The 72,089-nt window shown below is 45.4% G+C and overlaps 1 protein-coding gene across 2 annotated transcripts; it reads right to left on the bottom strand.

The window, feature by feature from the left end:
* Positions 1–13,700: 13,700 nt before the first annotated feature.
* On the bottom strand, positions 13,701–47,253 carry LOC134609256 (uncharacterized). 2 transcript variants are annotated; one of them, XM_063452896.1, is made up of 3 exons: positions 47,151–47,253; positions 21,354–21,497; positions 13,701–18,172 (listed from the first exon to the last, which is right to left on the bottom strand). In XM_063452896.1, the coding sequence occupies exons 2-3, from the start codon at positions 21,433–21,435 to the stop codon at positions 14,484–14,486; spliced, it is 3,771 nt and encodes a 1,256-aa protein (XP_063308966.1). In that variant the 5' UTR covers positions 21,436–21,497; positions 47,151–47,253; the 3' UTR covers positions 13,701–14,483. The 2 variants fall into 2 exon arrangements, with proteins under 2 accessions (XP_063308966.1, XP_063308967.1); XM_063452897.1 differs by lacking the exon at positions 47,151–47,253 and having other exon boundaries at positions 21,354–21,548.
* Positions 47,254–72,089: the final 24,836 nt, after the last annotated feature.

Raw genomic sequence — 72,089 nt, 5'->3', positions numbered from 1 at the left:
CTGGGATATGGGGCTGTAGTAGGGCATAGGAGCAGTGGAGTGTGTGAGTGGTTCAGTGTGTGAGGCGTGCAGTGTGTGTGAAAGGTTCAGTGTGTGTGGGGGGGTGTAGTGTGTGTGGGGGCAATGTGTGTAGGGCAGCAGTGTGTGAATGTGTGGTGAGGAGGGTAGGGGGGCTTTTTTTGAATAGCGCTGGCTCTGCATTGGCCAGCAGGTGAGAGCCTCGGGGGGATTCGCCAGTGACAGGAAGATATTCTGCAGCAGCCAACAGATAAAAAAAAGGCGATTCTGGAGACATTGACCGAGACAGAAGGAGATTCTGGAGACATTGACCGAGACAGAAGGAGATTCTAGAGACATTGACCGAGACAGATGGAGATTCTGGAGACATTGACCGAGACAGAAGAAGATTCTAGAGACATTGACCGAGACAGAAGGGGATTCTGGAGACATTGACCGAGACAGAAGGAGATTCTAGAGAGATTGACCGAGACAGATGGAGATTCTGGAGACATTGACCAAGACAGAAGAAGATTCTAGAGACATTGACCGAGACAGAAGGAGATTCTGGAGACATTGACCAAGACAGAAGGAGATTCTAGAGAGATTAACCGAGACAGATGGAGATTCTAGAGACATTGACCGAGGCAGAAGGAGATTCTGGAGACATTGACCGAGACAGAAGGAGATTCTAGAGACATTGACCAAGACTGAAGGAGATTCTAGAGACATTGACCGAGACAGAAGGAGATTCTGGAGACATTGACCGAGACAGAAGGAGATTCTAGAGACTTTGACCAAAACAGAAGGAGATTCTGGAGACACTGACCGAGACAGAAGGAGATTCTAGAGACATTGACCGAGACAGATTATTAATATTATTATTATTTTATTATTTATATAGCGCCAACAAATTCCGTAGCGCTGTACAGCAGACACATAATTGAGATCAGACCACTGGACGTACAGGAACAGAGGGGGTTGAGGGCCCTGCTCAATGAACTTACATGCTAGAGGTAGTGGGGTATAGTGATACAAAGGGTTAAAGTAGGGGAATTAAATAGTTTGTTAGAGAAGGGTTTATTGAGTGCTTGGTAGGTCATTTTTGACAGTTGCAGGAAAGGAGTCATGGGGTTGGGGATGAGAAGCCTGCTGACAGTTTAATTGATACGCTTTACTGAAGAAGTGAGTTTTCAAAGATTTTTTGAAGGAGTGGAGGCTGGGTGAAAGTCTGATTGAGGAGGGAAGGGAGTTCCACAGAATAGGTGCAGCCCTAGAGAAGTCTTGAAGGCGAGCGTCAGAGGTGGGGATCCGGGCAGAGGACAGGCGTAGGTCTTGGGATGAGCGCAGGGGTCTCGACGGGACATACTTGTGTATGAGGGAGGATAGGTATGTTGGAGCAGCATTATGTAGGGATTTGTAAGCAAGCACCAGAATTTTGAATTGGAAGCCAATGCAGGGACTGGCAGAGCGTGGAGGCGTGGGAGGTGCGACCGGACAGGAAAATAAGCCTCGCAGCCGCATTCATTATAGATTGCAGCGGTGCAAGCTGGGAACATGTAAGACCGGTGAGAAGGGGATTGCAGTAGTCGAGGCGAGAGAGAACAACAGCATGAAGCAGTATCTTAGCCGCGTCTGGCGTTAGATATGGGCGGATGCGCGCTATGTTCTTGAGTTGGAAGCGACAGGATTTGACTATCGATTGGACATGGGGAGTAAAAGAGAGGTCAGAATTGAAAAGAACCCCTAGGCAGCGAGCCTGCGAGGTAGAGGTGATAGTAGCGCCGTTGACTTGGATGGAGACAACAGGAGTAGCAGCACTTGAGGGAGGAAAAACTAGAAGTTCTCTTTTGGACAGGTTGAGTTTAAGGAAGTGAGCAGCCATCCAGTTGGAAATAGCAGAGAGGCAGTCAGAAACACGAGTCAAGGTGGGCGGAGAGAGATCAGGGGAGGACAGGTAGATTTGCGTGTCATCTGCATATAAATGATACTGGAAACCAAAGGAGCTGATGAGTTTACCAAGGGAGGCAGTATAGATAGAGAACAATAGGGGGCCGAGGACAGAACATTGGGGGACGCCGACAGAGAGGGGTTGGGGAGAAGAGGCAGAACCAGAGAAAGAAACACTGAAAGAGCGCTGGGAGAGGTAGGAGGAGCACCAGGAGAGAGCAGTATCCCGTAGACCAAAGTTATGAAGAATGTGAAGAAGCTGTTGATGATCAACAGTGTAAAATGCGGCAGAAAGATCAAGGAGGATTAGGACAGAGTATTGGCCGTGAGATTTAGCAGCAATTAAATCGTTGGATACTTTGGTCACAGCAGTTTCGAAAGAGTGACCAGCGCGGAATCCAGACTGAAGGGGGTCAAGCAGAGAGTTGGATTCGAGAAAGTCTGTCAATCTGGCGTACACAACTCTCTCGAGGATCTTGGAAGCAAATGGCAGTAGCGAGATAGGGCGGTAGTTGGATGGGGAGTTGGGATCATGGATGGGGTTTTTCAGAATTGGGGTTACGGTTGCATGTTTGAAGGGTGAGGGAAATGTGCCAGAGGAAAGGGAGAGATTGAAAATGCTAGCGAGAGGAAGAGCAAGAGAGGGAATGCGATCGAGGGAATAGGATCGAGGGAGCAGGTGGTGGGGCGGGAGGACAGCAGCAGAGCAGAAACCTCTTGTGCTGTAGCAGGTGCAAATGTGCATATGATGGCAGGGGGAGTGGGGTTGGGTGATGTAATGATAGGGGTAGGAGAGAGATTAGAGATCTCTTTCCTGATTGTAGAGATGTTCTCAGTGAAATGAGATGCAAAGTTTGTGGCGGACAAGGTGGTGGAAGGAGGGGGAGTCACAGGGCGAAGAAGAGCATCAAAAGTGTGAAACAGGTGTTTGGGTTGATGGGACAGTGTGCTTATGAGGGTTTTGAAGTAGTTTACTTTTGCAGAGGAGAGAGCCATGCTGTAGGAGCGCAGCATAAATTTATAGTGGACAAAGTCAGATGCAAAGTGAGACTTTCTCCAGCAGCGTTCAGCAGTTCTGGAAATTTTTTGGAGGTAACGGGTCAGCTTAGTGTGCCAGGGTTGTAGTTGGGGGCGCTTGCTGCGTTTAACTGTAGAAGGTGCCATGATGTCAAGTTGAGAGGAGAGAGTGGAGTTGTAGAGTGAGGTTGCAGAGTTAGGGCAGTTGAGATTTGAGATGGGTAAAAGGAGTGTTTGGAGTGGTGGAGAAGTGCTGGAGATCGAGGGAGTTGAGGTTTCTGCGAGGTTGGAGAGTTGATGGTGGTGAAATTTTGGTATGGGGTATGCAGATATTAAATGTTAGCAGATGGTGGTCAGACAAAGGAAATGGAACAGTGGAGAGATCAGAGGTGGTACAGAGATTGGTGGGGATGAGGTCAAGAGTGTTTCCTGCAGTGTGAGTTGCTGAGGAAGAAATCTGTGTGAGTCCAAAGGAGGAGGTTACAGACAGCAGACGAGAGGCATCAGGGCAGTTGAGCTTGTTGATAGGGATATTGAAGTCCCCAAGTATGATAGAGGGAGTGCTAGAGGAAAGAAAGTGGGGTAACCAGGAGGAAAAGTGTTTAATAAATAGTTTAGGGTGACCGGGGGGGCGATAGATGATGTCAATTCTTAAAGGAGTGGGCTTAAAAAGGCGTACAGTGTGAACTTCAAAGGAAGTAAAGGATAGGGCAGAGGCAGGGAGGATAGGTTGAAAGGTACATGGGGAGAGAAGGATGCCTACACCACCTCCTTTACAGTCGAGTCTAGGAGTATGGGAGAACTGTAGACCACCGAAACATATTCTAGAGACATTGACCGAGACAGAAGGAGATTCTGGAGACATTGACCGAGACAGAAGGAGATTCTGGAGACATTGACCGAGACAGAAGGAGATTCTGGAGACATTGACCGAGACAGAAGGAGATTCTGGGACCAGAGACTGAACGAGAGAGAAAGATAAATACATGGCTGGCTTTTTAAAACAAATGAAACAAGGTAATATTGTGACGAGACCAATCTCGCTACATTGCATTGGAGGCGTCTGGTTGCCTGCCTGCTGCATTTGGACTATGGACCAGATTTTAAACGACTTATTTTCCCTGCAGAAAGTCTTATTCATGCCTTTTCTGCCGGGGTGTTCGTTAGATTTTATCTACAGAACAAACTACCGATTGTACGACCCCCTGGGAGCTGGAGTGTGCCACCAATTGACCACCCTGAAGCTGCGGTTAACCACAGCTTAATTGACGAAGGCAGGGTGGTCTTTGTTCGTCCACCGAACACGTGGCGGCGGCCATTTTACAAGTACCGTACGGCCAGCGGTGTTCGGCACCTAAACTATGGAACTATAAACGGACACTTATTTGCACGAACACCGCTGAGCCGTCCGTCTCCTGGTTCCTATTCGTGGGGATGTAGCCGAACAGCCGTTCATACGGTAGTTTGTTTCATGTGAACTGTGGTAACCCAGATAGCTATGCCATGGAGCCTATTCGTGTGATTAAAGACTTTGGCTTCATGGCAATTAAACTGTATTCGGTTGGTCTGAGTGCCATTCACCTAATAATGTGCACTCAGACCTGAGCTATCTGGGGATATGTAACATGTCTATGTTTAATGTATAACAAGTAACTTTATATATTTTAAAACATAATACTGTATTTAGGTCCCCACATGTGTAATGGAGTTTTGCCTTTGTCCTGGGAGATAATTGAATTACTTCTCCAATTATCTCCAGGGCAGAAGGGAGGAAACCAGGATGCATTGTGGGGATGTTTTGCTTCTGTGAGTTTGTAATGTGATACATGTCTGTCTGTGTTACAGTCTTCCATTTGGTCCCCTAGGGGAGTGTCCACCAGGTGGGAGACCTGCATAAATACAGGGGCAGGTAGCCCTCAATAAACAGACCACTGCTTGACCCTCAACACGGAGCCTTGTCTCGTTCTTGGGGGGATTCACTGTATGCTGATAGGGACTGACTGCCAGGAGTTTAAGCCGCTTGGGAGCTTTTCCTGTTCGTCTGCTAGCAGCTATTCGTGAGGTTCCAGTTTGGAGTGCTATTTTGTATCCAGTTCGGGAGTTTGGTGTTCTGCAGTAGCTGTGCCTGTCTTTTAGAAAGGGGCATATCGCCTAAACGGATTTTAACCCCTTGTCTGCTGAAACGATCTGTTACAATTGGTGGCAAGCGGCGGGATCGTTCCTACAGCCAGAAGGACAGCTACAGGAGACACCATTGCTTTGGATTTTTACAAATTGAGGGCAACGCATGTCTGAGTACAGCGACCCTGACAGCACCAGCATGGAACCAGCAGTGGAGTTCGATGAGGGTGCCATGGATGACCGAGATGCAGTCCGTAAAGGCATCTGGTACCAGGCACTGGGCATTGTGGAGTACCAGCAGGGTGAGAGACTCCCCAAGGAAGACCAGCGTTTGCAGAAGCGACCAGCCCTGTGGATGCCCTTCCTGGGAGAGCAGCCCCGGGAGGAATGGGTAAAAGAATTGGAGCTCTGGGTATGGCAGGAGATGTGGCTGGAGGATGCCTACCAGGCGCTTTGGTGGTATGTTGCACAGTAACTGCCCTGGACAGCCGAGCATGACAAGCCAGAGGGAGAGGAGTTTGATGGTCCTGGCTTGTTATGGGGGTCTTTTTCAGAGCTCGAATTTGGGAGCCCCACACAAGCCCGGTTCAGCGATCTCCTGGAGTGGAGGGAGAGCAGGTATGACTGGGACGACAATCACGAAATTGAGCAAGACCTGGTCCACCTGGTGACCCGGGAGAGAGAGCTAGAACAGGGCTACCAGCAGCTGTTCCAATGCTATGAGAAGGCTCAGCAGGAGAGCAGCAGGACAGATCCAGAGCCAGACCCATTCAGAGGAGACGAGATGGTACAGTTTTACTGGGAAGAACCCCAGGTGGCCAGTGGAGATGGGACCGAGGTCTCTCCACCGGTCCTGCAAGGAATTGGGAGCACAGTCTCCATTCCCCAGCGGCAGTGTAAAGTGCAGGGAGAGGAGAGCAGTGTCCTCCCTCCCCAGCGGCAGGCTGAGTTACAGGGGGCAGAGGTAGTTGTTCCTGCCCCCCAGCAGCAGAGTGATATGCCACGAAGGCAGTGTGAAGTGCAGGGAGAGGAGAGCAGTGTCCTCCCTCCCCAGCGGCAGCGTGATTTTTTGGGAATTGGGAGCTGAGTCTCCATTCCCCAGCGGCAGTGTGATTTGTTGGGAATTGGGAACCCAGTCTCCATTCTCCAGCGGCAGTGTGATTTGTTGGGAATTGGGAGCCCAGTCTCCATTCTCCAGCGGCAGAGTATCCAGCAGGGAATAGAGAGCCCAGTCTCCTTTCCCCAGCAGCAGGACTCTGTGTTGGGAGGAGAGACAGTCGGTCTCCCTCCGCAAAGACTGGAAGTATGTCTGGGAGAGGAGCTTGTTACCACTTCTCCCCAGCAGTGGATCATTAATGGGCAGGGAATAGAGAGCTCAGTCTCCATTCCCCAGCGGCAGAGTGTTCTATCGGGAGAGGAGCTTGTTACCCCCTCTCCCCAGCAACAGCTTAATGTACCAGGGGGAGACTGTAAGCCCCCCACCAGTGCAGATGGGACCGTGGTCTCTGCACTCACCACACAGGGGGTAGGGACGGTCGGTCCTACCCCCCCACGACAGAGCTGTGTATCCAAGGGGGAGACAGCCGGTCTTCCCATTCCACAGCAGAGCTATGCACCTAAGGGGGAGACAGTCAGTCTCCAGCAACCAGGCTCCAACCAGACTACTCCCGTGGTAGTACTGGCACCATGACAGAGTACCGCTGGTCTCTGCCCACTCAGCAACCCACCAAGGCAGCCTATCAGTCCCCTACACAGCCGTGGTGAGGCACCTGGACATGGACAAGCTTCTCCTCTACCCAGGTGTAGTAACCATTTATTGTGGGTGGGCTGTACTGTTTTTTCTGCTTTATGGGTGGGCTGTACTGTTTTTTCTGCTTTATGGGTGGGCTGCTGGACTAACAAGGGCACTCTTTTTGGAAAGGGGGAGAGATGTGACGAGACCAATCTCGCCACATTGCATTGGAGGAGCCTGGTTGCCCGCCTGCTGCCTTTGGACTATGCACCAGATTTTAAAGGACTTATTTTCCCTGCAGAAAGGCTTATTCGTGCCTTTTCTGCCGGGGTGTTCGGTAGATTTTATCTACCGAACAAACTACCGATTGCACGACCCCCTATGAGCTGGAGTGTGCCGCCAATTGACCACCCTGAAGCTGCGGTTAACCGCAGCTTAATTGACGAAGGCAGGGTGGTCTTTGTTCGTCGACCGAACACGTGGCGGCGGCCATTTTACAAGTACCGTACGGCCAGCGGTGTTTGGCACCTAAACTATGGAACTATAAACGGACACTTATTTGCACGAACACCGCTGAGCCGTCCGTCTCCTGGTTCCTATTCGTGGGGATGTAGCCGAACAGCCGTTCATACGGTAGTTTGTTTCATGTGAACTGTGGTAACCCAGATAGCTATGCCATGGAGCCTATTCGTGTGATTAAAGACTTTGGCTCCATGGCAATTAAACTGTATTCGGTTGGTCTGAGTGCCATTCACCTAATAATGTGCACTCAGACCTGAGCTATCTGGGGATATGTAACATGTCTTTGTTTAATGTATAACAAGTAACTTTATATATTTTAAAACATAATACTGTATTTAGGTCCCCATATGTGTAATGGAGTTTTGCCTTTGTCCTGGGAGATAATTGGATTACTTCTCCAATTATCTCCAGGGCAGAAGGGAGGAAACCAGGATGCATTGTGGGGATGTTTTGCTTCTGTGAGTCTGTAATGTGATACATGTCTGTCTGTGTTACAGTCTTCCATTTGGTCCCCTAGGGGAGTGTCCACCAGGTGGGAGACCTGCATAAATACTGGGCAGGTAGCCCTCAATAAACAGACCACTGCTTGACCCTCAACACGGAGCCTTGTCTCGTTCTTGGGGGGATTCACTGTATGCTGATAGGGACTGACTGCCAGGAGTGTAAGCCGCTTTTCCTGTTCGTCTGCTAGCAGCTATTCGTGAGGTTCCAGTTTGGAGTGCTATTTTGTATCCAGTTCGGGAGTTTGGTGTTCTGCAGTAGCTGTGCCTGTCTCTCAGAAAGGGGCATATCACCTAAACGGATTTTAACCCCTTGTCTGCTGAAACGGTCTGTTACAAATATATGATATTAAACAAATCTAGAGATGCCTTTACAAACACAAGTGGAATTACTGTATTAACTTATTCCCAATCACTTCAAATGGACACACATTTTTTTTTTTTGTATTTGTATCACACAGCTATGTTACAATGCTGCGGCCCAGCCCATGTGTTCCCTATTAAAGGTTAGTAAGTATGAAGGGATTTATAAAAATACCCCTTCCAGTCTCATTAGAGATTTTTTTTACCTGAAGCTGAGAGAAGCAAGGTGACTAGTCTGTGTAGAACCCACCTTAGGGGGATCTGCCTTGACGTGGCCGGTGGGCACTCCCTCTAATGGCCATTGGAGCATCTAAATAACCTCAATTTATTTAAATATACATAGGTATCTGGGAGGAGCGCAAGTAGCTTTTTTTGTTTGTTTTTTACTGTTAAAATTAAAATAATACATATAAATAGATAATACACTAGTCATTGACAAGTCCTTAACAGCTCCTTGAGCTTCCTCAGTCAGCTGTAGTTTAGTTCCAGAAATTGTGCGTATGTTTAAACCCCCCACAGATTAATTGGTCCTCCAATCAGGTGCATGTCTTTAATTTTCTGCACCTGATTTGTTTTGGCCAGTTTTTTGGATTTGTTATAAACTAGTGTATTATCTATTTGTATGCATTTTAGCTTTTTATGTATTTTAATTTTAATTTCATCAAATAAATTGTAAAAACACTTTCATAAAGTCCACTGAGGTTCCAGGAGTCTTCATTTGGGGTAGTGCCATCCAATCTATATTGGCACAATGCCTACTAGCCACAGAGCCAGCACATTAAGACTTTGAACAAGGTGAGCAATATACCTTCCTGATTTTAAAGTACTACACTTTGGTTGCCGTTCTCTTTTTTTTTCATAACATGATACAAATCTAAATGAGGTTTCTTGGTGGTCCTCGTTCGGGATGTAAACGGAACCTGTTCGCATTGAGCTCTCCCGAACGGGGAGCAGGTAAAACACATGAATACAACATAGTACAGGGGAAAACATGGGGAACATTTCCTAGCAATTCACAAATAGGCAGCGGTCCCGCCACAACTGGTATTAGGATTTCACGGATACCACTCTGTGTCCTTTTTATGTATTTTGTGTGTGGGAGGTCGGGTGTTTTTGAGCTGCTGTTAAATTATTTCCATTTAAGCGCTTTTGATTTCTGCACACTCCCTCCTTTGGAGGTTTTTTAGGATTGTGCCATTGTGTTATAACCTACAGTTAGATATGAATCCAAAGAAATACAAGAAATGTGTTTTTCCTGCTCACTCATATTTTGTTTATAAATGGTACATAAACTATCAACTCTCCAAGGGTACGCAAACTTTTGAGGACAAATGAATATGTGTGTGTGCAGCCTTCAAACTCCAACACTACACACAAATTCAAACAAAAACACCGCAGACAGACACACCCCTACATTCACACACACATACCCCATACAACAAATGCTTACATTCAAACTCACAAACACTGCTCAGTGCTAAACAAAGCCTCCAACGATGGGCAAATGGTAAATCCCCAGCTGGCAAAGCATTGTGGGAATTGAACGACAGATGGCAATCTATCCCATGATGTAAGAATGAGGTTGTATCACGTTACTCCAACCCTTTTGTGGGGGAGGATCTTTACTGTGTAAAATGCCCTATTGGGCAGTATGGAGAAGGCTACTACCTCGATTTGCTGTATGACCTACATAAAAACCTACTTACCTGGAATCCATCACAGTCACTGACTTCCATGCCCCATCGACGTCACAGGGGCCTCGTGCGGTCCAGTCCCATACTTCTCATAGCGAAGCCTGTGATTGGACCAATATGCCGTCTCAGGGCACAGGTTCACGCTCTGGGCTGGTGAGGGGAGGGAAGATTTTTCCCAGTTTTAGAACAGAGGGATCCACATGAAGTAAGGGTGAGAAGGGAGAGGTAGCCTACCCTTGCAGGACTAGTTATATTTAACAATGATGGGAAGAGACAATAACCTGAGTAATAAATGAAAAGGCATTTAAGCCCAAACACAAAAGTAAGCTTAAACATGTACTGCACTTAAAGGGACACTCCACTGCCCAAAAACAAAATAAATCAAAATCACTGCTTAGCCGAGAAACCCCAACAAAAACTTTCATGCATTCGATTACACATACTTTTCATTAGTGGTGTATCTAAAACAGTGTGCAATAGCTTCAGATCTCTCGTGTGTGGCCTTTGCAACCCTCCCCTTCTAACTCCGTGTAGAATATTGCATATTCCATGTTTCTATTGATTATGTATGGATGTCTGCATTGACATAAGTAACAGATGGTATCAATAAGTCACATGGCTTTCTTTGTCTGAGAACTCTGGAATGTGGATTGGGGGTCTTGTCCTTATATGGATAGAGTTATAGTCTGACATCATTATGGTCATATCTATATCGAATAGTGGACAAAGGACCCCAAGGTCTTGCTGTTGCTTGCAGCACAAGGTTGTTTTTGTCCGGCTGTCTAACTCTGTAGACTCAAACTCTCCCTTCAGAAGTCCAGCAATTACCATCTGCTGTTGAACGTCCATTATCCTGTAACATCATTTGTTGTTTTATTATGTATCCGTAACTAAGAATAAACCTAAAAGAAACCATAAGTCAGATTGCGTATTAGTACTTTTAGTTAATATAGACATATATTAACATGGCAAGCCTTTTATCAAAGACGATATATATATATTTTTTTTTTTTGTGAGAGAAAATGTGAAATGGTTGTTGAGGGAAGATATATTAGGCCTGTTTTACTAAACAGTAGCCTGAAGTTTCTCAATTAAATGCCCCAGGGAGAGATTTTAGGTGTGTAAGATACATTGCTGGTACTCTGCAAACCATGGTAAGGGTCCCTGGGGCGGAGCATTTGGAGAGCAGGGTGGGCCAGTGCTCCAACAGCACTAGTTGCTATATAACAGCCAGACCAGATCTTGTATATTAGTAGAAATGACACCCTGAGTTGGTGTAAATGTTCCAGGAGCTGGTTCACCTAAAATGGCTGTTTAGTGTGATATCACCAATACAATTATAATTAAAATTGAGTATAACGGTGCCAAAAATAAAATAAAACAAAATAGATCAAGTGTTTCAGGAAAATGTGCAGCAACTGTGTGTGGTGTGTACGTCTTTAAATCTGCTATATGGTTTTTAAAGTGATACCTAATTTCATTACACTATAGAAAGCAGTTGCATATACTGTATTTCTATTCTATATGGTTTACATCTTCTTCCATAAAGTACAGTATCTGGTGTATACTTCACTTAGTGTGCTTCTAGCAGATTTAAAGACGTACACACCGTATATAGTTGCGTTACCTCATACAGTCAGGATACCTAATTTTACCACCTTTTCCTGAAACCTTTGATCTATTTTGTTTTATTTTATTTTTGGCACCATTATACTCAATTTTAATTATAATTGTATTGGTGATATCACACTAAACAGCCATTTTAGGTGAACCAGCTCCTGGAACATTTACACCAACTCAGGGTGTCATTGCTACTATTGTACTTTCTTAGACAGGTTTTTGGTGAACCCCTGTCCGTATCCAGTTCTGAGCAATTCACCACAAGTCAGACTCCCTCATCCCTGTGTGTTGCAATAGGCATACCAGACCAATACACTTTCAGATCTTGTGTATACCTTAGGAGTTCCAGAGATGTGAACTAATTGATACTCACCTGTAGCTGGTCAATTAGCCGGCCGGCTTTGCAGAGAGAGGGAGGAAAGCCAGCTAGGAGAGCTAAAAGGCAGAGGCATGGTGTGTCTTGCATGTATATTTTGTTATTGGTAAGTGGGAAAGCCACCCAATTCCAGTTAGTGATTACTCTGTTTAGTAAGTGCTCAAACAAGAGCAAGAAATTTAGTTTTGTTTATTTTATTTTGGAGCACCTGTATATTTTGCACCAAATAAATCAGGAAAATTGAGCTGGGTGTGTCCTGGACTTGGATTACCCTAGAAGGCTGTGGTTACCGTTAGATCTGTGACACAATCCTCCCGGTAAAAGAGGTGGTTTGTTACAATATATATATATGGCTTATTCAACTAAGGAAACACAAACCAGATATTACACCCCGCCCAGACTTTCTGTGACTGTCCAATCATAGACTTCCCGATGCAGCCTTTGCAAGTCAGGTGCTCTGGGTAATTACTGCCTCTTGAGTTTACCTTCACTGAGCTAAACAAACCAGGAAGCAATTTAATTATTATTATTTTTTTTTTTAATGGGCTTATTCCATGGGCCTGGGCCTGGAGCTGCAGCTCTATCAGCCCCTATGGTAATCCGGCCCTGCCTGATACCTTGGTAGGCAGACCACCTTCTGGACAGTGAAACAATTTGTGTCAATCTGTTCAGACAGCTAACGGGAGAGGTAATTACAAGTACGAAGAGGCAGAGTTCTGGTGCAATTAAAGAGTTTATTATGCAAATAGTCAGGGTTTTTACAGACATTTCATTCAATGCTTTTCCAATCAGTGGGGCAAAACTAAAGAATTCCATTGGTTAGTATATTATCTGACGTAGACAAGGTGTTGCTGGACTCGCTGTTTAACACTTAACTCTTTGTATGCTGTCTTATATGAAGATCATTCATTCTAAACATCTTAAGTTTGCTATTCACTTCAGACTTATACACTTCCACGAACATCTTATTATTTACTTATGTATGTAGGTAACTTATTAACCTAATACTATGTATTCTCATGGTTATTCACTAGTATACTTGTACATGACTAAAAACATGTTTATTCAAAGTTTTAGCAGATGGCAATCTTGAAGGCAAGATACCAGGACAAACAGGGTATAGCAGAGACAAACTAGCAGGCCTGGACGAAGTAGCCAAGATGATTTTGCTGAACTCGCTTGCGTTTCAAAGCATTATTAGGAGGACTCTGAGACCACGTGGGACTGGTACTGCATAACTAGGAATTCAGGAGATAAATCTAAAGCTAAAATGGACCACTGTGACATGATACATACAGTCTGATCTAATGAGAAGGCGGATAGTGAGTGTTCGATCACTGTGATACGATACATACAGTCTGATCTAATGAGAAGGCGGATAGTGAGTGCTGGATCACTGTGATATGAAACATACAGTCTGATCTAATGAGAAGGCGGATAGTGAGTGCTGGATCACTGTGATATGATACATACAGTCTGATCTAATGAGAAGGCGGATAGTGAGTGCTGGATCACTGTGACATGATACATACAGTCTGATCTAATGAGAAGGCGGATAGTGAGTGCTGGATCACTGTGATATGATACATACAGTCTGATCTAATGAGAAGGCGGATAGTGAGTGCTGGATCACTGTGACATGATACATACAGTCTGATCTAATGAGAAGGCGGATAGTGAGTGCTGGATCACTGTGATATGATACATACAGTCTGATCTAATGAGAAGGCGGATAGTGAGTGCTGGATCACTGTGATATGATACATACAGTCTGATCTAATGAGAAGGCGGATAGTGAGTGCTGGATCCCTGTGATATGATACATACAGTCTGATCTAATGAGAAGGCGGATAGTGAGTGCTGGATCCCTGTGATATGAAACTTACAGTCTGAATTACAGGGGGACGTGGCAAACGACGGATACTGTAAGCAGGTTCGTTAATAGAGAATCTGTCCGAATACAAGTAACAGCACCGGGGGGAGATCCGTATGAGTAGTCAGGGTAGCAGAGCCGAGGTATTGCACGGTACACGTGGAGCTGACACAGACTGAGGCTGGACATACATGTAAAACAAATCAGGGAAAGTCAATAATTGAGCTATGGCTGTCTGCAGAGCTGGGGCTTAAACAGAAAGTTAATCCAAGGAACATGAAACAATTACCTCACAAATAAAAGGTCATCAATCTGTAGGTAATGTAACCATTGTTTAGCAGATATTCTGACACCGGGTGATGTGTAGAATTTCTCTAGCCGCTCCAAGTACAGCATCTGTGTTTTGGGATTTTATTGAGGAAAGTTTGGACTGATTTGTGAAGTGTTGGGAGAGCAGGATGCAATATGGCCGGTTTGTCCCGCGTTCACACCCAGATATCTAACTAGCAGAATTCCTGACACAATGTATTCGGAGTCAGATGTTCCACATCCAATGGAATGAACATTAACATATTTTATATAATATCTCATACAGTTCCTCATTCTCTGAACAGGTAATAAAAGGTTACCATGAATATTAATGGGATTCCTATCCTGGTATCATTTACTTAGTGCAGCCAAAAACCTCCTGCACCTTCTGATACCAGACTGGAAGGAGTTACTGGGGATAATTGAACGTGAAAAATGAGCTCACTACATTCTTGGCACCCTTCACGGCACTCTTTATCGCCTTTCCAATTGTTTTAGGATTTGCAGCTGGACATTCCTCCTGTCCTGGTAGCAACGCTTCATTTTTCTCAATCTTCTCTATGATCTCAGCAATTTCTTGCACCTCCCTTAGTGACTGGATCCTCTCTTTAAACCCAGGTTTAGCTTCTTGTTCTTCAGACTGGATCATCAGTTGAATATATTCTGTGGTTGACAGTGGATTTGGTATCAGGGCGATTTCACGGAGACGCTTGAGGCTTCTGGAGGATTTGTCAATCAGTCTCAGCACTGCCTTCTTCACAATTTCATATTCTTTATTAAGTTCTTGGAACAGTCTCTCTACAGTCATCACCTCCCCAAAAGCTTGTTCATAATTTTTTTTTATTTCATCATAGGTTTTTTTCTCTTTCTGATTTTCATATTTCCACTTATATTTCTGATTGAAATGAACATTCCAGACACATTTCTTTGGACAGATTGTACAGTATCCATTAGTCATTGCTGAACAGTGAATTTTATCTTTGTCATCAGCATATACACAGTTATCATGACATGTGAAGTGACATTGCTGACAGTTGGTTATGAACTGACCATGTGGGATCGTTTCCTGTACTGGAACAGTCACAGTGACCTCAAACTCAAAGTTTTTATTTGCCTCCATTAGCTCCCTGTTCTGTTTCAGACTTGCCTCAGTTTTCCTAATTTCATCCAGTTTGATAAGTCCAGCCTTGATCTTTGGCTGCAGAGCCTGTAGAGTTATCTCCAGCTGTTTCCGTTCCTTTAGGACTTCTTTAGTCAGCTTTAGACTTTTAGTTTCTATCGTGTTCAGTGATGTAAAAAATGCATTCATGCTGTCAGCACCCATTTTCCAAAACATCTCATTAAAACTCATGTTACTTGACTGGTTGTTGGCAAATAAAGCAGAATTATTAAATTTGAAGTGAACGGGATCGTCATTACAATCCAGAGTGCAGGGAATCTCAGCTGTTTTAATAGCTTCTAGTACCGGAGGTCTCTCTCCATCAGAGAAGTTGATGAGAATTAATATATTGTCTTTGATATCTTTTCCAAAAATAGAAAATACAGAGTTAAAAATGTATTTCTGGGTGTAGGTCAGTCGAGCCAGAGAAGCCTGAACTACAAAGCACACGGCATCGATTTGGTTAATGCCATTGTCACTTGTAAAAAAATCATGGATGGCTTCTACGATCTTCTTGTCTTGGGCTATTCCTCGGGTGTCACCAAATCCTGGGGTATCTATTAAGGTGAGAGAATAAGGGATTTTATAGCCACTTTCATAATTCAACTTGTAGGCAGTAACTAGTGAGGTTTGGCTGTGAGCTTCAGACTTATTCGTAACCTCATGGACCAGTTTAAATCTGAAGTCATCCTTCCAATCCACACCAAGGATGTAGTTGGACATTCCATTGATCAAGGTGGTTTTACCCGTTCCAGTAGCTCCTACCAATAATATCACTTTATTTGTGATTATGGAATCATTTTTCCCCAGGCTATATTCACGATATGCAGAGTAAGATAGATCTGTCTTCAGTTGATGGACAGAGGGGTTCTTTCCTGTTAAATAACTGCTGTTCTTGAGTAGTCGATTCTTAATATCGGAGGATTCTTTTTCTGCAGTTGAAGTTAGAATCTCATCACCTGGATCACTGACCCCATGATCTCCACAGATGGCTAAAACACGGATTTTATAGGATGTCTTCGGGTTCAACCCATTGATGACCCAGTGCTCTCTTTTCCCTCCTGTCTTTTTTTCCAACCAGGTATTATTGTCATGTTGGAGCTGCTGTTTGATTTCCACTTTATACTCCGTTATTGTGACTCCTTCTCCAATAACACTGGGTTCTTTCCAGCACAAATGGAGAGATGTTGGTTCAGCAGTAAATTGTATGGTCTCCGGAGGACTTGTTGGAAGGGTCTTTCCTATTGTAATATCACTGGGTACACTGAGTCCTACTTTACACATTGCAGAGTATCTGAACTGATAGGTTTTATTTGGTTGTAATCCACTTACATTTACTTCTTGATCATTTTTCTCTGTTGTATAAATATCCCAGTTCTCTTCTTCTGAGATTCTGTACTCGATCTTGTACCCTATTATAAACTCCTTCCCAAAGTCTGAAGGTTTTAAGGCAATCTTTGCCCCATTATGGGTTGTGCAGATAATACTGGAAGGAGCAGGTTTAGCTGGAGGCAAGAACCTATTGCTCACCAACTCTCCAGCATCATATAGATAGATGGACACTCCAGAGTTGTCTGGGTCTTTGGTACATGAAATAATGAACTGAGTGTCCTCTCTGGGATCATTGGTCTGTGTGAACTCTTGAAAAGCCCTCACATATTTTCTTGCCTTTTTAATGAGGTCTCTGTTCTTGAACCATGGTATGACCTTGTCTGGCTGATATATTTCACCTTCTGCAATCTTCTTAGTTTGCAGCCAGTTAGTCATATCAGAAAGATAGGATTCTTCTTCATTTAATGAAGTTAAATTATAGCAAACTATAAAATCAATTCTGGGATCTGTTATAACTTTATTTAGTACCGGTTCAGATGGTAGAACTTTAATGGGTTTCAAAACGTCCAAATAGGAACGGACGATATCCATCTCCTGCCTTTTTCTGTTTAAGAATTCTTCAATATGGAACTTCCCAAATGGCGACTGTTGTTTTGCTGTTAAAATGTCCACTAATGCCCCCTCCTCCATCCCTCCACCTCGAATGGAGGGCAGGGTTTGTGAGAGTTCCTTCTGTAACACAAGTGTAAATTGCTCACAGTTTTCCCTAAACTGACTTATTTTACTCTTGATTTCGGGGAAGATCTCGGCAGCTCGATGTTTCATCAGATCATTGCATTGCATGTTCACTTCTGCCATTTGCTGGATGATACTTTCTGATTTAAAAACCAGATTCTCACTAATCTCTCGAACTAACTTGGCGGCTCTGTTGTCCAGTTCACTTAGAGGATACAGCCAGACTTTCACTGGCACGGCTTTCTCCCCATTGTCTCCGAGCAGCTTTGGCAGGCTGACGTAAATATTAATGGCATCCTCATAATTCACAGGATTTCTGTCAAGAGCAAAATCCCCATGAAATTTACAGTTGAATCGATCCACACTCTCTTTTTCTTTGTCAGTCAATGTCAGATCTCCCTTTCCTTCAATTGAAATTAGGGGTATTTTTTTAATCATCACCTGGAGATTTCCTTGTATATCCTGAATGTTTTCTGATGTGGACACTTCACGGTCGAATATAAAGAAAGCCTTAGCTCCGTATAAAATGCCAGTAACCACGTGGGTGGCGGTTCCTTTATCAAACACTTCAGGATAGGTCATATTGTGGAACCCTAAATGGTTCATCGTCAGCTGTTCGAACCTGGTGGTTCTAGAGTATTTGAGAGTGACTCTGGCTTGTTGACTTGATGTCTTTGTATCATTCAGGTAAGTAGCAGATCCACCAACCTGTACCAGGCCACTGAGGAAACTGGCTTTCAATGATGCTGAGATCTTCAATGCTGAGGCTTTATCAGAAATTGTATCTGATGCTAACAGCTCAAATGATGTATTTTCTTGAGATTTTGACTCCACGTTCGTTCTGAGTGCATCTCGGTTCCACAAAGTGACACCTTAAAAAAACAAAACCTATTAATCTACATCATTATCTATACAACCGTCTAGAGAAATACATAAAACATAAATAGGTTTATTATTATTAATAATTTCTATAAACCTCAACATGTTATCCAGGGTTAATTTTAGCCCATGTACTCATGTGTATAATGACTACAATGGATGTTAAATAATTGGTTAAAGGTTTCATTGATCCTAGAGAGCCTAGTCACCCTCCGAAATATCTGTTTGCAGAATGAGGTCACAGGTGGTTTCAGGGAATGATCCAGGACACTAACACAAGAGGGCACTGAAAATGTTTTTATAAATTTTAATCTTAGTAAATACACTTTATATTGCTGTCTGACCCCCACCCCCTTCAATACGGTGTGCTGTACCCACCATGTGCTAACCCATTCCTAAACCCAGTGTCTTCCAGCCATCAAAGAAGTTGTAAGTGATTTTCATTTTCAAAGTGAATGTTATCTTAACAAAGCGGTTTTCCTGACACTATAGTGCCCTAAGGGTCCCCTCTGATGAACCTGTGAGGTGAAACGCGCGTCAGGGGAAACATCACTGGCGCTATCCACCAGTCACTTTACTAAGAGGGACCTGTCACTGCACTAAGAGTGACCTCTTTACTTACCATACCAATTAGAGCTTTCTATCGGCATCGGCTCGGCCGTTACCCAGCAGCACTTGAAGCAGCCTACAAAGTCTAGGCATTTCCAGCACACTTCTTTCATTGTAGCAGTATTGGTGGGAAATTGTCTATTTGTATTTCCATAGGAGATTGTAGGCGTTTGGCTAAGGGGGTGCCCTCTAAGGCACAAGTTCTTAGGGACCACAAGCATAGGAGGATTCCTAGTGTTTATGTAGTTAACCCCTCTCTACCCATAGCTTGTTGGTTATTAAGCCAGTTCCTGCAGAATCTACCAGGCAATATCTTTGCAGTCTGCACCTCCTAGTTACCATACTGCAGGTACTCCCGCCTGCACATAGCATAACACTAGGATTTCCAGTATTTTTGTAGTTAACCCCTCTCTACCCATAGCTTGTTGGTTATTAAGCCAGTTCCTGCAGAATCTACCAGGCAATATATTTGCAGTCTGCACCTCCCAGTTACCATACTGCAGGTACTCCCGCCTGCACATAACTCTAGATGCTATTTCTCACGGTCTTTAACACAGGACCCTGTCATCATTTCTGAGATGCTATTTTCTGCAGTATACTGGCACTCTCAAGCTTGTTTTGGAGTCCAGACACTGCAGTTCCGTTAAATATTGTTATCAGCTTTGTTAACAGTATGGAAGAGAAATGGCCAAAGGGCAGTGGGTCCTATAGGACAGACCAGGGGTTAACCCTAAATGGTGAAGGAATTGAAAGAAAAGAACACAGTCTGTCCACACGTGTATGCATACATACATCAATATCAAAGCAACAGTCGAAAAAGAATAATAATAACTTTATTAAGTAACACAAAAACTGAACTATGTACAAAAGAGAGGGGGGAGGGAGAGACAGAAATATGTCTGATGCGAAAGCACCTGGGTGGTTGAAAATATATATATAGATATAGGACTATATATATATACAAAAGGTTTCTTGAATGATAGAAACCGCTAGCTGGGGCACTCCAATAGAGGCAAGGGCTACTATTGTAAGGGGTACCCACACACTATGCAAAAGGGCTGCGTGCAATCTATGATGGCCGAGCACACGAGAGTGTTTAAACAAGTGGTGCACTAAAGGTGCCTGACCCGAAATCACAACTCTAGATCTCCTCAATACCGTGAGAGGTTTGCCGAGTGATACAGTAATAGTACTGTGTGACTGGGCAGGGTAAGCGGCTATATGCAGGACCACTATGATGAAAGGTTTATTTCTCCTCGGTACATAAGGTTCTTGCCGAGAGAGAGAAAGTGAATCACCTCTATCAGAGTAATGCATACATCAATAAGTGGAACCTGGCTGCAGATACCCTTTGAGTCTCCTAGGTTGTCAGTGATTCTAACGGAGTGAGACAGTGGTAGTTACACAGGATTACTTGTAAAAATAGTAGTTTCTGAAATATACGTTAGAGCGATATAGCTCCGGTTTTCCCCAAAATTCTCCTCGGAGCAATAAAATTCTTGCCGAGAGAGAAAGGAGAAAAATAATATACAGGTTGGCTGAGCGGTTCACACGGTGCCTGTGAGCTCAGTAACTACGGTTGTCCCCACGGTTCTCCTCGGAACAGTAAAGTTTCTTGCCGAGAGAGAGAGGGGGGATAAATGTAAAGGTAGGCTGAGCGGATAACAAAGTAATTAGTCTGTGAACTACAGGGGATACATTGTCCCAGTCCTACAGAATGTAACACTCCGTGCAGTGGGACTAGTCCGTTAGATATCAGTCTTTAGACTCATTCCCGCTTTGTTAACAGCTTCAGTGCAGCTCCCTGGGACTCGGCTATTTTTCCTTGAGCCCGGGTACTGGTACGTTATTGACACTACTAATTTGTAGCTGTTGTTCCCACAGTGGCATTTCACTCTGTTAACAGGCAGCGTAACTGTATCACTTGAGGATTTCTTACAACAGTTATTTTAACTAAAATTTGTTTGTATACCCCCCTTTTAACTATTTACATTAAAAGTAAAGTTTTAATTATCTTTCCTCTTTTGTGATCTCCCCGAGCCCAACCTATCCTAAGGTCACCGCTCTATAACGAGGCAACTACCACTCTGCAGGAAACTCTATCATTTATTCTGTCCCTTCTCCTGTTTCCCTTCCGCATTGTTTAGTCATGTGTATAATGACTACAATGGATGTTAAATAATTGGTTAAAGGTTTCATTGATCCTACAGAGCCTAGTCACCCTCCGAAATATCTGTTTGCAGAATGAGGTCACAGGTGGTTTCAGGGAATGATCCAGGACACTAACACAAGAGGGCACTAAAAATGTTTTTATAAATTGTAATCTTAGTAAATACACTTTGTATTGCTGTCTGCCCCCCACCCCCATTATTACGGGAATGCAGTTCTGTACACACCATGTGCTAACCCATTCCTAAACCCAATGTCTTCTCTGAAACTGCTATGTTTGCATCTGAAGTGTTAAAACCTGAGGGAAGTGGTCTGGTTGACTATAGTGTCCCTTTAAACAACACATTTCAATTGATGGTTATGGCATAACAAAATGGTGAAATGGGTGATAAATACCTGGGATAAGTGTATCAGCACGGCAATCATACAGCATTCCGAGGGAGAATGGACGTCCCAGTGATGGAATCTCAATGGCCATCGTGTCGGTGGTTCCAACAAACTATCCCCTCTGTCTAATTCTTCCCTGAATGATGGCACCTCCTATAAAGCACAGAAGACAGACAAGATTTACAATACAACACAGTGGCTACTGGTGACGTTTAAGGTGGTGGAGTTCTAGACTCCCTGTTACTGTAATCCAAACCTGCCCCTATGTCTGTAAAACCACATTTATTTTATATATATTTCATTTTTATTACATATTTCAGCAAAATGTCATGAATGTCTGTTGCCCATCACTGTTCCTGCAAGATGTCAGTACATGTAATGTATAGGTATCTCTGTATTGTGCCCAGCTCTGTGTATTGTATAGGTATCTCTGTATTGTACCCAGCTCTGTGTATTGTATAGGTATCTCTGTATTGTATCCAGCTCTGTGTATTGTATAGGTATCTTTGTATTGTACCCAGCTTTGTGTATTGTATAGGTATCTCTGTATTGTATCCAGCTCTGTGTATTGTATAGGTATCTTTGTATTGTGTCCAGCTCTGTGTATTGTATAGGTATCTCTGTATTGTACCCAGCTCTGTGTATTGTATAGGTATCTCTGTATTGTACCCAGCTCTGTGTATTGTATAGGTATATCTGTATTGTGTCCAGCTCTGTGTATTGTATAGGTATCTTTGTGATGTACCCAGCTCTGTGTAAAAACGGGGAATGTAAAATTAAGACCCACAAGGGGAGTGCGCATGTCCGCACCGAATTAAGGGCTTTAATCTTTAACTTGATGAGTAAAGTAAAATAGCCCTAATAGTAATAAATCTATATACATAAGGATAAACATCACTATATGAATACATCAGGAGTAGAGATCGAACAAAATGCTTAAGTATGAAACTGTTCGAGTACACTAAGTGTAAAGCTAATATTCCTGATCAATTATTAAAATAAGTGTATATCCCCGTTCCAATATGGTAACCTTTATACATAGACGCCTATATTCCTGAATATTAAATAATAGGAAAGGAAATGTCCTTCATCCATTCAGGTATTAGTGATAAAGGCGAGTATGCATAGTCTTATCCAGGCATATTATTTAGCCTTGTACTGCAGAGAGCCTCAGATGGAATTTTTTCCCAAGTAAGTGGGTTAATCTCATAAGAGCAGACATTAGACTGTGAGTGTAGGACCTGCCAAAGATGGGGTACATTGACGTTTTGGCAGTCTTATGCAATATATGATCATATAACGTAACTAAACACCCATTATATTCTGCCTGGATTAGGCCCTGGGGAGATAGCGCAGCTAAGCGGACAAGGGCACATGTAGGAGTGTGGGGATAGATGCATGGGATTGGTTGGGAAGAGTCTGTGGGTGTGATTATGTTCTGTGTAAGACAGTGTGGGGGAGGTCTTACCTCAGTGCCACTTGGGATTCGGGCCAGCAAACAGCTTCCCTCCCGCCCACCCTATACTATATTGTGTCGCAGCTAGCCGGGGGTATGTCCTTGCCAATTGAGTTTGAGGTTACGTTTAAGTAGATGGAATGAGATGAACAAGTTTTTTAAGGTCTCAAACCTCCCCTGCTCTAAAGGTTTAACTTTAGGTTGCCTGAGGTCTCGTGCCCATCGAGCGTGGATAAGGTCGGCTGATGGCAGGCATTGGAAGGATTTTTATGACGAGGGGGGAGGTGAGAGGGAGTGGTGATTAGGAACCACTCCAGGATTTATTGGCAAGGACGGTTGGGTCACTGTATAACACTATGGGTGGAGTTATATATGTATATATGTTAATTTATGCTTATTTATGTCTAATGTTTTGGTTACAGAAAAGAAGAGATTTAATAAATAAAGTTATGGATGTGTTATGCAGTAATTTAGTTGTGATAATAAATGCTGTGGCCTGTTTCATCCATACTAAGTGGTCTGTCGTTATTGGGGGGTTTAATGGGGTTAGACGTTGTTCTAGGCTGCATCGCGATTCCCCACTACGTACATACAAGGTGTTTTTAAAAAAACCTTTAAAAACTAACAAAATCTGTCAACATTGAAGTTGCTGTTTAGTAGGTAGGAGAGTGAGCTGGATCTTGTGTATTGTTTATCCAGGCATATTGATTACATATTTATCCTTTAGCGGCACATATAGGAGGGGAGGAAGAAAAATTAATAATTAAAGGGATTAAAAAATAGTTAAATTGTTTCATCTATCAGAAAAAATATATAGCAGATAAATAAATTGATAACAGAGTGGTATATACATATATAATAAATAATTCGATCTCTACTCCTGATGTATTCATATAGTGATGTTTATCCTTATGTATATAGATTTATTACTATTAGGGCTATTTTACTTTACTCGTCAAGTTAAAGTTTAAAGTTTTTGCGCATGCACCCTTAATTCGGTGTGGACATGCGCACTCCCCTTGTGGGTCTTAATTTTACATTCCCCGTTTTGTCCGGCTGTGACAAGGAGGATCCGTTTGGCGGACCCGATCGAATCCCTCCCCCTGTGGACAGGTAGGAGAGACTTGCGGTACTTAAAGAGTGAGGGGAGGAAGGTGTACCTCCATTATTTGCCCTTAAGAAAGGCGGTTAGACCTCCGAAACGCGCGTTGGGCGATTTTGACATACTATTCAGTAATGATTTGATTACTTTATTTTTTCTATTGACTGAATTGACAGCCTGCTGGATGTCCCTGGCTTAGAGATCCCCAGTTAGGTGATCTCTCTTTATACTACAGGGATTAGCGATATATGAGCCTGTGTGGTGGTAGAGTTCTCTTTTTTACTTTGGACTCTACCTAGACTAAGTTTCTCAGCCCTTTTGTTTCCTCTATTTTCATCTCCCTGTCCTTTCGATTTAATCTCTGCTTTACGAATGAGACATTATATAACAGTTTATTACTGTTGGATACTTATATCTGCATATTTAAATTTCATTATAGGGATTCTTTGATTAAATAGAGGATACTTAGGATCTGATTTTCCCTATTTGATTTATTAGGGCACGGCAAGCTGCCGCTTTTTGGCTACAATTAATTATCAACAGGCTGGATTCCCATGGGGCACTATTGCAACAGTTTCCTCAGTACTTGCAACTGTGTCTAGATGTTTCATATAAGTATATAGAATATAAGTATATAGAATAGAAGTATATAGAATAGAAGTATATAGAATAGAAGTATATAGAATAGAAGTATATAGAATAGTTGCATTTTTTGGAAACACTGTTTTCTCTTTACACAAGGCCTATGCCTTATAATGTTTTGTAAAAACCAAAGAAAAGAAAACGTTACCTGCGCTTTCTCCTTAATCCCTATGTATATTTAGACAAATGGAGGTCATTTAGTTGCTCCAATGGCCATTGGAGGGAATGCCCGCCTGCCAACGTCAAGGCAGACCCCCCTAAGCGGGTCCTAACACTGACCCTTCAGCCTGCTTCCTTGAGCTTCTGGCAAAGATATCTCTAATGAGACAGAGAGGGGTATTTTAATATACACCCCTATACTTATTAACCCTTAATAGGGAACACATGGGATGGGTAGCAGCATTGTAACCAGGCTGTGTGATGCAAAGTAAATACAAATACAAAAAGAGAAGTCCTGCGAAAAGACATACCGAAAAGAAAGGGAACTATAGGAGACAGCTGGACATTCCCCAGCTGTCTCCTACTCAGGGTGGGACATAATATTCCATTAGATGGACATTTAGCAGTGACCCGTACCCTCAAACGTATTACCCATACTCTCTTTTAGCCAGGAGTACATGCAGATGTACGCACATACTGTAACACATGTGAGGTCTGCCAAATTGTAGGCAAAAGAGGAGACAACCCTAAGGCACACCTCGTGAACATGCCCATTATAGAGCAACCTTTTAGCCGGGTAGCCATCGACCTCGTAGGGCCCCTCGCCACCCCTAGTCCATCCGGAAAGAGATATATTCTTACCGTGGTGGACTACGCTACCCGCTACCCAGAGGCAGTGGCTTTAGCTAATATCCAGGCAGACACCGTAGCTAATGCCTTAGTACAAGTATGCTCTCGGGTAGGATTCCCTCGGGAGATTTTATCCGACAGGAGTACCCAGTTCACGGCTGAACTAACGCAACAACTATGGCATGTCTGCAAAATAAAATCCCTACTCAGCTCCCTGTATGATCCTCAGACCAATGGGCTATGTGAGAGGTTCAATGGAACCCTCAAACAGATGTTAAAAACCTTCACCCAGGAGTATAGAGACTGGGAACGTTTTCTGCCGCATCTCCTGTTCGCTTACCGGGAGGTGCCCCAGGAAACAACCGGATTCTCTCAGTTCGAACTGCTATACGGACGTAAGGTACGGGGCCCCCTGAACCTGATCCGTGAGCACTGGGAGGGAGAGACGGAGAACGCTGGAGTCCCCATCGTAACTTATGTACTGGAGCTTAGGGACCACATGGAGAAACTAGCCAGGTCAGTCCAGGCTAACCTCCAGGTGGCCCAGAAGCAACAGAAAGTCTGGTATGACAGGGGAGCGAGGCAAAGGAGCTTTTGTATAGGACAGAAAGTGATGGTACTCAAGCATGTTAAAGCAGACAAGTTGCAAGCAGCATGGCAGGGACCTTACCAGGTAGTGGAGAAAAGAGGGGATTGCCAGCTGTCACGATGAAAACCTAAGAAAGATATTCCACGTGAATATGTTAAAGGAATATCTTCAACGACCCGAAGATGTATCGGCCATATGTAGCCCCGCATCCGAAGATCCCGATAGCCTGCCCATACCCGACTTGTTAACCCAGAATGGCCCGTCTGATATAGTGAGCCAAGTGCAGATAGGGGACCGACTTAACCCAGTGGAGAGGGAGCAGTTACACAAACTGCTCCAAGAGAAACAGGCAATGTTCTCACAGGAACCAGGGTACACTGACTTAGCCACTCACCAGGTAGACACCCCAGGGCAACAACCCTTGAGACAGGCCCCCTACCGGATCCCCGAGGCGGATGAAAAAATAGATAACTGAGATGCTCAAGCTAGGGGTCATTGAATCCTCCAATAGTCCTTGGGCGTCCCCGGTAGTACTAGTACCCAAGAAAGATGGTACTACCAGATTCTGTGTCGACTATCGGAAGCTTAATGATAAAACCATGACCGATGCATACCCCATGCCCAGGGTAGATGAGCTGCTGGATCGCATAGCCAGGGGAAACTATCTAACTACTATTGACCTCTGTAAAGGTTATTGGCAAATTCCCCTGGCCAGGGAAGCTATCCCCAAGTCGGCATTCGTCACCCCGTTTGGCTTATACCACTTTAAGGTTATGCCATTCAGGATGAAGAATGCCCCCGTCACATTCCAGCGCTTGGTAGATAGACTCCTTGATGGCTTTCACTATTTTGCCTGCGCATACCTGGATGACATAGCGATCCATAGTGAGTCCTGGGAGGAACACTTAGCCCATGTTGGAATGGTCCTGGATCAGATTCGGGCCGCTGGCCTGACCCTGAAACCAGAGAAATGCCATTTTGGAATGGCTGAGGTACAGTACCTGGGTCATCGAGTGGGGTGCGGGAAGCAGCGACCGGAGCCAGCTAAGAGAGGCGGTCGCAAATTGGCCCACCCCCACCACTAAGACCCAGGTACTAGCCTTTCTGGGCACAGTGGGTGTGGCGGAACCAGCCCCGCCACTTGTGCCTGGAGAGGACTGCTTGCCAGCCTCTTGCCCTGCGACTATGGCCCCGGGATGTATTACCCTTCTAGGAACTGATTTGGGCATGTTGTATTGTATTATGCTGCTACTGGCCCTTTAAGAACCATCTGGGGACATACTGTGGTGTTACTGGGTGGCCACCGTTTCATGTATCAGAGGCACATGGTGAGAACAATGGATGAAGCACATGGTGAGAACAATGGATGGCGGCCATTTTAACTCACAGACACTGTTGTGACTTTTCTACACGGTGCCATCTCGCCGGTATTTGGGTGCACAAAGACATCGTGCAGTAGTTTTAAACTATACAACAGGGGGCACATTATACAGTAATTATTTTTCATATAGCCTGTATATGTTCTGCGGAATCTGCATTAAACTGTATCTTCCAAACTACTGAACGGATCTGGGTGAATTTTGGATATGCGGTTCACCCAGATCCCCCGGTTCTGAGGATGTATTATTTTTTTATGGGGTTATTGCATGTTTTAGGGTCCCTGTGATATGTTTTATAAAACTGTATTTCTCTGTCTGTGATAATTATATTACCCATTGTGTTCAGTAATCATATCACAGGCAGAGGAGAGGATTTTGTGTGGGAGTGTCTGTGTGTATTGTACGGATTGGTTGGTTGTATTTCAAAACCCTGTGGGCAGTACTATGTTTGTGGATTGTGAATAAAAGAGGATGTATGTGCCAGTACCGTCAGTTCTGCTTGACCTCAAAACGAAGTGTCGTCTCGTTATTGGGGGAATTGGATTGTATGCTGATTGCCAGGAGTGTAAGCTGATTGTATGCTTTTCCTGTTCAGCTGTTTACAGCATTCAATGCTTGAGAGCATTCGTATGCCTCTCTGGTTCGGTGGTTGTGGTGTCTGCTGCAGTGCTTGGAGTCCTCAGGAAACGCTAGGAGCATCCTTCAACTGATGTACCCAGTCGGGGTGCCCATCGATCTGTTACAGCGGGGTACTACAGAAGGTAGTTCTATTGCCAAACCCCTGACTGACTTAACGAAGAAAAATTGCCAAACCCCTGACTGACTTAACGAAGAAAAACCTTCCTCGACAGGTCCTGTGGTCTCCCTACTGTGAAACAGCTTTTCAAACACTAAAAACTGCTGCCCCAGCCCCTAATCAATGTTTTATTGTTCATATAGACGCTTCCATGTTCGAGCTGGGAGCTGTCCTCAGCCAAGTAGGAGACGATGGGAAAGAGCATCCGATTGCCTACATCAGCCGAAAACTCCTGCCACGAGAAGTCAGCTATGCCACAGTGGAAAAGGAGTGTTTGGCCCTGGTGTGGGCACTAAAGAAATTGACTTCCTACTTGTATGGACAAGAATTCACTCTGGTTACAGACCATAACCCGTTGTTATGACTCAACCGGGTCGCTGGGGATAATGGCCGACTGTTACGCTGGAGCTACAACCGTATCATTTTACTATCACCTACCGACCTGGGAAACAGAATGGCAATGCCGACGGGTTATCACGGCAAACCAACCTCAGTCCAGCATTACTCCTCAGTCTGTACAGCCAGAGTGTTCCACAAGGAGGGAGCATTGTTACAAAGACCCATCGTATTGTTATATTTTGCCTTTTGGGCGCTTGGAGATAATTAGATTGTATAACCATTGTATAGCCTCATTATCTCCAAGCTGGGCAGGTACCAATTGAAAGATACAATGTATTGTGATTGGCTGACTAGTTGCATTGTACCTGTATCCCATCAGGTCCATAGGGGGCTGTCCTTGGACCTGGGGACTTGCATAAATTGCCATGCTTGTGTGCCATTAAAGCCAGTTCGTTTTACCCTCAACTCACATCTGGGAATCCTAGCTTTACTATAGCTAGTGGGAGATTCTACATTTACAGGTTTCTATCGATTGAAGCATCGTTCGACTCTCTGACTTCGGGAACCAGGACATTCAAGCGATCCAACCTCCTGCTAGACCGGAGGCAATCGTAACAGTATTAATATTGAGGGATGTCTAAGTAGTAACGTCAGTGTGTGTCAGAAGGGCCAGCTGTTGGGGTGCGCATGCTGTGCGGTCACGCAGGGAGTCATGATAACAGAGGCGCCCGGCGGCCAACAGAGCTCACAAGTTGGGGACACCAGTATATTGAATTTAAATGATTCGCTGGTGGTACACTGGTGCGCACCAGCAGTAGGTGCAGTCAGATCATATCCTCTCCCTCGTGGTTCCGGCGCTCAGTTAGTGAGTCAGAGCACAGGCTCAGAGATTCTCAGCCTGCGCTCTGACAACATTGAAAGTCAGAGCCACGAAGGAGCGGGTATGGCAAAGAGCATAACATTAATATCCGTTATTGTTACGGACATTCCACAGACCAGTATTGGATTACACTATTCTAAGTTACCGAAGTCGGTTCCTTCGGTATTATTGTTACCTATACCCCATTACACGAACAACTAGGATTACAAATTTGCGCATACAAACTCAGACCACCCGGCCCTTGGCGTGTGCCGCCACTTAACCTTTTTCACCTGTGAAACAACCTAACGGACGACCACCGGGAAGCTGCGGTTTGCGGTTAACCACAACCTTAATTGACTGCCTCAGGGTGGCCTCGTTCGTCGACTATTTTCACCGTACTCAAACTCCCGAATGAGGACCACCTACGCTCCGGCGTGTGTCTTCAATCAGAACGTTGAGGCTGCGGTTAACCGCAGGCTAATTGACCCCTTCAGGGTGGTCTACGTTCGGTTCACGAAGGGTTGGGACAACCAGCCAGAGAGCGGTATTCGTGCAGCATGTTACCCGTGTTTCGCTCCAGGGGTTTTGGAGCCAAGGCCCGCTCACTTATTCACGGATAGAAAACATGGCCGCCATCTCGTGTTCGGGACAAAGGAAACACGAAAGGACTTATATACAAGAGACTGGCTATACCGTTTGTGAGGTCTGAGCGCTATTCGTCTATATGATGCTGTAACGGACCCTTTAGGCGATAATCCCCTTCCAGATAGACCAGCAGCTACTGCAATCACCAATCTCCCGAACTGCAAACTACACGAATTCACCAACTCCCGAACAAGAGACACACGAACACTGGAAGCAGCCAAACAGGAAAAGCCATACGAACAGCTTACACTCCTGGCAATCGGCATACAATCAAATTTCCCCCCCCCCCCCTCCCCCCCCCCTCCCCCCCCCCAGAATGAGACGACACTTTACTTTGAGGGTTAAGCAGGAACTCACTGTGCTGGCACACCCAGCCTGGTTTTTATTACGGTCTTGCACATACAGGACTGCCCACAGGGAGGTATAAAATTACCAATAAAATAACAGTTACAACCCCCAGTAAAGTCCTTCCCTCTGCCTGTGATACAATTATCTTACACAATGGGAAATTTAATTATCACAGGCAGAGAAATACAGTTTTTACAAATATACTATAACTTTAAACTATACATCACATTCACATAAAACCTACATATTTACAATCAATCCATTCAGGGGAACAACATATTTAAAAATGGCCAGGGGTTCAAAAGTTAAACCCACTGCCAGCATGGCTTTCCGGCCCAAACCAGTTTGACAAGCGTCCTCTATCCTGGAGACAATGGAGAGGTAATCCAATTATATCCAGGGATAAAGGCAGACTCCATTGAGCACTGTTACAAATCGTTATTTGTAACTGGCCCTTTAAATGGAACATTGCCCTGCTTCCCTGGATTGTGGAGAAGCCTAATGGCCAGCCTCCTGCCTCATGACTATGGCCCCTGGAAGATTGTGCCCCTGAAAACTTATTAACATTTATTGGGTGTGTATGGCCCTTTAAGAACCGTCTGGGGACATAGTGACTTTGCTGAACAATGCCCCTTTAAGACTATGTCCCCAGACCTGTAAAATAACTTGCCCCTGGCTCTCTCCCACTGGGTTCAGTAAATAGGGCTTACTGAACCAAGTACCACACAGGCGGACCACCCAGAAGTTAAAGTGTGCAGGCAATTTACCTCCCAGGCTGTGAGGTTACTGCAGGTTAATTGTCGAGCGCTGGGTGCCCGCCATTCGACAGCCGAACACATGGCGGCGGCCATTTTAGGCATTCGAATGCGGTCAGCGGTGTATGCTAAAGATTCTGTGGAACTAAAATCGGCTACACATTTTGCCGAACACCGCTGACACTTACCTTGTCCCATACTGAACTTGCAGCTCCAAAGACTAAGTCCCGTTCGAAATGCTGAGTCTGAATATGCAACTTTATTGAAATTGAATGTATGGTTTTAAAGTTACAGTGTGTGTGTGTAAAAACTGTATTTTTATTGTATGTAATAATTGGTTTAACTGTTTATCTGAGGGGAGGGAATGTGTGGGCTGCACCAGATGTGTGATTGGTGATTTTTATGCCTCCCCCTGGGAGTGTCCTATTTGCATGTAACCTCAATAAAAGCCAGACTGGGTGTTCCAGCATCTCAGACCTCTTCTGACCCTCTAACTTGTAGCCGTGACTCATGTTTGTAGGGGACAGCTATAATCACTACAGGGATTGCTATGCTCTTCATACTCCCTCTTGTAAGAGCTCTTGTTCCTGATCCTGCTTCGCTCGACAGAAGGAAGAGGTTCGCCTATTGGAACCTGGAGCCTGGTCGTAGGTCCAGGGCGCAGAGCAGACGGCGAGATACCAGCCCAGCAGCGGTGGTTCGTGGAGTCTGCAGTGCTTATGGTGGCTGCGGTGCTGATGGTCCTTTGGTGAGCGCTAGGAGCATCCTTTTCTACGGTCCAACTTCCAGCCAGCCTGGAGGCAACCGTAACAAGCACATTGTTGGGGATAAGATCAGCTATATACGAAACTCTTAGTTAGATGGATATTTTGCTAGAGCCGCACCCTCTGTGATAGACAGACAGGATCCCGGGAATCAGCCAAGAAGACAAGAGATGTGTTCTATAACCAATTCAAATTTTATTATACAGTCATATGCATTTATACCCCATTCTCATGTCGGTGGGGGCCTTGAGCATTAGTGACATAATTTGTTTTTCACAAGTTATAAACAGCTGTTTCTGGTTATAATCTTTCGTCATATAACGTATCACATATTTGATTAAAACCAGATATTTACAAATACCGATATCTTGGACAATTAACAAGAACATTTCGAAATCAGTACTTTTCCCGTAACTAGGATTTTAGATAAATCCTATTTCCGAGAATATGAGATAAAATGCCAAACTTAATCTTGGTTCAAATTAACCCTTATATGAACAGCTAGGATAGATGGCAAAATGGAATCTACACACATGTTAGCAAAAGACACAAAAAGACAGAAAAATACATAACTCCTATCATACTGAACAGAGCCCCCACATTCAACCCATCCCCAGATGGCTTGGATCTGAGTGCTCAATATATCCGAACAGCGCTCAGATGCCACAAACACAGTCAAATCGCCATGGGGTTTAAGTCTAGCATGGGCTGATGAGAGGGCCATAGTCAGCAGGTAGGAGGCGAGCAACCAGGCTACTCCAGTGGTTATGCCACAGATGCGCTCAGACCTGAGCTATCTAATGAATGGTAGAATGTAAGGGGTACCTAGTAAACTGTTATAAATATGTATTTTATGCTGTTTTTACATGTTGGAAATACACGTGGGACTCTGGGCACTTGGAGATAATTGAATTGCCATAACCGTTGGAATCATTATCTCCAAGCTGGGGGGGGGGGGCTATTTCAAACGATGCAGGGTACTGTCATTGTTCAACTGTGTGTATTGTCCCTGTATCCCATCAGGTCCAGAGGGAGCTGTCCCTGGACCTGGGATTTTGCATAAATAACGCTGTCGCTGTGCCATTAAACCCAGTTCGTGTTTGACCCTCAAATCGCAGCCTCGACTCGTTTTGTGGGAACCAGGGTATCCTAGCTATACTAGAGCTGGTGGGATTGCTTTGTATTCACAGGATTCAGGTGGTCTGCGGAACGGAACAGCGCTTCTCTCTCTCCACACTCGGGAACCAGGACATCCAAGCGTTCCAGCCTTCAACTAGCTTGGAGGTAACCGTAACAGTTATAAAACCAGGAAAAGGTGGGCATGGATGGTGAACTGATTCAGGGGGGGCAATGGGCCACTTGACTGGTTTTGCCCCCCAGGCCTAAGGCTGCCAGCCCTCCCCTGATTGCTGTAATCACACTATACTCCCCGGGGTAAGCTCTTGTAAGAGCTCTTCTTGTTCCTGCTACGCTCTCTGGAGGAAGAGAAGTCTGCCCACTGGAAGCTGGATCCTGGCCTTGGGTCCAGGGTGGGTGAAGGACGACGAGACCCCGGCGCAGCTGCATAGATGGAAGTGGGGTCTGCAGTGCTGATGGTGTCGGTTGGAGTCCTCGGCAAGCGCTAGGAGCATCGATTGGCGGAGGTACTCAGTCGCAGTGCCAGCGTTCCGTCACAATAGGTATCTATGTATTGTACTTAACTCTGTGTATTGTACCCAGCTGTGTGTATTGTATAGGTGTTAAGACACTCCCTGGATAAATGAGTGAAACCGCCGCTTAGTTGATCTTCCCCCTTGAGAGACACAGGCGCTGTTGCTGCAGACCGCCAAACTTCCGAACGCAGTATAAGGGAATGCTTCAAACTCCCGAACCAAGAATCATCCGAACTCCTTCTCTCCTAGAACAGGTGAAATAATACTCCCAAGTAGCAATCCCCCCAAACACGAGACCAAGCTCCATCTTGAGGGTAAAACAGGAATCTGCTTTAATGAGGGCTACCTGCCCGGTATTTATGCAGGTCTCCCACCTGGTGGACACTCCACACTCGGGAACTTAGGGGACCAGATTGAAGACTGGGACACATAAAGTACAGTAGTCAATCACAGTGGCTCGGGTATAAACACTCCCCTTTGCACAAGTAAATCCCTCCTTTCTATCCTCTCTATCTCCAGGGATAGAGGCAATCTGCCATTTTACATGGTATAACAAAAACACATAAAAATCCATAAATGTAAAACTACCGAATACATTTAATTCGTGTAACGTATCCCCAGATAGCCTGGCTCTGAGCGCACATTACTACCGAATAGCGCTCAGACCCAATGCACACAGTTCAATCGCCATGGAGTCTTTCACACTGTTCTTTCGGTATACGACTGACTCCATGGGATGGCTATCTGGGTTAAGTCCATTCGTATAATAAAAAGTCCCGAATGGACCAGCGTTCGCATGCCCGATAATAAGAAGGGTGGTCGGCAGTTTCAGCGGTGTTCGGTAGAAAAAGTGTCCGTTTGGAGTTCCATAAGTTCTTCGTCGAACACCGCTGTTCATTCGCGTGTTTAAAATGGCCGCCGCCTCGTGGTCGGCATACAAACAACGACCACCCTGCATAAGGTTCGAATGAAGCGGTTAACCACAACGTTCTAATTGAGGCCAATAGGTTAACCAGCAGCACACTTCTCTTCTGGGTGGCCTTCCGTTCGGTAGTTTTATTCGGTATAACTGAAATAAACGAACAGGGACGTACGGGCAGGTAATTCCATGAATGTATACAAAACAGACAAACCAGCAAATAGTACTTAGACAGGTGGATCTGTCACAATAGGTATTTCTGTATTGTACCCAGCTCTGTGTATTGTATGGGTATATTTCTATTGTACCCAGCACTGTGTATTGTATAGGTATCTCTGTATTGTACCCGGCTCGGTGTATTCTATAGGTATCTCTGTATTGTACCCGGCTCGGTGTATTGTATAGGTATCTTTGGATTGTAACCAGCTCTGTATATTGTATAGGTATCTTTGTGTTGTACCCAGCTCTGTGTATTGTATAGGTATATCTGTATTGTACCCAGCTCTGTGTATTGTATACTTATTTTGTATTGTGCCCAGCTCTGTATTTTATACGTATCTTTGTATTGTGCCCAGCTCTGTGTATTTTATACGTATCTTTGTATTGTGCCCAGCTCTGTATTTTATACGTATCTTTGTATTGTATAGGTATCTCTGTTTGGACCCACCTCTTGAACTATTGTTCCCGCCTCCAGCCCTAAATTAAAATAGGAGGGTACCGTCTTTAATATTGACTGGGCCATGGGCAAGCATTTGAATCAGCCCCCTGGACCCTGCCCCCCACTCCCATTCCCTGACATGCAATCACGTCCTTCACTCTCCAACTGTCAGGGTCTTGCCTGAGTTGGGAGTCTGTAGCGCAGATATGTTGCTCACCCTTGCAGATAGCCACAGGCCGAGGTGGTCAGGTAAGAATTCACCTGGCCTGTGGGTCTGTGCACCCCCCGTGCAGGATGCAGTACCAAATACGCAGGACAGGCAAGGACAGAACCAGCAGGATAGTCGAGGGATAGCCGAGGTCAAAGGATACCAGAGGTCAGGAACAACGAGGAGTAGCCGAAGTCAAGGGATGCCAGAGGTCAGAATAAACGTAGTCAGAAGCCGAGGTCAAATATACGAAGCAGATAAACTGGAACACTGGTACGACACAGGAACACTAGATCAAAGACTTGACACTGAGCACAGGGCGAGGCTGGGTTTAAATACCCTGCTGATGATCGATCAGAGTCAGGTGAGACACAGACAAGTCAAGGTGCAGCCCCCGGTGTAGTAGCCATGCCAGGATGAACAAGACCGGAATCAGTAGGCTCTGTGTAAAGCTGCTGTGGCTCAGAGGCAGAAAGCAGGACTAGGATTGATAAGTTCCCCGGTTCAAGTCCCCTGTTGGGAATTCCAGGAGCGACCACGTCTGGCCGTCTGTCTCACAGGTGAGAACCCTGACACCAACGCAGCAGCGGAACTAAAGTTGAGAGGGCACAGGTGCAATAATTTTTTGGACCGCACAAGGGTGGCCAAACGCTAGATCCCCATTTGTCTTGCAACTCCAACAGTACTTTGTCAGCTGGTGCTCTCCCATTTTCCCATGCTTGCAGGGTTGTATTTAGTACTAAGCAGTGTTTGTGTGTTTGAATGTAAGCATGTTTTTGTATGGTGTATGTTTGTGTAAAATGTAGGTGTGTTTGTATGTGGTGTTAGCGTGTTAGCGTTTGAATGCAAGCATGCATTTATGTGTAGTGTTTGCTTGAACTATTGTTCTCCCCCCCACCCCCCACCCCTAAATTAAAATAGGGGGGTACCATCTTTAATTATGACGGGGCCCTGGGAAAGCATTTGATTCAGCCCCCTGGACCCTGCCCCCCACTCCCATTCCCTGACATGCAATCATTCAAGGTCTGGGTTCACGCTCTGAGCTAACGGCGGGATAGGGAGCTGAAGGATAGGAAATAGGCTCCCCATTAGGATGGTTATAGAAATGGTAATTATGGTTCTTGGTAAGTTTGTTAGTGTTACGGTTGCCTCCAGGCTGGCCGGAAGTTGGAAAGGATGCTCCTAGCGCTCACCAAAGGACCATCAGCACCATCAGCACCGTAGACACTATAAGCACTGCAGACTCCACGAACCGCCGCTGCTGGGATAGGATCTCACCGTCTGCTATCCACCCTGGACCTACGACCAGGCTCCAGGTTCCAGTAGGTTAACCTATGAAGAGCATAGCAATCCCTGTAGTGATTATAGCTGTCCCCTACAAACATGAGTCAAGGCTGCAAGTTCGAGGGTCAAGTCATTCTGTTTAATTGGCACCAAAGGGCCTTCTTTTATGCAGGTTTTCCTTACATAGGACCACCCACAGGGTTTTACAGAACAACCAATAACACACGTACATTACAGAAAACACTCCCAGCAATTACACACAAAATCCTCCCCCTCTGCCTGTGATATAATTATGGTACACAATGGTTAACATAATTATCACAGGCAGGAAAAATACAGTTTTTATACATGTGTTATAACTTTAAAACCATACATCCAATAAAAATTACATATTCAGAATCAGCACACTTTAAATATAAACATAACCAAAAATCACCCAAATCCCTCCAGACGGAAGTCCTTTATGACCGACCTGTGCGGTCGGTCTATTTCAGGCTGAAAGTTCAGTATGGGAGAAGGTACAGGTCAGCAGTGATTTTAGTTCCATGAATGTGGCTGCACACACCGCTGACCGTATTTGAATGAATAAAGATGGCGCCGCCACGTGTTTGTTTGTGCGAACGGCGGCCATCCAGCGTTTGGCAATTTACCTACAGCAGGCTCCCAGCCTGGGAGGTAAATTGCCTGCACACTTCCACTTCTGGGTGGTCTGCCTGTGTGGTAATTGGTTCAGTAAGCCCCATTTACTGAACCAAGTGGGAAATAGCCAGGAACAAAGGGTTTTAACCAAGTCTGGGGACACTGGGGACACAGGCTTAAAGGTGCAGTGTCCCAAACAAGTCTGGGGACACCGTCTTAAAGGGACAATGTCCCAATTTTCCCTATGTCCCAAAAATGTGCTTAAAGGGCCAGCACCAGTCCCATAAAAAGTCTATAAGCTCCAATATGCTCACAGACTGTTCTTAAAGGGCCATACACACCTGGTCCATAGTCATGGGGGAGGAGGCTGGCAAATAGGCTCCTCCATAATCCAGGGAAGCAGGGCAATTTGTCATTTAAAGGAACAGTTACAAAAGGCATTTTGTAACATATCTCCCCTTTTGGAGGTAGACTAACCAGGCACCTGACCTTCTGTCGGTCAGTGCCTAAGTTAGTCTTGCAGCCCACCCACAAATAAACATTAGTAGCAAAGTAGCCCTCCCACAATAAATAGTACTGGCCTGTAGGTCCCAGGTTATAGGGTGAAAAGGTAGCACTCTCGGCCTTCCGGGTGCAGCTGGGCACATAGCTGGGGGTACTTGGGGGGCAGAGGCCAGCGGTGCTTTGCCCTGATGCCAACGCTTCTGCTGGGGTGAGTGGGGTGCAGGCCAGTCCTGTAACAAGGGGGTCAGTAAGGAAGAGGCCAGCGGCGCTCAGCCCTGATGCCAGCTCTTCCACTGGTATAGCCTGCAGGACATCAGGCTCTGGACAAGGGACAAAGGGAGGACAAAGGCCAACTGCACTCTGCCTAGCTGCCAGCTCTTCTGCTGGGGTGCTTGAGACATAGTACGGCTCAGTAGCCAGGGGAACGTAGCCAGGGGAACGTGGGGGTCAATGGGGGTTAACATCTCCGCTGTTAACCCTGGGCCCAAGTTAGGAGTTGGGGTGGGGAGAATTGGCTTACCTCCTCCTCCTGATACTCCTGCAGCCACTGGGGAGGGAGGTCGATGCTCTCCACTCCCTGTGGAACATGCTGCTAATGGGGAGAGAGACCGGTTGTCTCCTCCCCCTGTGTGATGCACTGCCGCTGGGGAGAGGGGTCGCTGCTCTCCTCTCCCTGTGGAACATACTTCTGCTGGGAGAGAGACCGGTTGTCTCCTCTCCCTGGAAGGCACACTCCTGCTGGGGAGGGAGGTCGATGCTCTCCTCTCCCTGTAGCTGGGTCTGCCGCTGGGTATCTGGGCCGCCTGCCCAGCATCCTTGTAGGGCCGGTAGAGAGACTGCGGTCCCATCTCCACCTGCCTGCTCGGGATACTCCCAGGACCAGTCTATGAGGTCCGCTGAAGGAGAACGACCTGTGCTGGGTGTCCACGCTACTAGACTCCCGGTATAAGCAGACATTGGCGGAAATGTTACCGAATAAAAAGTCGGAAAGGATGCAGCATTTGCAAAATAAATTAAAAAGTATGCTTTACACAGCGTATAAGGGTGATGTCACAGCACAACTGGAATCTAACAGGGGAAGAGGTGAAAGTCATCCTCCTCCTCCCACGACCATGCCATATCTGCCAAGTGACCCTATGTAGGGGAACAGTCTCTATTCTGCTCTGTGTCAGTGTGTATCAGGGATCCTTAGGACAGGTGTCAATCCACATCTGCCAAGTGACCCTATGTAGGGGGAACAGTCTCTATTCTGCTCTGTGTGAGGAGGAGGAAAGGGAAATGAGTAGCTCGGCATCCAACCTTGTGCAAATGGGGTCTTTTATGCTGTCGTGCCTGTTGAGGGACCCTCGTATAAAAAGGCTGAAGGAGAACGACCTGTGCTTGGTGCCCACGCTACTAGACCCCCGGTATAAGCAGACAGTGGCGGAAATGTTACCGAATTACAAGTCGTAAAGGATGCAGCATTTGCAAAATAAATTAAAAAGTATGCTTTGCACAGCGTATAAGGGTGATGTCACAGCACAACGGGAATCTAACAGGAGAAGAGGTGAAAGTCATCCTCCTCCTCCCACGACCACGCCATATCTGCCAAGTGACCCTATGTAGGGGGAACAGTCTCTATTCTGCTCTGTGTCAGTGTGTATCAGGGATCCTTAGGACAGGTGTCAATCCATACCTGCCAAGTGACCCTATGTAGGGGGAACAGTCTCTATTCTGCTCTTTGTCAGTGTGTATCAGGGGCTTTGAGGACAGGTGTCAATCCATATCTGCCAAGTGACCCTATGTAGGGGGAACAGTCTCTATTCTGCTCTGTGTCAGTGTGTATCATGGTCTCTGAGGACAGGTGTCAATCCATACCTGCCAAGTGACCCTATGTAGGGGGAACAGTCCCTATTCTGCTCTGTGTCAGTGTGTATGAGGGTCTCTGAGGACAGGTGTCAATCCATATGTCAAGGTGTCAATATGTCATATGTCAGGTGTCAATCCATATCCATTGTGATTTAGGAATGTTAGGTGATTTCTGCCCTTTATGTATTAAAACCATGCATCAACTGTGTAATTTTCCATGGGAGTTTTGCCATGGATCCCCCTCCGGCATGCCACAGTCCAGGTGTTAGTCCCCTTGAAACAACTTTTCCATCACTTTTGTGGCCAGAAAGAGTCCCTGTGGGTTTTAAAATTCGCCTGCCCATTGAAGTCAATGGCGGTTCGCCCGGTTCGCGAACGTTTGCGGAAGTTCCCGTTCGCTGTTCGTGAACCGAAAATTTCGTGTTCGCTACATCACTATTTAACTCACCTGAAAAGGATTGCCAATTACCGGTGCTATTAAGTACTCCCCTGCCAAGGAAGGTGGAGATTGTGTTTGATTTCTGTGAGTGGAAACAGAGAGCTGAAAACCCTGAAAGAGTAAGGTTGTTTATGTTTATATTGGGAAATGGACAAGCCATCCAACCCAGTTAGCTGATTATTTTGTTTAGTTAGTGCTCAGAAGAGCAAGGATTTTGTTTTATATATTTTGTTACCTTTATACCTTACTGTGCATTTATTTTGGAGCCACAATAAAAGAGCGAGTCCTTTTACCTCATCCAGCGTGTGAAGTGTCTCTAAAGCCTGAAAAGACTGTGTGTAACACCCCAATCCCAGGACAAGGTACCAAGGGAAAGGAGTACTTTTGTCACATATGGTGGAGAATGCGGGCAGCACACGGCAAAGTCTGTAAGTAGGAAGAAAGAGACTGCTGAGAAAATGGAGGATGTCATGAAAGTTTTGCTCCAGTCCACTGCTGTACAGCAAGAGACAAACAGAAGGGCTGCAGAGACTAATGCAATACAGCAAGAGAGCCTTTCAATACTGCAGCAGCTTGTACTGGCTCAAAAGGAAAATACAGATGCTTTATTCAAGCAAGTTGAAGCAACACAGGCAGCAGCTCATCAAGTGCTCAGAGAGGAGCAGCAGCATGCCACATGTGTCATACAGCAGGAGATCCAGAGTCTATCACAAAGGCTGGCCAGGGATGCCACAGACTCACCACAATGTCCAAAGGTGATCAGAGTGAGTCACTACTTGCAAAAGATGGTATCCACAGATGATGTAGAGGCCTACCTGATGGCATTTGAGCGAACCGCTGAGCTTGAAGGTTGGCCTGAAGTGGAATGGGCAAGTCTGCTAGCACCATTTCTTACGGGTGAATCCCAGAAAGCATACTATGATCTGGAACCAGCGGAAGCCAGTGACTAAAAGAAGCTGAAAGCAGAAATACTGGCACGCCTGGGGGTGACAAGAGCCGTCCGTGCCCAGAGATTTCATTCATGGACTTACAGCCTGGATAAAGCGATTCGTTCACAGATGTTTGACTTGATACACCTTGCCAGAAAATGGTTGCAGCCAGAGATCAACTCACCCAGCCACATTGTGGAGCAACTGGTGATGGAAAGATTCCTGAGAGGCTTACCTATTGGACTTAATTGGTGGGTCAGTCAGAGCAATCCCCAAACAGCAGACCAATTGGTTGAATTGGTTGAACGGTATATAGCAGCGGGAGAACTGCTTCAACCTCCTGGCCAAGAGAGACCCAAGAATCAGAAAACCTACAGCCCCAGCAAATCTGGTAAGACTGTTCCAGGGAAAAGGGGGTCTTTTGATGAGAGAACAGGGTTTTATTACCCAAGAGACATTGTTAAAAGAGAAAAAGACTTTGGGAGGTGGGAAGAGCCTACAAATGAATCAAAAAGTACTAATTATGGTATAAAATGCTTTAAATGCAGAAACTTTGGACATATTGCAAAAGACTGTCCTGAAAATGTTGAACCAATGGAGTGTAATTTTAGTAATAATTGGGAAGGAATTGCACTTTATTCACAGGTTGTATGTTCTGTAGAAAAAAATGGTTATTTGAATAGTCACCCTGGGTGTACCGTGAATGTGGAGGGAAAAAATATACAGGCATTGCTAGATTCAGGGAGTATGGTTACCCTTCTAGACCAATCCTTATTACAGGATACTCATATTGTTAACTCTGGAAAAGTTGATATTGCTTGTGTGCACGGGGATATACAGAACTACCCTACTGCAGATATACTTGTTAAAACCCAGTGTGGTACTGTAAACTGCAGAGTGGGGCTGGTACCAAAACTGGCACATGAGATGATTATTGGAAGGGATTTTCCCCATTTTCTAGACCTTGGGCATGTTTTGAAAACCCATCAGGTGAACAGAATGAGGAATTTCCTTTTGCAGATACTCTGGCAGATGAGAGAGATCATGATGATGAGCCCAACATTATGCAGCACTCCCCTATAAAAAACATTAGTTGGTGAAAACCCAGAACAAACTAATGCGGGGCCTTCTAGAAGCTCTGAACCAGATATAGTTAGTTGATTTAGAGGTTAGGCCTGGTAACTTCAGAAGTGCACAGTGGTCTGACCCAACATTATTGGTAGCCAGGAATAATATTTCTATAAGCAATGGATCCCCCGTCAATCCAGGGAATTCTCTTACTTACCCTTATTTTGAAGTGGATAATGATCTGTTGTACAGAGTTGAGAAAAAAGAGTCCGTTATTACAAAGCAGCTGTTAGTACCACAAGCCTATTGGCGCACTGTGTTAAACCTTGCACATAGCCATGTTTTGGGGGGTCACCTAGGGGTTGACAAAACAAGAGAGCGTGTTTTGAGGAGATTTTATTGGCCTGGAGTAATCGCAGCTATCAAAAACTACTGTTCGTCATGCCCTGAATGTCAGGTCACTGCGCCCTTTACGGCTTACCGTAGCCCTTTAGTACCCTTGCCTGTTATTGAAGTGCCTTTTGAACGTATTGCTATGGATTTTGTGGGTCCTCTGGTAAAATCCAGTAGGGGGCATCAGTATATATTAGTAGTACTAGACTATGCTACCTGTTACCCTGAGGCAATACCTATGCGCACAACCTCAGCAAAGTCCATTGCTAAAGAGTTAATGATGATGTTTAGCCGGGTTGGGATTCCCAAGGAGATCCTATCAGATCAGGGTACTCCATTCATGTCCAAGGTTACAAAGGAACTCTGCAAGCTCCTTCACATTAGACACCTCAAAACCTCTGTTTATCACCCACAAACCGATGGTTTGGTTGAGCGATTTAATAAAACGTTAAAGGCTATGCTGCGCAAAGTAACTGATAAAGATGGGAAAAAATGGGACTTTCTATTGCCCTATTTAATGTTTGCCATTAGAGAAGTACCCCAAGCTTCCACGGGTTTCTCACCTTTTGAATTATTGTATGGCAGACACCCCAGGGGATTACTTGACATAGCAAAGAAAACTTGGGAACAAGAAGCAAACCCACATCGCAGTGTAATAGAACACATAACTCAGATGCAGGAACGTATTGAAGCCATTATGCCAATAGTCAGAGAACACATGCAAAAGGCTCAACCAAATCAGCAGAATAGCTATAATAAGGATGCTAGAATTCGAGTATTTCAACCAGGAGACAGAGTATTAGTCCTAGTTCCCACAGTAGAGAACAAATTCTTGGCAACTTGGCATGGGCCATATGAGATTATTGAAAGAGTAGGAGAGGTAAATTATAAAGTAAGGCAACCAGGTAGAAGAAAGGAAGTGCAAATATACCATGTCAATTTGCTAAAACCATGGAAAGAAAGCGAAGTTCTGGTTACTACAGAGGCTTCAACCTTCCCTGATAAGTGTAATATTTACCCCGAAGTAAATATCTCAGAGACCCTGTCAATACACCAGACAAGGGAAGTTAAGGAGTTTATTAGATTAAATAAAGAGGTATTCTCCCCAGTCCCAGGAAGGACTAGTGTGATTAAACATGACATTTTAACAGAACCAGGAAAAAGGGTCAATCTCAAACCATACAGAATACCCGAGGCTCGCAGAGAAGCTATCAGAGCAGAGGTTAAGAAAATGTTAGATGTTGGAGTCATTGAGGAGTCACAAAGTGACTGGAGCAGTCCAATTGTGCTTGTACCAAAGCCTGATAATACAGTACGGTTTTGTAATGATTATCGCAAACTGAATGCTATTTCTAAGTTTGATGCATACCCTATGCCTAGTGAGCTAACTAGTGGAACGACTTGGGAGAGCTCAGTACCTCACTACACTAACCAAAGGTTATTGGCAAGTACCACTCACAGAGCGAGCAAAAGAAAAGACCGCATTTTCTACTCCTGATGGCTTATTTCAGTACAGAGTTTTGCCTTTCGGCTTGCATGGTGCCCCTGCCACATTCCAAAGAATGATGGACAGAATACTAAAGCCGCATGTGCGCTATGCAGCTGCATACCTGGATGATGTTGTAGTACAAAGTGAGGATTGGGAATCTCACCTTCCAAAAGTACAGGCTGTCCTTAACTCAATACAAAATGCTGGCCTAACCGCTAACCCCAATAAGTGTACGATTGGCCTAGAGGAAGCAAAATATTTGGGCTACTCTATTGGTAGGGTACTAGTGAAACCCCAAGTTGCTAAAATTGAAGCCATACGAAATTGGCCGAGACCACTGACTAAGAAACAGGTGAGAACATTTCTTGGCCTCATTGGCTATTACATATGTATAGTATGTGTATAGTGTGTGTAGTGTGTGTATAGTGTGTGCAGTGTGTGTATAGTGTGTATGCAGTGTGTGTATAGTGTGTGCAGTGTGTACATTGTGTGCAGTGTGTATGCAGTGTGTATAGTGTGTGCAGTGTGTATGCAGTGTGTGTAGTGTGTGTATATTGTGTGCAGTGTGTGTAGTGTGTGTGCATAGTGTATGCAGTGTGTACAGTGTGTGTATAGTGTGTGCAGTGTGTATAGTGTGTATATAGTGTTTATGCAGTGTGTGTATAGGGTGTATGAAGTGTGTGCAGTGTGTATGCAGTGTGTGTAGAGTTTGTAGAGTGTGTGCAGTGTGTGTATAGTGTGTGCAGTGTGCAGTGTGTGCATAGTGTATGCAGTGTGTGTGTATAGTGTGTATGCAGTGTGTGTAGTGCATGTAGTGTGTGCAGTGTGTGTATAATGTGTGCAGCTTGTATAGTGTGTGTATATTGTGTGCAGTGTGTGTAGTGTGTGTGTATAGTGTGTGCATAGGGTATACAGTGTGTGCATAGTGTATACAGTGTGTGTATAGTGTGTACAGTGTGTGTGTATAGTGTGTACAGTGTGTGTGTATATTGTGTGTATAGTGTGTGCAGTGTGTGTATAGTGTGTATGCAGTGTGTGCAGTGTGTATAGTGTGTATGCAGTGTATATGCAGTGTGTGTATAGTGTGTATGCAGTGTGTGTATAGGGTGTATGCAGTGTGTGTATAGTGTGTGCAGTGTGTGTATAGTTAGTGCATGTGTGTATAGTTAGTGCAGTGTGTGTATAGTGCATGCAGTGTGTGCAATGTGTGTATAGAGTGTGCAATGTGTGTATAGAGTGTGCAGTGTGTGCATAGTGTGTGCAGTGTGTGTATAGTGTGTGCAGTGTGTGTATAGTGTGTGCAGTGTGTGCAGAGTGTGCATAGTGTATGCAGTGTGTGTAGAGTGTGTGCAGTGTGTGTATAGTGTGTGCATAGTGTGTACAGTGTGTGTATAGTGTGTACAGTGTGTGTAGAGTGTGCGCATAGTGTGTGTGCAGTGTTTGCAGTGTGTGTAGAGTGTATGCAGTGTCTGTAGAGTGTGTATAGTGTGTGTAGAGTGTGTATAGTGTGTGTAGAGCGCCCTAAATGAAAATCCCCCCTCCCCCATCAAAGGTGACTAGGGGTCCCCAAGCCCCTAGTCACACACCCAAATAAAAAAGCCCCTACCTACCCCCCTCACCATAAAAAATAGTGAGGGGGGAATAAAATTACTACCCTGTAAAGTAAAATTACTATTCAACATCTTCTTTTTTCTAAAATCTTCATTTTTCAGCCCCAAAAAAGGCCAAATAAAAAGCCATCATATCCGTCGAACTTAAAAATAAAATAAAAAACCTGAGCGCAAAAAAAAATTAATCCATCTTCACCCATGGAGGGCTCCGTGTTAGTGTTTATCAGGGATCCTTAGGATAGGTGTCAGTCCATATCTGCCAAGTGACCCTATGTAGGGGGAACAGTCCCTATTCTGCTCTGTGTCAGTGTCTGGAGGGAGTATCTGCAGTAACACAGGGTGTCTGGAGGGAGTATCTGCAGTAACACAGGGTGTCTGGAGGGAGTATCTGCAGTAATACTGAGTGTCTGGGGGAGTATCTGCTTGTAACATTTATATGCACTAAAAAAAATAATAATAAATTGAAAAAAAAAATGGTTGCAGCTTCCGAATTAATCTAAAATGGATGCTGTCCAGTAGGTGGGAGAGTCGGCTAGGGAGGGTGTGCTGCTGATTGGCTGTAATGTGTCTGCTGACTGTGAGGTACAGGGTCAAAGTTTACTCAATGATGACGAATAGGGGGCGGACCGAACACTGCATGTGTTCACCCGCGGTGGCGGACGCGAACATGCTATGTTCGACAGGAACTATTCGCCTGCGAACCGTTCGGGACATCACTATTCGGCAGATAAAGTGTCCGTTTATAGTTCCATAGAATCCTCGCTGAACACCGCTGGTCTTTCGCGTGTTTACATGTTGGGATGTCTGTCATTGTGATTTCTCAAACTCTTGTGGGTTAACAGAATTCCTTTTTATTCTAATTTACATGTGGGGTTCCACGTATTTTCCTGTATATTATTTACAATTTTTATTGGGAATTATGAGTTTAGAATTCACAAAATCCCCCACAGTGTGAATCTTATACTTTGTATCTGTGAATTGCTGATTTTATAGCAAACACCAGGCAGTCAGCAGGGGGAGGGAGGTAACCTGAGCATCCATAAGGTGGCACAGGCAGCCTAGGTGGTGCAAGATTGAGTCACTGTGAAGGAAGTATGCGCACATCGCTCCCTCCTACCAGTCACTCAATATAGCGTGGCCGAGTGGAGCGGAGCAGACCATGGTACCGGTGCTGTGACTGTACCCCCGCCAGCGCTCCCCTGATTGTCAGAATGGGGTGCGCTCAATGCTCATTTCGGGCAAATCATCAAATATATACTGGATTTGCATTCACAAATAGTCTAAATGAGATTTTACTGAATTCTGCTAACCCAGACTGTGTATGGACTTCAGTAAACAGATGGTATAAATTCTACAAAGGGCAAATCTAGATCCAAGTTTAAACACAAAGCTGTATTCTTAACTCTATAGTGTCCCCCCCCCCTCCCCCCACAGCCATTAAAGGGTTAAAAACCCTTTCCTTCGCTCCCTGATTCCAGCGCAGAGAATTTGGCCCCAAGTTACTTTATGTTCTTCATATAATGTAAAGACCCGTTTAATTAAACCACTCGCTGACTGTTTCTGTAAATAAACTAATTACATTATAAATTACACATTTATATCCATTTGATTTATATTTGTATGCCATTTAAAAAAAAAAACATAAAAATTACTTTCAAACATTATTCTACAAAAATAAAAGAAAAAAGATATAAATCTACCTGTATTTGTGATTGATTGATTGATTGCAGGAGATAAAGAGATTTCTCAGTGAGGGGCACAGACTCAGGGCAGCAGGAGATAAAGAAGAGATTTCTCAGTGAGGGGCACAGACTCAGGGCAGTCAGGAGATAAAGAAGAGATTTCTCAGAGGGAAACTCAGGGCGCTCACTCAGACCTCGAACAATGAGAGGAAGTGAAAATCTGTGCAATATATATTTCTAAAAAGTGAAAATGAAAGTAAAACGTTGACCTTTTTCTTTTTTTTTTTTTTCCTGCATTTGAAGAGAGTATTTCACATTTCCTCTGCTTGCGATGGGCTATGGAAGCAATGTGATACAGAATATATTATATTTATTTGTGGTTTAACTATCAGTAAAAGCTAAACACTGTCATAGCAGCGATTTCAGACCCAGTACAATCTGTGCTAAGGGGCGTCCCATGCATTTACCCGGTATTAAACCCCTCTCTATATTCACATCATTTTATAGGGAGAGACAGGTCGTCCCCCATTCCCCATAATGTTCCTCCCACTTCCATCTTAGTGTTCCTCTCCCTTCGCTTTTAGTGGTCCCCCCACTACCCCAGTGTTCATTTTTCCTTCCCTCCCCCTGTACCTTAGAGACACCCCTTAATGTTCCTCTCTCCCCCCTACTGTTCCTCTACCCTCCGTCTTTTTTAGTGTTCTTTCCCCCTCCTCCCCTATCCCATTGCGTTCTTTCCCCTCCCTCCCATAGTTTTCCTTCTCCCCCCTTCCAAAGTTTCCTTCACCTGCCTCCCATAGTGTTCCTTCTCCCCCCCTCCCATATGGTTTCTCTTATCCCCCCCCCCCCATAGTGCTCCTTCTCCCAGAGTCAGGCATAGCTAATAAAAGAATAGCTATTAAAAGAGCAAGGGGGTTATGCAGTAAATCCCCTTCCAAGAATGAGACGAGGCTACGTTTTGAAGGGTCAAGAAGAACTAAATGTTAATGGCATGAATTCTCCTTTTATGTGATGCTGCCCATGCAAGGGAGACACCTACATAATTAACACAGTAACCAATAAAAGACAGGGTACAACCCACACATCTCCTCCCCTCAGATAAAACTTTAACATAATTAACAAGCACACATGTTTACCCTAGTTTTGGATGTACCCCAAATACTTGGGGTATGTAACGGACCGTTTCAGCAGACAAGGGGTTAAAATCTGTTTAGGCGATATGCCCCTTTCTGAGAGACAGGCACAGCTACTGCAGAACACCAAACTCCCGAACTGGATACAAAATAGCACTCCAAACTGAAACCTCACGAATAGCTGCTAGCAGACGAACAGGAAAAGCAGACATCAGCTTACACTCCTAGCAATCAATCTCCAGCAGCATACAGTGAATCCCCCCAAGAACGAGACAAGGCTCCGTGTTGAGGGTCAAGCAGTGGTCTCAGGTCTGGAACACCCAGCCTGCTTTTTATTACAGTTGTGCACATACAGGACACACCCAGGGGGAGGCATAAAACAACCAATCAAGTAACAGTACAACCCACACATCCCCTCCCCTCAGATAAGCAATTAACATAATTATTACATACAGTAAAAATACAGTTTCCACATATACTCGGTAACTTTAAAATCATACATCACATTCACATAAAAATACATATCCACAAGAAATCCATTCAGGGGAACAACATATTAAAAAATGGCATGAATCAGACCAGGGGTTCAAAAGTTAGTAAAGTATCTTTTAAAACCCCTGTCAGCATGGCAAAATCTGGCTCACACAGGTTTTACAGAGGCCTCTATCCTGGAGACAATGTGGGGAAGTAATCCAATTATCCAGGGATAGAGGCAGACTCCATTGAGCACATGGTTACACAAAGACAGTAAAACACTTTAAAATACATAAGGTCACCTTTTACACATAACACACAGACATTTCACATATCCCCAGATAGCTGGGATCTGAACGCACAAAACTACCGAATAGCGCGCTGATCCTATTCACACAGTTCAATTGCCATGGAGCTAAAGTCTTTCCCATAGTCTTTCATTATATGAATAGGCTCCATGGCATAGCTATCTGGGGGTATCACCGCTCACACAGGGCAAGTACCGAATGGCCCTACTGTGTTTAAAGGGCCAGAATGAGTGACATGCACTCTGTTAGGGCCGAATACGTTTTTTAAAAGGGCCCAATCTCCCAGGGCCATAGTCCAAAGGCAGCAGGCGGGCAACCAGGCTCCTCCAATGCAATGTGGCGAGATTGGTCTCATCACAGGGTACATTCATAAATCCAGTATCCCCAGATAGCCGTAATCTGGGGGAGCAACATGTGGAAAAATCATCCCATTCGGTTAAGGGGTTCGGGAGTTATGGAGCTTTAAAGTTTTGACCGACCGCACAGGCACACTAGCCCAAAATAGTTCCATAAGTTTTGGCCTTGCGGTCGGTTCTCGTTCATGTGGTAAAAAGTCACGAAAAGCTTGCCATCTGTGGATATCTTGAGGGTCGCTAGAATCCCTGTATGTTGTATAGTCTTTTTACCGAACGGCAGGGCGGTCGGTAGTTTTAGCACAAATTTACGGTGTTATGGAGGTCTCAGCGGTGTTCGCCTACTCGAGTGTCCGATTTTAGTTCCAGACACTCGACGGAAAATCACCGCTGTTCAGGAGTTAAGATGGCCACGAACACGTGTAAAAGTCCCGAAATGGCGGCCACCTAGTAACTGAAACAAAGAGTTTGTGCGTTTCTCATAGGAGTTGTATGTGCCGATCAGTGAGGTAAATTACCACATAATTCGGTAGCAGGGTGGTCCGGTGTTCGGTAGTTTGCATTCGTATTTATGAAGGCTGAGTTCATACTGTATGGGTCGCATAAATAAACGAATGCTTGTAAAAGTCCCGAACTGTTATGATGAATAATCCCCATGAACCAGGTAAGCACATTCAATTATATCTGTTACGATTGCCTCCGGTCTAGCAGGAGGTTGGATCGCTTGGATGTCCTGGTTCCCGAAGTCAGAGAGGCGAACGATGCTCCAGCCGGCTATAGCAAAGCTAGAATTCCCGGATCTCTACAACACGAGTCGAGGCTACGAGTTGAGGGTAAAACGAACTGACTTTACTGGCACGTAAGTGTAACAGATCCTTACAAGTTCCTGGTGTCTGTTAAAACAAGCAAGGGAAATTCCAGTTTAATCCTCTGTTCGTCCCATTTTCTCCATTCGTACGGTTTACATGAATTCAATGTGTAAAGTATAGGTGGCCGCCATTTCGGGACTTTTACACGTGTTCGCGGCCATCTTGTGCACGAACAGCGGTGTTTGCCAGAAATCGTCTGGAACTAAAATCGGCTACGCTACCAGGCGAACACCGCTGAGACCTCCACAACACCAGGGATTCGTGCCACAACTACCGAACGCCCTGCTGTTCGGTACAAAGACTTAATCAAGTATGGGGATTCAAGCGACCACCGAGATTCGGCTGGATGGCACAGATTTCATGTTTTTTCACCTTACGAACGGCGACCGACCACAAGGCCAAAACTCATGGAACTATTTTCGGCTAGCTGGTCTGTGCGGTCGGTCAAAACTTGGGAACCTTGTATCTCCCGAACCATTTGTCCGAATTGACTGATTTTTCGGTATGTTAGTCCCCTGGACAAGGGCTATCTGGGGATACCAAAGCTGTACCCCCTGTTTTTTGGGTACATCCAGAACTTGTGTGAATTACTGTACCCACTAATTATGTTAACTGTTTATCTAAGGGGAGGGGATGTGTGGGTTGTAACCTGTACATGATTGGTGATTTAATGCCTCCCCCTGGGTGTGTTCTTACTGTATGTAATTCTAATAAAAATCAGGCTGGGTGTTCCAGTCCTCAGTTCTTCTTCACCATTCAAAACGTAGCCTGGTCTCGTTCTTGGAAGGGGATTATTTGGGAATATTACTCTGCTCTTTTTCAGCTGAACCTGACTCTCACTCTGGATATCGTGGATGGGATTACACCAGCTCTACTTCTCCACAGCAGCTTGCAGGGAAAAGGACGTCTCCAACGGCAGATACCCTCTCTTTACCTGGGTAGCCGTTACAGTAAGCATGGCAATTTATGCAAGTACCCAGGTCCAAGGACAGCCCCCTGTGGACCTGGTGGGATACAGGTACAATACAACAAGGTAACCAATCACACTGTATCATTTGAACTTGTTACCGCCCAGCTTGGACTTAATGAATCCAACGGTTTCAGTAATACAATTTTCTCCAAGTGCCCAAAACCCATGTTTATTTTACATACAGAAAACAGAATCAAAATACATAACTTTAACAGTTTAATAATTATTTCGGTACTTTCACCACTCATTTTATAGCTCCATGTAACGGAGCTCCAGTACTCCGACCGAGGACCTCCGCCAAGTCTGCTTCCTTGTAACTATCAGGGACCCTGAAACACTTCAGACGACACAGGATGAAGGTTAAACAGCAACTCCTTTATCAATCAGCACACATGCAGCCAAACAACTCCTCCTCAGAGGAAAACAAAATGACAGTTAAAGACAGACAGTGTTTGAAAATATGACAGTTATTAAGGGTTTTAAACTGGTGTTCTAGGAGGGAGGGGAATAAAACAGTCAAACTAAGTCCATAAAACAGGGTTTCTCTTCACACTCTGCATCCGAAGTGCATAGCAAAACTGCAGATCCTTTGTCAGAGCATTTAAAGGGCCAGAACCAGTCTAATAAAATCCACTATGCTCAAATAACATACAGTTCAAATACAGGCAATAATCAATGCAAAAGTCTCTTGTGGCTGCTTCTGCCACAATGCTCCCCCAGAACCAAGCCGGCATACACAGTCTGATCCCAACGGATCTGCTTGGGGATGTCCGGAGGAGTGCTCACAAAAAGCTGTTTCTATGCTTTTTCTGCATCAGAAGTGATTCTCCTGCAAGGGCCCTACTTTTACAATCTCAAACATGAAAAATCTGGAGTTAGATAGCAACCATGCTAACTCTGTTTAAAGACAATCTCTAATACTTTCCATAAATACATTTTATACACTTACACAGGAAGAATGTTACATTCTAATATTCAAAAAGGCATATTATTTTATACGCAAGTCAACATGTTTCTTTTTATGTCTCTTTTGCGCCTGTTAGATTGCTGGTGATGCTTGGCTGGTTTACTGGACGCGACGGCAGTAGTATCCCAAGACCTTACACTTCTCACAAAGATGCTGTGGATGCTCTTTACTCTGATCAGACACATCAAGGCCATCTGGTTTTTCTAAAGGTCTCTGTTTGTGAGGGTATACGTTGATGTGACACTTTATGCATTCTTGACCCATATTAGCCCAAGAATTTCCACTCATCCATTTTCTTTTGCACGTTGGGCACTTGTATTCCCCGAAGCATCGCTTCTTTCCTTGGTATGGGGTTTGTCCTTCACCTTTTGGACGAGCCTGAGCCTCAGAGTCGGTGGGTGGTGCCGTGGTGCGAGCCTGTTGACTGGTGATGACTGGGTAAGCCTCCTGTGGGGTTGGTCGTGTAACAAAAGCGGAGGTTAGCTCCCCCAAGTCATTCCCCAGAATAACATCCGCAGGCAAGTACTGCATCATCCCCACTTCCACATTCCCCGACCCCGCTCCCCAATCCAAATGTACTTTAGCAGTGGGAATTTTGTAAATCGCTCCCCCTGCCACCCGGACTGCCACATATTCTCCAGTGAGCTGGTGCTTGGGGACTAGGTGATTGCGAACCAGGGTTATGGTGGCCCCAGAATCGCGCAGACCCTGAAGGCGTTTTCCCTCTACGTGTACCCCTTGGCGGTGTCCCTGTCGGTTGTCTGCAGCTGCTTGTACTGGGTTAACCTCGTGGAGGGTGCCCAAAGATTCTTCATTAGACCGGGTCCCGAAGAAAGGTTGTCGAGGCTCACTCTGGTAGCAGTGTACTGCTGCCCGGTTTGCAGGGGAATTAGTTAGAGTATTCCACGTGGAGCGGTTTCTGTTTCTGGGACAGTCCCTCTGCATGTGGCCCTGCCGGTTACACGTGTGGCACCTGATGAAAGATCGGGCATTGTTGTACCATGGAGGGGTTTGGTAGTTCCTACCACCCGGATGCAGTGCTGGGTTGGGGTTAATGGTGGGAGGTGGGTTAGCAGCTCCCAAGATGGACCGTGCCTGTGCCCGCTGTGCCCTCCTGGCATCTTGGTACTCGTCTGCCCACCTGGCGGCGTCAGTTAAGATGCGCGGTTTCCGATCCCTCAGCCAGTTTTGTAAATCCGGGGTTAACCCCTGGAAGAATTGCTCCAGTAGCAGTAATTGTAGCATGTCCTCCACTGTGGTTACTTGTGCGGCTTGCACCCAACCTTTGCCCGCCCTAGTTAAGCGGTGTGCCCACTCCATGTGAGTATCTTTCTCCGTCTTTCGACTTTCTCGGAACCGCTGCCGGTATGCCTCCGGGGTAATTGCATACCTGTCCAGGATCGCCTGCTTCCCTTTCTGGTAGTCCCTGCTGTCCTCATCTGGCATGGTGCGGTAGGCCTCGGCTGCCCGGCCTGATAACTTGCCCGCCAGCAGGGGTACCTGGTCGGCCGCGCTGATGTCATGCAATTGACATAACCTCTCGAAGTCTTGCAAATATCCATCAATGTCCTCTGTGTCAACATAATTTTTGAATGCGTGGTAGGGAATTTTGGGCTTTCCCTGGACAATGTTGAGCGGTGTTGGAGACCCCTCTCTGGATCTCTGGGAGGCGTGTTGCTTGGCCATTAAATACTCGTGCACGTCGGCCATTATCTGTTCCACTGTTTCTGTAGGGGGCGTCCCTGGGAAAAATGCCAGCCGGCTCTTGAGCTCTTTTTCAAACTCTGTCTGTGTATTCTCCATTGGAGGTGCTGCAGCAGCCGCTGCTCTGTCTCCCTCCATGAGTTCAGCAACGAGAATGGCTTTGGCTTTGAAACTCGTTTAATGTAGCTCGTTTCAAGCGTGTAAAATCCGTCCCCATTCACCATCTGTTCGGGTAAATTCACATACCCTGGAGTTCCGGTTCTCATGTGAATTGGGGTTTCCACAAATTGCTGTTCCTTTCTCTTTATTCGTGCCAAATCTGCCAAATGACGTCCTGCTGTGCGGTTCGAATCCCGCCGCTGCCACCAATTGTAACGGAGCTCCAGTACTCCGACCGAGTACCTCCGCCAAGTCTGCTTCCTTGTAACTATCAGGGACCCTGAAACACTTCAGATGACACAGGATGAAGGTTAAACAGCAACTCCTTTATAAATCAGCACACATGCAGCCAAACAACTCCTCCTCAGAGGAAAACAAAACGACAGTTAAAGACAGACAGTGTTTGAAAATATGACAGTTATTAAGGGTTTTAAACTGGTGTTCTAGGAGGGAGGGGAATAAAACAGTCAAACTAAGTCCATAAAACAGGTTTTCTCTTCACACTCTGCATCCGAAGTGCATAGCAAAACTGCAGATCCTTTGTCAGAGCATTTAAAGGGCCAGAACCAGTCTAATAAAATCCACTATGCTCAAATAACATACAGTTCAAATACAGGCAATAATCAATGCAAAAGTCTCTTGTGGATGCTTCTGCTACACTCCAGTTTGTGTGTATTAGTTCAACCAATAGCGACTCAAACTCACGAGCCCGCTGCTGTATTTCGTCGAGGGAAAGTCTGTTCGTGTGTTTGGGGTCGCAAGCTGAAAATGGCGGCCATGTTTTCAGGTGTAACAATAGGCAGCGGGACCTCGGCATCAACTCGTGGAACTAATAATGGCCAGAGTTGTGCCCGAATTCCCGCTCTCTGGCTGGATGTCGTCGCCGTTCGAGATACAAATTTAGCCCGCCGTGAAGGGGCACTTAACCTGCGGTTAACCACAACATTCCACATTCTAATTGAGGCCACACGCCAGATTGAAGGTGGTCCCCGTTCATGCCTCTTTCGGTAGTTTAATCATCGGTAGGTAAGGATATATACTGGGGCCGTCAATTAGCCTGCAGTTAACCGCAAACCGCAACCCCTGGGTGATCAATTGGTGGCACACGCTCTCAGCCGGTTGGTCGACCGTTCGTTAGTTTGAGAGGTGACCGGGGTTAAGTGGTGGCACACGCCAGGAGCCGGGTGGTCGGTTGTTCGTGTAACGAACTGGGGTGTATATATTCCATTCGGGAGAGGGTTCAGCATTCAAGTACCGAAGTCATAAGATACAAAATAGTCTGTATAATCCTGGTTGGTAACAGTCTTGCTCCCTTTTTGTGGAACACTCTGGCAGACACCGTCTGACCCCTTTTCGGGGCAGACTAAGGTTGTCCAGACCGCTGGTTATGCTGGGCTCAGGTCTGTTTGCCTGGATAACCCGTCGGCATTGCCATTCTGTTTCCCAGGTCTGTGGGTCATGGTGAAGTTAAAAGGTTGTAATGATAAACTCCACCGTAACAGTCTGCCATTATCCCCAGAGACCCGGTTTAGCCACACCAACGGGTTATGGTCTGTAACCAGAGTGAACTCTTGTCCATACAAATAAGGAGTCAATTTCTTTAGTGCCCACACCAGAGCCAAACACTAATTTTCCACTGCGGCATAGCTGACCTCTCGTGGCAGGAGTTTTCGACTGATGTAGGCAATCGGGTGTTCGTTCCCATCGTCTCCTACTTGGCTGAGGACAGCTCCCAGCCCGAACATGGAAGCATCTGTATGAACAATAAAACGCCGGTTAGGGGCTGGGGCAGCCAAGACAGGAGCATTACTTAGAAAGTTTTTAATGTGTTAAACGCTGTTTCACAGTGGGGAGACCAAATGACCTGTCGAGGAAGGTTTTTCTTCGTTAAGTTAGTCAGGGGTTTGGCAATAGTACTGTAATCTGGTACGAACCTTCTGTAGTACCCTGCTGTGCCCGGAAAAAGGCTAATACCTGGGTCTTAGTGGTGGGAGTGGGCCAGTTCGTGACCGCCTCTATCTTGGCTGGCTCTGGTCGCTGCTTCTCGCATCCCACCTGGTGACCCAGGTATTGCACCTCAGCCATTCCAAAATGGCATTTTTCTGGTTTCAGGGTCAGGCCCGTGGCCTGAATCTGATCCAGAACCATTCCTACATGTGTTAAGTGTTCATCCCAGGACTCACTATAGATCGCTATGTCGTCCAGGTATGCGCAGGCAAAATCCTGGAAGCCATCAAGGAGTCTATCTACCAAGCGCTGGAATGTGGCGAGGGCATTCTTCATCCCGAATGGCATGACCTTAAAGTGGTATAAGCCAAACGGGGTGACGAATGCCGACTTGGGGATAGCTTCCCTGGCCAGGGGGATTTGCCAATAACCTTTACAGAGGTCAATGGTAGTTAGGTAGGCTATGCGATCCAGTAACTCATCTACCCTGGGCACAGGGTATGCATCGGTCACAGTTTTATCATTAAGTTTCCGATAGTCCACACAGAATCTGGTAGTACCATCTTTCTTGGGTACCAGTACTACTGGGGCCGCCCAAGGACTATCGGAGGACTCAATGACCCCTAGCCTAAGCATCTCAGTGATCTCTTTTTTCATCCCTGCCCGGATCGCCTCGGGGATCCGGTATGGGGCCTGCCTTAAGGGTTGTTGCCCTGGGGTGTCTACTTGGTGAGAAGCTTGTGTACCCTGGTTCCTGTGAGAACATTGCCTGTTTCTCTTGGAGCAGTTTGTGTAGCTGCTCCCTTTCTACTGGGTTAACTCGGTACCCTATCTGTACTTGGCTCACTATATCAGACGGGCCATTCGGGACTAATAAGTCGGGTATGGGCAGGCTATCGGGGTCTTTGTCTGCGGGGCTACATATGGCTAGTGATGTACCGAACTGTTCGCCGGCGAATAGTTCCTGGTGAACATAGCGTGTTCGCGTTCGCCACCGCGGGTGAACACATGGGCGGTTCGATCCACCCCTGTAACGGATCGCCTGGCACCCCGACCGGGTAGCTCCGTTAATGGATGCTCCTAGCGCTTCCTGAGGACTCCAAGCACTCTGGCAGACACCACAATCACCGTATCGGAGAAGCGTATGAATCTTCTCAAGCCTCTGAATGCTGTAGACAGTTGAATAGGAACCATACGAATAGGTTTTCAATCCTAGCAGTCAAACTGGAACAGCATGCAATAAATCCTCCCCCAATAATGAGACAACACTTCACTCTGAGGGTTAAGCAGGAACTGAGGACTGGCTCATCCAGCCTGGCTTTTATTTCCAACTCACACATACAGGCCACACCCAGGGGGAGGCATAAAAGAACCAATGACATAGATGTTACATCTCACACATCCCCTCCCCTTAGTGTGACACATAATCCCATTATGCATACAGTTTAAAATATACTTTTACACAACTTTCATAACTCTAAAACCATACATCACATTCACATAAAAATACATATCCACAATTAATCCATTCAGGGGAACAACATATTAAAAAATGGCATGAATCCGACCAGGGGTTCAAAAGTTACTAAAAGTATCTTTTGCCCCTTACTAGCCGCATGGCAACCCAGTTTAGAAAGGTTTTACATAGGCCTCTATCCTGGAGACAAAGAGGAAAGTAATCCAATTATCCAGGGCTAGAAGCAGACTCCATTAACCACATGGTTACAGAAAGACATAAAACACTTTAAAATACAGAAAGTTACTTTTTTATCCATAACACACAGACATTTCACATATCCCCAGATAGCTGGGATCTGAGCGCACAAAACTACCGAATAGCGCGCAGATCCTACTCACACAGTACAATTGCCATGGAGCTAAAGTCTTTCCCATAGTCTTTCATTATATGAATAGGCTCCATGGTATAGCTATCTGGGGTATCACATTCCCATAAAGTCTGGTCCATAGTCCAAAGGCAAGAGGCGGGCAATCAGCCCCCTCCAAGGACACGAGGCGAGGTCGGTTTCGCCACAACCCCCTATTCGTCATCATTGAGCAAACTTTGACCCTGTGCCTCTCGGTCAGCAGACACATTCCAGCCAATCAGCAGCACTCCCTCCCTTCCACACCCTCCAACCTCCCTCCCAGCATCCATTTTCGATTCATTCTGAAGCTGCATGCTTAGTGAGAGGAGGGAAAGTTTAGCTGCTGCTGATTAGATAGGGAAATTGATAGCTAGGCTAGGGTATTCAGTGTCCACTACAATCCTGAAGGACTCATCTGATCTCTGCTGTAAGGACAGCACCCCAAAAAGCCCTTCTTAGGGCTATAACATCAGGCTGCTTTTTATTTTTTTTTAATTCTTTATTTTATTTGTGCACGAATAAAACACATTATGTTAACAATGCCACGACAGCATGGGTAAGCAGTTATTACATCACAGTGTTACAGTAATGAGGCAGTAGAGGACATTGTCGCTTGCCAAGAAGTTTGGCCTGGTCCGCTTATCGAGAGGTGAGATACAACAAAATAGCATGAGATAATATGAGAGTGGTTCTAGACATTTGAGCGTTGCTAATCAGGTTTACTATGCTTACACAGCCTGGTTGAGCATTTATTCTGACTTGGATTCATACTAATTAGGCATAGGATGACGCTGTATTTTTTACATGTATTGATGTCGCTTTCCGGAAATTTTTCCTGTTCTCTGCTCAGCAGGACATGTGAATTACTTGATAAACTAGAGCAAAACAGTTTAACACATCATCTTAACTGCGCTAGGGAGTTAGGGTGTTCAGTGGTAGATTGTTACGTTCAAAGCCTGCGTGGTGGCAACAGTAGGCTAAAAAAAATAATAATTGGGGAGTCAGCTCTGTGGCTGGGTGCTCGGTGACATAGTTTGCCCAGGGGAGACAGGCCAACTATTAGCGATAGGTATCTTGCGCACTGTGATATAATGAGACGTTGGACGTATATCTAGCGACATTCAGTGTGTATATAGCAAAATAGTCTAGGGCAGCTTAGCAAAACATAATCACAATGCAGTAATACAGGAGACTGCGTGCCCTAGGACACCAAGCTCTCTGTGTAGCTAAGTATCAGCATTAGGGCCACAGACTAGTTAACTGACGCTAATTGCGATTTTAACCGTAGGGGAGGCAGAGATCTTGCCCTTAGTCTACTATGCCATAAGGCCTATCTAGGTGCAGCCTCCCCCAGGGGGCGGTATAGGAGGGGTGAGCCCATTAGAGAACCCACACATTTGTAGCGAATGGGAAAAAACATAAGTAAAAGCTTATGGGAAAATCAAAACACAGAAAACAAACTGTTGAATAAACTGAGCCAACGGGCTTCTGTAAAATGCAAATAGGATAGGGGATGATCTGCTAAATATAGATACAATAAAGGAACATAGCGTTTAACTGTGTGGGGACTGATGTGTAATCACAATTGGTCACTCACAAGTTAGTAGAGTTAAAAAAGCCTTCACTGGTGTCTTTTCTTTTCAGTATCCAGTATGTTGTCCCTCCTCACATATTCATCATAGAGTGGATGTAAGTATCTCAAAAGAGAAAGATATATACAAAAATTTAGTGCACTTCCCGAGTTAGATAAAAAAGTATTTAATGACTTACATTTGGATATAAAACAAACAGCTTGTCACCATACACGTCCTACGCGTTTCGTCCTAAGTTTGGACTTCCTCAGGGACTTGGTGCAATAAGGTGCAATAAAAAGTAATAGCAGCATTTCGAACAATCCCTCCCACAGTCCTTTTATACATCCCCTTTTAGTGTTAAACGTCTGTCAGCTGGCGTTCGATTTTCGTTTTCGCGGTATGGAGCCGGGTGACGTCATCACGTGCGTCGCTGTGTGTAACCGGGTGACGTCATCACGTCCGTCATGTGCGTTCCGTCTTGCGTTTCACGGACCCGGAAGTGGGTCGCGGCCGTTGGTCTATCTTACTTATTCTATTACATAGACTCAAAACGTATGTAAACGGATGGACAAACGGGAAGGGGGGAGAGAGAGGCAATTAAAAAACTCTGGATGATACTACTTTCACAAATAAAAACAGAAAGAATACATATTTACAATACAGTCTTTGATTATAAATCTGCAAATATATATCTAGTTTTGATGAATAAAGGTTTATGCAAAAACATATGTTATTAGTCTATTCAACATATACATATGTATCATTCTTCTATTTTACATACATACATCGTTCCCACAATTTGTAGATCTCACATAAAAAAGGGTATAAGGCCCTGGGGAGATAGCGCAGCTAAGCGGACAAGGGCACATGTAGGAGTGTGGGGATAGATGCATGGGATTGGTTGGGAAGAATCTGTGGGTGTGATTATGTTCTGTGTAAGACAGTGTGGGGGAGGTCTTACCTCAGTGCCACTTGGGATTCGGGCCAGCAAACAGCTTCCCTCCTGCCCACCCTATACTATATTTTGTCGCAGCTAGCCGGGGGTATGTCCTTGCCAATTGAGTTTGAGGTTACGTTTAAGTAGATGGAATGAGATGAACAAGTTTTTTAAGGTCTCAAACCTCCCCTGCTCTAAAGGTTTAACTTTAGGTTGCCTGAGGTCTCGTGCCCATCGAGCGTGGATAAGGTCGGCTGATGGCAGGCATTGGAAGGATTTTTATGACGAGGGGGGAGGTGAGAGGGAGTGGTGATTAGGAACCACTCCATGTTTTTATTGGCAAGGACGGTTGGGTCACTGTATAACACTATGGGTGGAGTTATATATGTATATATGTTAATTTATGCTTATTTATGTCTAATGTTTTGGTTACAGAAAAGAAGAGATTTAATAAATAAAGTTATGGATGTGTTATGCAGTAATTTAGTTGTGATAATAAATGCTGTGGCCTGTTTCATCCATACTAAGTGGTCTGTCGTTATTGGGGGGTTTAATGGGGTTAGATTTTGTTCTAGGCTGCATCGCGATTCCCCACTACGTACATACATGGAGTATATCAATATTACTATTATTTAACATCTTGTCCATTTTTAATACAATGTACATTGTTTCTACATACATATAGTTACTAATATGGTTGGTGAAACCCATTTGTATTGCACTTTTATCTTTTTCTACTTAAAGGTAGATAAAATACATTTGTATCTTTAAATAAATAGAAAGAATATGTGAAATATGTGAAAACAATAATAGGATTAGATGAATAATAAAAAATAAGATGAAATAAAGTAACAAATCGAAAAATAAGAAAAAAATGCTCCTGGTGTGTTTTAGGGTGTGTCCGTTGTAAGTCCTTATAGCCCAGGGAACAGCAATAGTTGAGAAGTGAGGATCCTTAAGGCCACATAAGGTTTCATGGTTGGCTCACTGATGGTACCGTTGGGATGGGTCTTCTCGGGACAAATGTCTCGGAGGTGGCCGGATTCCATGCATGGGTGGTGGTGGGTTTGTTAAGCTGCTGCAAGGCGTCTTGGGGGAGGCCCCAGGCCGCCAGGTGCCTTCTTGCCTCCAGTAGTTCGGCTATCAGGTAAGTATCGTCCCCCTGAAGCACCTGTAGTTTGTGGGGTGTGCGCCACTGGTACTTTACGCTGTGTGCGCGGAGCAAGGCGGTGAGTGGCCTAAGGGATGCGCGCCATGCCATAGTACCTCTAGACAGGTCCGTATAAAATGTGAGGGACATGTCTTCAAAGGTATACGGAGTGTGTCCCCTGATGGCGGCCATTATTGCCGTTTTGTCTTGACTTTTTTTAAATCTAATTATTAGATCCCGGGGTGCCGTCGCTGGGGCTGTCGTGGGTTTGGGTATGTGGAATGTGCTTTCAATGCTTATACCTTTGGCCTGCTTCACGGGGAGAATCGTGTTTACCAGGCGTCGTATTAGGTGGGGCACCTCTGCATCGGAGATTGAGTCTGCAATTCCCCTTACTTTGAGGTTTTGGGCCCGCCTCGTGTCTTCCATCATCGCCATTTTTTGTTCTACCTGCAGGTGCTGTCGTTGTAAGGAGACTACATCTCGCTGCAGCGCGGTGAGTTGCTGTGTATGGCTCTTTGACTCTCGCTCGACGGCACTCATGCGGTCCGACAGGCCCTGAATGTCTTTTTTCATACCCGCCATGTCAGCCTGGAGGACCAGTCGGAGCTCCGTCAGCAGCTCCCTCATCTCGGCCTTCGTGACCGGGGCCGTATCCGACTGCATCTTAGGTTGTGTCGGTGGTCGGGTAGTGGGTAAGGTCACCTCTTCTTGGTCTGAGGTTAGGTCATCAGAATTAGTGAGGTCGTCTACATAGTCTGTCTATTCCGCCCTGTGGGGCTCTTGGGCCTCACATGCTCTCCGCCACAGGTCCCCAATACTTGCGCCTGGACGTGTCCCGTCCGATTTAAGTTTTTGTTTTTCTTCCCCATTGCCACCTAGATTGCCGGGGTAAGCAGCGTGGTTCTTTTGTCGTTTTGGGGGGAGATATTCGTAGAATGACTGTAAATTTGCTTGTAAATCACGGAGCTCGCTGGAGTTTTTTTCTGTGTAATTTAATTGCAGTTGCCTGCCTGCCAGCTTCTGTGTCAGGCTCACAGTGCATACTGTGCCCATTTGCCCAGTGCCACCACTCACTCACTGGTGTCACAATAGCTTAAGCTTGACATTTAAAAAGAAAAAAAAAAATTCACTGTAATAAATTGAATAGCAGTTAGTTGTCTGCCAGCTTCTGTGTCAGGCTCAGTGGATACTGTGCCCATTTGCCTAGTCAGTGCCACCACTCATATCTGGTGTCTCTATAGCGTGCTTTTACAAAGAAAAAAGTTTTCCAGTGTAAGCTAATAGCAGTCAGTGTCCTTAAAGCGGGTGTGTCAGGCCTTCAGCTTGTGCTCTGCCAACCTCAGCAAGTGTAATTTGCCACTCATATCTGGTGTCACAATAGCGTGCATTTAAAAACCAAAAAACTTTGTTCACTGTTATAGATTGAATAGCAGTTAGTTGTCTTCAAGCGGGTGTATCAGGCCTACAGCGTGTACTCTGCAGACCTCTGCCATTGCACATTGCCACTCATATCTGGTGTCACAATAGCGTGCATTTAAAACCAAAAAACTTTTTTCACTGTTATAGATTGAATAGCAGTTAGTTTTCTTAAAGCGGGTGTGTCAGGCCTACAGCGTGTACTCTGCAGACCTCTGCCATTGCACATTGCCACTCATATCTGGTGTCACAATAGCGTGCATTTAAAACCAAAAAACTTTTTTCACTGTTATAGATTGAGTAGCAGTTAGTTGTCTTCAAGCGGGTGTGTCAGGCCTACAGCGTGTACTCTGCCGACCTCTGCCACTGCACAGTGCCACTCATATCTGGTCTATGTCTCAGGCAGGCAGCATTACACACATGGACGTACGGTGTGATGATGATGATGTTGTACCCACTGCTGCTTCCTTTGCTGAGTTGTCAGATACAAGTGAAGCGGTTGATGATGACGATGTGTCCATGGATGTCACATGGGTGCCCGCTAGAAGAGAAGAAGAACAGGGGGAAAGTTCAGATGGGGAGACAGAGAGGAGGAGGAGACGAGTTGGAATCAGGGGGAGGTCGTCGCAAGGAGCTAGTGGCATAGTCAGACAGCATGCATCGGCACCCGGGGTCAGCCCGACAGCACGCCAATCAACGCATGCTGTGTCCACCACCAGAATGCCGTCATTGCAGAGCTCAGCAGTGTGGCATTTTTTTTGTGTGTCTGCCTGTGACAACAGCGATGCCATTTGCAACCTGTGCCAAAAGAAACTGAGTCGTGGGAAGTCCAACACCCACCTAGGTACAACTGCTTTGCGTAGGCACATGATCGCACATCACAAACGCCTATGGGATCAACACATGAGTACAAGCAGCACACAAACTCAAAGCCGCCATCCTCCTCATGGTCCAGCATCTTCAGCCACGTCAACCACTGCTGTCCTCCTTGCCCCCTCTCAACCATCCGCCACTCCGTCTCTCGCCTTGAGCAGTTCCCGCTCATCTGCCCACAGTCAGGTGTCTGTCAAGGACATGTTTGAGCGTAAGAAGTCAATGTCACAAAGTCACCCCCTTGCCCAGCGTCTGACAGTTGGCTTGTCCGAACTATTAGCCTGCCAGCATTTTTCGTTGATATGCATTTTTATTTCTTCTTAGATAACAAAAAAATTCTGATACGACATTGGCAGGGCTATTCACTTGTGTGATCTGTCATGAATTGTCATTTGAATGTTAATTTGAACTGTGGGGCACAAGAACTTGAATCGAAAACATCTTTAAGCCAACTATGTTTTCACTAAGCTTAGTGAATAACTAACATTAACGAGTCGGATTAAACGCACTCTGCACTCGAGGTATGATCTGTTTAACCCCTTAAGGACCAAACTTCTGGAATAAAATGGAATCATGACATGTCACACACGTCATGTGTCCTTAAGGGGTTAAATGACCCCACTCTGGGCCCTAAATGGTAAAACGTTTCACATGGGCATACGAAAGGTACACATGGCAATTCAAATCAGAAAATATGTAAAACATTTTTAGATATACTGGAAATTAGTACACCAATACGATTAAGCACTGTACTTTCTGTACTTTCCGGATTCATGTTTGCACTTTTTTTTAAGAATTTGCCAGGAATCTATTTTTGAAGTTGTTCCCCTCCTCTTGACATGAACAATGACCTGAGAGTCTCCGTAAGCAGGGTTGACCTGTTAGTCCCGTTTTCCATTCAAGTTGTGCATGATGTCCCGGCTAGGTTTCCAGGGACAAATGTTGGAGCCTCAGCGTTGCCCCAATATGGAGGGAGCGTGGAGTTTGTTGGAGGCTTCGATGTGAGTAGCGAGTCCGGGGGGAGACCCAGTTGCCCCAGGATTCCCTCTGCCTCCTGCATGTTGCGTACGGTATGCCTGGCGTACGCATGGCGACTATTCGCTTCAGTAGTTAGGACACGCCCCCCTAGCCCGCCAGCATTTACCATACAAGCTGGTGGAGTCTGAGGCGTTAAAAAAATTTGTAGCTATTGGGACACCGCAGTGGAAGGTACCCGGACGAAATTTCTTTTCAAAATAGGCAATCCCCAACCTGTACTCGATTGTGCAAAAGGAAGTAATGGCATGTCTGGCACACAGTGTTGGGGCAAGGGTCCATCTGACCACTGATACCTGGTCTGCAAAGCATGGTCAGGGCAGGTATATCACGTACACTGTGCATTGGGTAAACCTGCTGACGGCTGCCACGCATGGAATGCGTGGCTCTGCAGAGGAGTTGGTGACACCGCCACGACTTGCAGGCAGGCCTGCTGCCACCTCCTCTACTCCTCCTACTCCATCCTCTTCCATAACCTCCTCGGCTGAGTCCTCTTCTACTGCTGCATCTTGCTCCACATCAACGGCACCCCCCAGCTCCCCAGGTGCTATTCCACATCCCTATTCTGCTGTGTGTCAGTGTGTATCATGGTCTCTGAGGACAGATGTGAATCCATATCTGCCAAGTGACCCTATGTAGGGGGAACAGTCCCTATTCTGCTCTGTGTCAGTGTGTATCAGGTCTCTGAGGACGGGGAACAGTCTCTATTCTGCTCTTTGTCAGTGTGTATCATGGTCTCTGAGGACAGGTGTCAATCCATATCTGCCAAGTGACCCTATGTAGGGGGAACAGTCTCTATTCTGCTCTGTGTCAGTGTGTATCATGGTCTCTGAGGACGGGGAACAGTCTCTATTCTGCTCTTTGTCAGTGTGTATCAGGGGCTTTGAGGACGGGTGTCAATCCATATCTCCCAAGTGACCCTATGTAGGGGGAACAGTCCCTATTCTGCTCTGTGTCAGTGTGTATGAGGGTCTCTGAGGACGGAGAACAGTCTCTATTCTGCTCTTTGTAGCGTGTATCAGGGGCTTTGAGGACAGGTGTTAATCCATACCTGCCAAGTGACCCTATGTAGGGGGAACAGTCTCTATTCTGCTCTTTGTCAGTGTGTATCAGGGGCTTTGAGGACAGGTGTCAATCCATATCTGCCAAGTGACCCTATGTAGGGGGAACAGTCCCTATTCTGCTCTGTGTCACTGTGTATCAGGGTCTCTGAGGACGGGGAACAGTCTCTATTCTGCTCTTTGTCAGTGTGTATCAGGGGCTTTGAGGACAGGTGTTAATCCATACCTGCCAAGTGACCCTATGTAGGGGGAACAGTCTCTATTCTGCTCTGTGTCAGTGTGTATCAGGGGCTTTGAGGACAGGTGTCAATCCATATCTGCCAAGTGACCCTATGTAGGGGGAATAGTCCCTATTCTGCTCTGTGTGAGGAGGAGGAACGGGAAATGAGTAGCTCGGCATCCAACCTTGTGCAAATGGGGTCTTTCATGCTGTCGTGCCTGTTGAGGGACCCTCGTATAAAAAGGCTGAAGGAGAACGACCTGTGCTGGGTGTCCATGCTAATAGACCCCAGGTATAAGCAGACAGTGGCGGAAATGTTACCGAATTACAAGTCGAAAAGGATGCAGCATTTGCAAAATAAATTAAAAAGTATGCTTTTCACAGCATATAAGAGTGATGTCACAGCACAACGGGAATCTAACAGGGGAAGAGGTGAAAGTCATCCTCCTCCTCCCACGACCATGCCATATCTGCCAAGTGACCCTATGTAGGGGTAACAGTCTCTATTCTGCTCTGTGTCAGTGTGTATCATGGTCTCTGAGGACGGGGAACAGTCTCTATTCTGCTCTGTGTCAGTGTGTATCATGGTCTCTGAGGACGGGGAACAGTCTCTATTCTGCTCTTTGTCAGTGTGTATCAGGGGCTTTGAGGACAGGTGTCAATCCATACCTGCCAAGTGACCCTATGTAGGGGGAACAGTCCCTATTCTGCTCTGTGTCAGTGTGTATCAGGGGCTTTGAGGACAGGTGTCAATCCATATCTGCCAAGTGACCCTATGTAGGGGGAACAGTCCCTATTCTGCTCTGTGTCAGTGTGTATCAGGGGCTTTGAGGACAGGTGTCAATCCATACCTGCCAAGTGACCCTATGTAGGGGGAACAGTCTCTATTCTGCTCTGTGTCAGTGTGTATCATGGTCTCTGTGGACGGGGAACAGTCTCTATTCTGCTTTGTGTCAGTGTGTATCAGGGGCTTTGAGGACAGGTGTCAATCCATATCTGCCAAGTGACCCTATGTAGGGGGAACAGTCTCTATTCTGCTCTGTGTCAGTGTGTATCAGGGGTTTTGAGGACAGGTGTCAATCCATATCTGCCAAGTGACCCTATGTAGGGGGAACAGTCCCTATTCTGCTCTGTGTCAGTGTGTATCAGGGGCTTTGAGGACAGGTGTCAATCCATACCTGCCAAGTGACCCTATGTAGGGGGAACAGTCTCTATTCTGCTCTGTGTCAGTGTGTATCATGGTCTCTGTGGACGGGGAACAGTCTCTATTCTGCTCTGTGTCAGTGTGTATCAGGGGCTTTGAGGACAGGTGTCAATCCATATCTGCCAAGTGACCCTATGTAGGGGGAACAGTCTCTATTCCGCTCTGGGTCAGTGTGTATCAGGGGTTTTGAGGACAGGTGTCAATCCATATCTGCCAAGTGACCGTATGTAGGAGGAACAGTCCCTATTCTGCTCTGTTTCAGTGTGTATCAGGGGTTTTGAGGACAGGTGTCAATCCATATCTGCCAACTGACCCTATGTAGGGGGAACAGTCCCTATTCTGCTCTGTGTCAGTGTGTATCAGGGATCATTAGGATAGGTGTCAATCCATATCTGCCAAGTGACCCTATGTAGGGGGAACAGTCCCTATTCTGCTCTGTGTCAGTGTGTATCAGGGGTTTTGAGGACAGGTGTCAATCCATATCTGCCAAGTGACCGTATGTAGGAGGAACAGTCCCTATTCTGCTCTGTTTCAGTGTGTATCAGGGGTTTTGAGGACAGGTGTCAATCCATATCTGCCAACTGACCCTATGTAGGGGGAGCAGTCCCTATTCTGCTCTGTGTCAGTGTGTATCAGGGATCATTAGGATAGGTGTCAATCCATATCTGCCAAGTGACCCTATGTAGGGGGAACAGTCCCTATTCTGCTCTGTGTCAGTGTGTATCAGGGGTTTTGAGGACAGGTGTCAATCCATATCTGCCAATTGACCCTATGTAGGGGGAACAGTCCCTATTCTGCTCTGTGTCAGTGTGTATCAGGGGTTTTGAGGACAGGTGTCAATCCATATCTGCCAAGTGACCTTATGTAAGGGGAACAGTCTCTATTCTGCTCTGTGTCAGTGTGTATCAGGGATCATTAGGATAGGTGTCAATCCATATCTGCCAAGTGACCCTATGTAGGGGGAACAGTCCCTATTCTGCTCTGTGTCAGTGTGTATCAGGGATTTGACTATCTTTATTCAGATTCAAAAATTACAATTCCAGGAAAAATTTAACAAACATTTACAAGAACATGTTATGCACATCATAGAAACAACGTGAACCTCTTTAACCCCTTAAGGACCAAACTTCTGGAATAAAAGGGAATCATGACATGTCACACATGTCATGTGTCCTTAAGGGGTTAAAGCCACAAACTTAAGACAAAAATATGTAAACACAATGTGTAAGGGTTTGAAAGAATATTCTGAATCCTTACATGTTTACTTTATCGTTTGTTTGATTTTTGTGAACCATATATAAACTACAAGCAGCGTGAAAACTATAAAAACTCAAGTGGCCATGCTGATCAAATTAAATAGTATGCTTTACACAGCATATAAGGGTGATGTCACAGCACAACGGGAATCTAACAGGGGAAGAGGTGAAAGTCATCCTACCCCTCCCACGACCCCGCCATATCTGCCAAGTGACCCTATGTAGGAGGAACAGTCCCTATTCTGCTCTGTGTCAGTGTGTATCAGGGGTTTTGAGGACAGGTGTCAATCCATATCTGCCAAGTGACCCTATGTAGGGGGAACAGTCCCTATTCTGCTCTGTGTGAGGAGGAGGAACGGGAAATAAGTAGCTCGGCATCCAACCTTGTGCAAATGGGGTCTTTCATGCTGTCGTGCCTGTTGAGGGACCCTGTTGAGGGACCCTCGTATAAGGAGAACGACCTGTGCTGGGTGTCCACGCTACTAGACCCCCGATCTCTATTCTGCTCTGTGTCAGTGTGTATCATGGTCTCTGAGGACGGGGAACAGTCTCTATTCTGCTCTGTGTCAGTGTGTATCAGAGGCTTTGAGGACAGGTGTCAATCCATATCTGCCAAGTGACCCTATGTAGGGGGAACAGTCTCTATTCTGCTCTGTGTCAATGTGTATCAGGGGTTTTGAGGACAGGTGTCAATCCATATCTGCCAAGTGACCGTATGTAGGAGGAACAGTCCCTATTCTGCTCTGTGTCAGTGTGTATCAGGGGTTTTGAGGACAGGTGCCAATCCATATCTGGCGATCAAACTTATGCCATCCGGAAAAGCCCGTGGCCCCGATGGATTCACTATTTTATATTATAAAACTTTTCAAGAAATTTTAATTCCCCACATGACCAAATTATTCAACTTCTATAAGTCCGGGGTGACGATGCCAGAGGAGTCCTTGTGCGCATGAATATTCACCTTGCCAAAACCGGGAAAAACTCCTGATAGATGCCACAATTTTAGACCCATTTCTCTAATCAATAATGACTCAAAGATTTATTCTAAAGTTCTCGCAAATAGATTAACCAAATTAATCCCATTGCTAATAAATAAGGATCAAGTGGGTTTTGTAAAGGATAGACAGACGCCCGACGGGACTAGAAGATTCATAAACTTGATTCAGCATATCAATATTACCAAAACGCCTTCATTGCTTCTATCTCTAGACGCAGAGAAGGCGTTTGACAGGATACATTGGGGATATTTATGGAGAACGTTAGAAAGATTCAACATACCATCATCCTTTATCACAGCAATTAAGGCGCTATATTGTGCACCTTCCGCCCATGTCTCAGCTTCCGGTTTCACATCCAAAACTTTTTCTCTAACCAATGGGACGAGACAGGGGTGCCCTTTATCTCCAATTCTATTTGTTTTAGCAATAGAACCCCTGGCTGAACTAATAAGAACAACCCCACAAATTGTAGGAATTGTTGTTAAAGAATCCGTTCACAAAATTGGCCTGTTTGCAGACGACATAATTCTAGCTGTCAAAAACCCAAAAGAATCTTTGAGCCACCTCAAAGACATTTTAACTCAATTTGGCGAGATATCGTACTACAAATTAAACAAGTCTAAGTCTCAGGCCCTTCCATTTCATTTAAAAAATTCGGAAACCACTGCCCTTAAGAAATTATATTTATTTGATTGGAGAGCTGACTATATGGAATATCTTGGCATTCATTTATGCAAAAATTTGGTAAATATGCATAATCACAACTTGAGGAAAGCATGGTCGGACCTACAAAAGGAAATGGAGAGATGGGGCGGAATGGAACTTTCATGGTTGGGGAGGGTCGCATCTATTAAAATGACGATAGTACCAAAAATTCTATATTTTTTTAGGACCATCCCTTTGTCCATCCCATTATCATTTTTTAATAAAGTTCACTCGACAATGATGAAGTTCATCTGGGGGAACAAACCTGCCCGAGTAAGGCTCACTTCCTTGCAACACCACAAATCGAATGGCGGTATCGGTGTTCCCAATATACGCAAATATTATTTCGTAACTAACGCTGCAGTGGCTGTGAGCTTTAATAATCAGGTTGATAAACCCAGATGGATGGAAATAGAAGAATCAAAAATTTTTCCGGTTAGATTGTCAGAATTACCTTGGTTAAATCCTAAGAAAAGACCTGGAATTACAAAGTTATTTTTATCTACCAAGACTACGCTTAAGGCCTGGGATATTGTTTTTAAAAATGATCATTCTCCCAGCTTATATAGAGCAATGCCTATTGAATTATTGAAAGATTATATTCCATCCTTAAAAATAGAACTGTTGAAGGAATGCTCTATAACTAATCTTGACAATTTTTTTTACGGCAATGCTATTCTATCTTTGGAAAAATTGAAACTTAAGTATGGATTAACGAATGTATGTGAATTGGATTGTATGTTAATCATTGACAAATTGAAAGAATTATATAAGGTACCTGAAACAGATAAAAACTATAAAACGCTTGAGATATCTCCATTGGAGAAAGTTTTTTTATGCAGCCCCACTAGTAAAGGCATGATATCCTTATGCTATTCGTTTTATAATGCCAAGCCCCTAGTTAAATTAAAACATATGTTGGGGGGCGGGGCCTGACCGCTGAGCAGACCGGTCGCACTGAACAGGAGCTCCGGGAGAAAACCCTGCTAACAAGCGACTTTGAACCTCTAACTTACACCGAGCCCTCTAATCAGGCACAGCAGAGCAGCGGTGTCACCCGGGGACTTACCTGACCGGACCTCCGGACTTAGGGAGGCATTCTGATGCAGACGCTGATTTGCGGCCTACATAAGCGCACTGGCGTGGGAGAGGCGGCCGACCTCCCCGCCGACGGACCAGCGGGAATTGACTGCAAAGCTTTAGACCCCGATCACCCCCCCCCCTTGCCGGTGAGGGATATCCCGGCACAAGCGACCGACCAAGCGACAAGCACACTAGCAGACCCCACATGGGGATGAATACGCTGTCGACCACACGAGAACTACAGGTCCCAGCCAAAATGGCGGCAGGGACGGCGACAGGACCCTCAACCAGGCGAGACCTACAGGGCCCAGCCAAGATGGCGGCTCAGAAACAGCCTAGAGACAAACAAACACTCACTATACAACCCAAGCACACACTGGAGCACATCAACCGGCTGCGCACCTACCTATGGGCAAAGCTCCAGGCCCAGAGACAGCTTTACAGGCTGGCGATGAGAGAGGTGGCAGCCTGGATCCGCCCAGCTATCCGGCGCAACCTGCAGCTGAATCCCCCTCGCAAATCCAGAGTAGCATCCAGCCTGGAACGGAGTCGACATCCAAAAAGGCGGGAAACGGTACCGGGCCCCTCAAACGACGGAACACACGGCCTCCAGCCACAGAACAGGACCCGACCTCCCTATCACTCCGCGGCCCTAGCATCCAACGACCGGCATCCAGCGGCAGAACAGCCTTG

The sequence above is a fragment of the Pelobates fuscus genome, chromosome 4 (assembly GCF_036172605.1).
Source record: "Pelobates fuscus isolate aPelFus1 chromosome 4, aPelFus1.pri, whole genome shotgun sequence".
NCBI lineage: Eukaryota > Metazoa > Chordata > Amphibia > Anura > Pelobatidae > Pelobates > Pelobates fuscus.
Note: the sequence above shows the minus strand (reverse complement) of the source record. Positions and strands in the feature narration are given on the sequence as shown.

Bases quoted from the DNA above. Each gene is read 5' to 3' on its own strand.
- LOC134609256 (XM_063452896.1), bottom strand. From the start codon at position 21,435: ATGGCCATTGAGATTCCATCACTGGGACGTCCATTCTCCCTCGGAATG. The intron at 18,173-21,353 runs GTATTTATCACC...TGTTTTTTTAAG, and splicing joins TGCTGATACACTTATCCCAG to GTGTCACTTTGTGGAACCGA.